Source organism: Varanus komodoensis, unplaced genomic scaffold (assembly GCF_004798865.1).
Source record: "Varanus komodoensis strain SLA01 unplaced genomic scaffold, ASM479886v1 scaffold32, whole genome shotgun sequence".
NCBI classification, from domain to species: domain Eukaryota; kingdom Metazoa; phylum Chordata; class Lepidosauria; order Squamata; family Varanidae; genus Varanus; species Varanus komodoensis.
The window spans coordinates 22,617,313-22,689,401 of NW_025335798.1; positions in this window are offsets into that span (position 1 = coordinate 22,617,313).

Sequence of the window (72,089 nt, forward strand, 5' to 3'; positions counted from 1 at the left end):
AATAGAAACAAAACTTTTGCTCAGCCCTTTGTTGCCTCTCCTACTACTCTGGGTTGCTCACGATCAGTACAAAGATGCAAGTTTCTCTAGAGATAGGAGCACTAGAAACTTCCAGCTAAGTCACTCAGTCACTAATGAGCTAATTTCTAGCTGCCAGGAGCTTGGATGTCTTCTGGGAGCCACATCTGTCCCTTGAAGCTCAAATGGCCTCTGTGGAAAGTGCCTTCCAACAGCAAGAGCTGGTGATCCAGCAACTCATCTACCTGGACAGGGGTGACTTGTTTTCAGTGGACCTGTAACCTCCAAGTTAAATCACTGCCATTTACTCTACTGTGTGGGGCTGCCCTGATGAGTGTCCGGAATCTTCTGTTTGCTCAAAGTGCAGCAGCTAGATTAATAACTGAGACTGGAATATCAGAACATAAAACACCAATTCTTGCCCATGTGCATTGGCTGCCAGGATGCTTCAAAGACCAATTCAAGGTGTTGATTTTAATCTGTGATGCCTGATGTGGCCTGGGACCACAAGACCTGATGGAATGAGTCTCCTTATCTGAATCTACCTGGACACCACAATCAGCATCTAAGGTCTCCTCTGAAGGTTTGGAGGGTGGTAGGGTATCCTGACTGCAGGCTTAAGGTTGTTTGGAATCCTGAGGAAAGCAACATGCCAGGTCCAGGTTGACTTTCAAGGAGATAAGCTCTTTACTGTGCACAAAATACAAGTCAGCTGGCTTATGAAGTGATTAGTGGCAAATTACTTGCAATGCACAGCATGACCTGGACTGCAAGGCAGGCTTCAGTCTGCTGGAACGGGCGGTCTGCAAGGTCTGCCTGAGAGATCAATGTCCAAGCATCAAACAAAGGACTCTGTCCAGTTAATGTACACAAGTTGTTTACCAGCCCTGCTACTAGTAATTAATTATGTCTTAATGAATGGTCGGCACTGCATGCTAACAACGTGCTTTCGGACAACATAAGTGTGTGAACTCAGCTGCCTCAACGTGCTGCAGAGGAGTGTTGGTGCAAGCAGGTGCTGTTACCATGCTCTGGCCCAGCTACCATTTGGGCTACTAATTAGCCGGCAGCTGAAAGCTGAGAAGGTGGGTCTGTGTCCATTCACTGACCCATCTACACTCACGGAGCCAAAGGGACAAGCAGAAGCTGCCAACTCAACATGGAAGATGCCTGCGTGGGTCTGCCAAGGCAGAACAAGCTGTGGGCAGAGGCTGGCAGGTGGCGACAAGAAGGAGGACCTTCTCGGTGCTGCCCCAGTGATGGAATGAGCCCCCTGGCTCCCACAGGGCCACCAGTCCCTTCAGTGCTGGCTGACTTCCGCTTCCAGGCATCAAATAGCATTCAGTGCCCTCTGATGGGCTATTTACACCAGCTGTCTTTTCCATATGCCTGGTAATCTTACTGAAGCTGTTTCAGCTGTTTAAATAGTTTTAATTTCTGTATATTGAAATGTATGTGCTATTTTATTTATTGCATGAGCTATTTGTAGTATTATGTATTTTGAACTGGCTGGACACCTTCAGCTTTTGATCAGTGTAGAAATGAAATGAATAAGTAACAGTGTGTCAGGGGGCTGGCGCTCCTTCCCAACAAAATCAACGAACCCAACAGTTGTTGCTAAAATCTTTATTCTGCATGAAGTTGCCAATTCCAACTACAGGAAATGATGCTCATAATGATGATGATGAAGATGGCAAAGTTGTCCTCTCTTTCTGAGTGAGATCAGTTCACGGAATGCTTTTGACGCGCTTGGGCCGCCCCTCGATGGGCAGGTCTGAGGAACTTCTTTCCCTCCGTCTTTCCAATTCTCTCCGCTCCAATGGCCCCCATCTGCGCGTGCGTCTGTGAGAGTGTACATTTTCCAAACCCCCTGCTGGGCCAATGCCAATTCCTGCTTTCCCAAGACTGTTATCATCGGGCTCCTCAACCGTTCCCTCGGCAACCGCCGACTGCCCTCTGACCGCAGTTCGCTATCAGTCCTTCCTTGAATCCTACTCCCATCTGTGCTCACTTCTCTTTGAAGAGCTTTGTCAGGGGGTGGGGGGGCGTTTGTACCACTGGCACCAGATATACATCTTCCTGCAGTGAAGCCTGGTTCCCACGGGAAGCCTCCTTCTCCTCTACGTGCGCCAAAGACTCCTCTGAGTCAGCATTCACAACACAGTGGCTGTGGCAAAGGCAGGACCCAGCATGGATCCCAGATGCCACTGCTGGGCCACTGTGGGCACTGCCACCTTCTCAGCAGCCACTAGCTTGCCCAGGGCTCCCTGTGTTACCTCAAGATGCTTTCCGGCATGAGCCCCAGGTCCGTCTTCAGGCAGCGGCGTTTGGCCGCGAGCATCGGCAGCCTCCGGCAAATGGTCTCATGCAACAGCCATGTTGCAGAGCAGTCGATGTTCCTGCAGAGCAGATGAAGCATGGTGGTGCCTAGTTAATGAACCAAGATCGAGGGCGAATTTTAGCATTTGCCAGAGATCATGGCACACCTGAGTCCAGCCAACAACTAGTGATGCTGCCAGATTTCAAAATTAGTCAGCTCACTGGATCAAAAGCATACCTTTGTGATGCTTACCTCTGTAGTAAGCCTGGGTCATGGTCTTTTGAATGCATTCTTAATTCTGGAATCGATTGCAAGCTTCAGAACTTTACATCTAAACTACGCCATTTCCAAACATGGGCTGAGTTACTTGATTTAACCCTCTTCCTTCTTGATGGCACTTTAAACCTTGTGTGAAAGGGCTTTTTCCCTGTTTGGTAAGTAAAAGTGTACATTAGGGATGTTGATTGGTGGCACTGGAGTCTTTCTATAAGAAGGAAGCCAGCTTCCTTCTTATAGAAAGACTCAGGACGGGGAGAGCCAGGGCAAAGAGGTTTGGGGACAGAGCCTGGGCCAGCATGGGCCCAACAGGCTGATGCATGTGGCTGCAGCATCTAGCCGCCTTACCTTTAAAAACATTGTACAGTGGGCTGGGCATGTCCACACTTACAGATGTTCATTTTATCATGTTGCGTGTGTACCTCTGTGGGGGCAGGGGATGCACGTGCTTAGGATTTAAACTCAGGGTTGGCTAACGATCTTTTTGATCTTGCTTGCCTCCTTGCTTGCTTGCCATATCTGGAACACAGGAGCAGTTGCAAATCATGAAATGGCGGGGAAAGGGAGGAAAGAAACCTTGGCTGTATACTCCACAAATGAAGTCATGCACATCACAGTGTAAAGGTGTAGGGGGCATAATTCCATTAGGTTCAGGGTCTACCAAGATGTAGCTGGCCCACTGGTGGAACCACTGCCTCGGAAGTCGCATACCTTCTGAAGTGTGGTGGGGAAACAAACATGCCCCCACCCAATATCAAAGTCCTCTTTCATTTGGAACCATAGACAGGAGTTGGCAGCTATGGAAAGACAGTGGGGCAACTCCAAGTTTCTGATGTTTCTGATCCTTCTAGAAGTCCTGGGTCTGGCACAGGTCCCACCAGAGCTGGTTCTCTACCCCATGTGTCACGGAGACCTTGGCATTTTGCCCTATGAAGAAAAACTGAAACATTTTCAGACTTTTGCAATAGCTTGGTATAAATAACTAAAGGATAGCATTATAATCATCCATGACACTTTGGGGAGAGAGATGGGACCAAGAGAGGAATCAGAGCACTTTCCCAAAATTACAGTGCTCACTTTATTAGCTTTCTTTTGAAAACAAATGATTAATGCCTCCAACAGTTCATATTTCTCCAATCTTGAGGCACACAGCTAAGGAAATATTTGCAAAGTTGAGGAGAGGAGGTAACCTGGCCGTGCCAAATGAGTTTGATCAGGAATTGCTGTAACAGCAGTGACAATGCAGGACAAAAAATCCATAGCGATGATACTGAAGCCTAAATATTCAGAAGAGGATGATAAAGAGCTGCAAACTGAACTTGCTTTCAGTGGCTGAGTTTAAAAGTTGGAGGGTGCCCTCTGAAAAAGGTAGTAGCAAAAGAAAGGACCTCCCTGACCCCAATGTTTCTTTTCCAAGGAAGCTCACTTGTCTATAGACTTGGAGCTTCTCTACATGAGGGGTTTTACCTGCTGCTTTACTGAGCAATGTGCCCCTTTTCGCCCTTATTGCAGGGGAAAGAGTGTCTCTCTTATACAAGGTTGCCCCTCCCCCTTGGGATTTGCATTCTGTCCCATTTTAACCCACCACAAGGTGGCATTGTGTATAGCCGCAGTAGAGCAGCTTTCCGGCAATACGCGAGGCTCTCATTGCTTTTCATCACAATGTAAAATTTAATACCAGATTTTCCTCACTGGTGGGGGGGGTAAGGGTGCAAAAAAGGCTGGAAAACACAGGAGAGATTCTGGGGGATGACGACCTGGTGAAAGTGCCACAACATCATTTGTGGAGAAGGGATCACAAGTGCACAATAAATACTTTGTGTAGAAAGGCCCTTAAACATACCATTGCAATGTAGCCACTGTTACGCATAAACCATAGGTTCTTCCTCTGTGCACACTTACCTAGGAATGAGTCCCATGGGACCGCTCGGGGACGTGTGTGACCAGCAGAGGCACAGAAGAGCGGTGCCACTAAGGCTCAGCACCAAATGCAATCTGGAATCTGGGTTAGTGTGGTCAACATTGGTGGGAAAGGCAGCCCGAGCTACAGAATTTCTTTGTGCAGATGCTTTGGCTGTAAGACTTGCAGTCTGCAAGTATTATGCCTCTAAATTCTGTATTATCTATTCAAAGGTAGGGGATAATATCATAGCCAACACCTTTTAACTTTGCTCCCCTGACATATATCTTGCCTTACTCATCTGCATATGATGGATACCCGACTTTACTCCTTCAAATAGTGAATGTTCTGTTTATCAGTTTGCCCAAGTTTTCAGAATTCCATCTCAAAGTTCATTCTATGTATGTTCTTATCTGATGACCATCTCCCCTCCGCCAGCTTTTTGCATGCAAATTCTTGCATATTTTGTGTGTATTTCTCCAAATATGGCTCTTTGTAATTTGCACAATCATATCCTGATGATTAAAGTGAGTTTGTGTGCATGTCTCAAAAGTATGTGCATTTCTGAGGCATTGTTTTCATTGATATGTGTGTGTTAGCAGGTCTGACGGAAGGGGAACATCAAACCCCCCTTGATCCATTCCTTCCATCAAATGGACCTCAGCCAAAAGGTGTTGAATTGATTTTATTGAGGGTTTTACTCGATACATTCAGCAAAAGTCCATTTAAGCTTCATCATAAAAGGGAACAGTGTTCCTTAAACAATAACATGCTTGGTTGTGTATGTCCTAGAATGGATTTTCACCTCTTAAACTGCCTGTAAGCTGATGTTAGAGCAACTTTTCACCCCAGGCAAAGGTTTCTCTAGAATCAACCGTGTGCACACCTGCTCTTGGTCTCCCCCAGGTCCTGTCCTCCTTGGCTCCCTTCTTGCCTGTCTTTGCATTCACCTTGTTTTTCCTCTGCCATTGTTGTGCCTCCCGTGTGCCCTTCCCTGACCCTCGCCCCTGTCTTCCTTTTACTCCCCACTGTTTTTCCTCACTCCCTTTTCCGCGGCCCCATTTCAGGTGCCACTGTCAGGACTGGGGCCTGAGCAACCCTGCAAGTGCCTGAAGAACCAGGAACATCTTTGCAGGCGCTTGCAGGGAACAACGGAGGGGCAACTATGTGGTGCAGCTGGAGAGCCCGGAGAGCTGCCTCAGAGGCCTGTCTGCACTGCTGTGCTTTGCCGCGGTGACGCCAGTTGTCTCCGTGACTCCGTTTGCTCCGGCTCTTGGCCCCTCTTTGCCTCGCTCCCTCCCCCCTTCTTCCCGCCTGCTCCCGCTCCCTCCTGTGCTTCCAGCTCGCCCTGCCTTCCCCGGTCCCTGCTTCCTTCCTCCTCAGCCCTGCCTGCTCCAGGACATGACTGTCTTCTCCGTCCTTGGCCACCAGACTGCTTTCTTGCATTGCGATCTTGCACTGTGTGTCGCTGAACCGCGCTGCCTCGCTGCTTTCGCCCCCGCACCTTGCTGCAGTGATGCACCTTCAGCTTGTCCCAGTGCTCCGACCCGGATCGATTGCTGCCCGGCCCCACACCTTGCAGCCACACATTTTGGCTCAAGGCGCAAACCTCAGGCAAAGGACGGCCGGTGCATTGCTGCCTTGAGGCATCCCTCTGCCCAGCTGATCCGTCTTTGCCAGTTGAGTGGGCCGGAGAGTCCGTCTTCATCCAGGGGATGGTGGTGATGCCAGGGCTTCTGTTGGCTGCCTGTTAAGAGGCACTGAATCCTGCTGACCCTCTGTAGGATGTCTGCTGACACTGTTTCCTCGCTCTGTCTGTCTCTCTGTCTCCGTCTCTGTCTATCTCTGTCTCTCTGGTCCATGAATCACAAGGGAAGCTCAGAGGCCTTTCAGACGTTGACTGCAGAATTCACTGCAGCCTGTGTTCAGCAGAAGAAGCATGATGAGGGCAAATTCTGCTTTAAAAATGGACTGGCATCCCATTACTGAACTACTTTCTCGGACATCCCTACCTGTGAACCAGCTCCCTGGAAGAAGCAAATTCCACAGTTTCAAGCAGAAAGCAACCAGTAAAGTAGCAGGGAAGATTTTGAGCCATCCCATCCAGACTGGGCGAAGCTGTTAGCCATCCAAAGGGGGAATAAAAGCCAGCCCTGTTCTCTTTCACAAGCCAGATGAGTTTAACAGGCAGCAGTTCACACCCACTTGACCCGTGTGGCCTGCAGCAACTTGAGGCTGCAGATAAATCTCACAGCCAGCCCGCAAGCCCTCGTGGGCATTGTAAAGCTTTGGCTTCACGAAAGACTGACAGGTTACCTGTATGAGTGCTAACATGCACCCATTAATCTGCCTGACACCTGCACAGCCGTCGGTGCACCTTCAAAGCGAACGAGAAAATGTCAGCCAGTTGTCGGTACCTGTATGGTTCCTTTAAATTATGAACCAATTAGGCGTACGTGGAGTCACCGATTTAGTTAAACATTCCTGAAGAGAACTGCAATCCTAAGCAGTATAATTCACATGAGGAATAGGTACGGGAGCTGTGAATTCATGAACAAGCTGACCTTCTGAGTGAATTAAATCCCCGAGTTCAGACAGGAGAGGAATTTGGGAACGAGGCAGTGTGTGGGAGAAGCCTCCTTGTGACGGCAGCAGGTTGCGGCCACCTGCAGAAAGCCTCGCTTTCTCTGCAACATCCTGCAAACCCTGCCCTGTGTGCAAGAATGACCCATGCGGTGCCAGAAGGGAAACGACTGGGCAGGAGCTGGAAGGGAGCTTGGGGCGTCCCACTGTGGCACCTGCCATTCTAGTAGCCCATAAGGACCACCCCCAGTGTGGATCTCAGGCATTTCAAAGCATCTTCCAGCCTGCATTTTTTGTGAAATGGGCTAGACTGGCCAGCTGGGGTGAGGGTGAGGGTGAGGGTGCAGGGAGGGAGGCTAGGCAGGCCACAGGTTAGCTATCCCCTCCCCTCCCCATCTTCTGACCCCCCTCCCCACTTTCCAAGGTTGATTTTCCAACTTCCAAGAGTAGCTGGCCTGGCTCTTTGCATGCCAGCCATAGAGGGTGGGATCAGCCTTTGGACTCCCCTTTCTGAGGTCAGAGGATGTCTCCTATTTGACCTTTCCAAAATCTGCATACATGCATTTGTATGAGATGCACAGAACTTTCTAGAAATGATGCATAGTGCATCAAATATTTAAAAAGTATCCATTTGAAGGTGATAAATGCCTCACATTCAACACAGAAAGTGTTGTAAGTCTTTACTCCATCATAGGAGCATAGTGCTGCAATGTCAGGATTACCAGTATTAAGTGTATTGTAAGCCTAGGAAGGCCTTGGAAGTTACGGGCGGCCTATAAATACACCTATACATGAATAAATAAAGGGTTATTTACTCTAACACCACAAGCACTGTCCTTTCCTCCTCAACCTCTGGGCACACAAATGGATGTTTTCTGAAGTGCCAGGGGGGCGGTGCCCTCAACGGCATGCTCGGCAAGTGGAAGCCCAGACGCTCAGACGCCTCCATTCGGCTGAGAGTTTGCCACTGCAGCCTCCTCTGCTCTCCACCCACTGAAGCATCTCCCTTTCACCCCTCTCCATGGCTGGTGGCTTGGCCTCAGGGAACAGCTGGCACATCTGCCCTAACTGTTCTTTCTGAGGTCAGAGGGCTGTGTCCCACCCTGGAGCAGGAGAATCCAGGATCCCATGGCCCCTACAGTTCCCCCCTGAGTGTATACAAGGCACATGGGTTCAGCCTGTACTACTAAAGACTCGACAAAAGGTCCTTGGTTGTGCATTCAGAATCCACTGTGTGCTTTGTACAGTGTCACCTGTGGGACTCCATGCACACTTGGTGGGAGGTTGGACCAGAAACTGCTCTTATGGCTCCACCTCTTCACTGGAGGCATATTTTTGTGTGGAGGAGGTTGAAGACAGAGGGAATATTAATAGGATTAGACTCATAGGGCAGTATCTAATGCTGTCACAGAAGTAGCACTAAGGCAATTTCACTGACAGAAACTAATGTTAGCACAATGTCACTAGCATCTACTAGGCCAAGGGGAAAAAGGGAGAATTGGTGGAAATTGCGGCACCAAAATTTGCTAACAAATCCCCCCTTTCTCCCTTTGCCAAACATGTGCTAGTGATCTGGCACTAGGATTGGTTTATGCAAGCACAACACCATTAGTGATAGCTCTGGGACAAAACCCCCGACTGAGTCCATAGCTTTATCAGACAGATTTCTGAAAGGAGTTCTCTCGACTCTTCGCAAGGATCTGATAGCCAGAAAAGCCTTATAAAAGACAGATTTCTTTATGTAGTTCTGCTTTGTAGTATGGTCTCTTAATGAATTAATGTATCAACGTACAGCATTCCGTGCACTTCGGTGTTTTGTCATGCCGGCCACATGACCACGGAAACTGTCGGTGGACAAACGCCGGCTCCCTCGGCTAGGAAACGGAGATGAGCACTGCCCCCTAGAGTCAGGCATGACTGGACTTTAATGTCAAGGGGAAACCTTTACCTTTACCTTTTTTATATATATTAATGTAACAATATGCATAAACATTCTGTAGTATGAAGAACATAGGTGATGGAGAAGTGCAATTGTGCTACTGTGTGGAGGGAAAGATGAAAAAAGCAGGGGTGGATAAAATTGCCAGTGTTACCTTTTAGTCACATTTGCTTCACTTACAAAGAAATTTGGAAATTCGCTTACAAAGAAAGTTGCAAATTTTGGCATGTTCCTATCTTCTTAAATGAACCAAATTAAATTTGCACTCTTATGCATCTGTCAGATTCAAGAGGTTTGCTTTTTCCAACAAAGCATCATGTTACGCCTGCTTGCAATGTGTCTGTTACAGATGCGGAGATGGTCAGACAAAGGTGGCCACCCTATTTCAGCACTAACACGGCTGAATAAACAGGATTCAGACCCAGGTTACGAGGAGCTCTGCTCTCAAAGTCCAGTGGATGACTCTATCAGTTCCAGTTTTTCCCATATTCTAACATTCTTTCTCTCCTGCTTTTGAAGAAAGGTGTAAATCCCCAGAAAATGTGCCAACAAACTTCTCCATCTCCCCAGCCAAATGTAATGCAGCAAAGAGGAAAGAATTGTGTTATCCCCCTGTCCTACCCCCAAAGGACAATATGCTTTGCAGTGAAACTTTTACCCCAGTTGGTAAAGCACTTTCCATCCCTTTGGTATTTTATACAATTTTTATTCACCTCACAAACAGACTTGACATAAGTTTCTATTCCAGCTATATGTACAAAAATGTACTGTACATACAACGCTTCAGCTGAAGCGTCTGCATTGTTTCATCATGCTCTCCACACAGCATGAGCCGGCTCATGCTTACTCGGAAGGAAGTCCTGCTATGCTCAGTGGCACATGCGCAGGAGTGCGGCCGTATTGTTTCACAAGAGTCACTCTGCTCTTAGTTCTTCTTTTCTTGCAGCATTTCTTTTAAAGCTATGGGCTTATTTTCCTTGGCTAAAATACTGTATATCTGTGAATGACTTGGGATGCTGGCAATATGTATTTCATTTGCTTTGCCATTAAGTGCAAAGGTAACCCTGACCGCTAACCTGACAGGTCCCCGTCATGCCGGTCCTCTGGAGGCTTCCATCTTCCTAATGGACGTCCTTTCAGAAGCTTCTGTGGCCTACCTGGGTAAAATCTTTTAAATTTTAATTCACTTTACATTTAGGCCAGTCATAAATAGCATTTAGGTATCCAATATTCTGTTCCATGCAATCCCTGGGGTGATGCTTTTATTTTAATGAAGCCATTTTGGAATATAGGGAAAAGAAACACACACATACAAAATCTATCTTAAGTTGAATATATTAATCCGTTTTATTCCCCAACTGATAGTTGCACGTAGAACAAACCAACACACAAACACACGGAGAGAGAGAGAGAGAGAGTGCGCAAGCGCGCATTTTACCAACTTGTGTAAACATTTTCTCTGGGATTGTGCTTTCAGCTTTATTGGCAGAGGTAACCTGTTTTCTATGGTACTTGCTTGCTCTTTATAGGGGCACAGCCCTGCTTGCAATATGTTGTCCACTTAATGACTATTTGGCTTAGGGGGTTCCATCAGCTACATTGGTTTTGACTTTGGAATGGAAATCATGCAGAACCAATATTTGGGGATCTGTTAACTGCCTGTAAATGCTTAGTTAACTTCTGATTGAGCCACACTCCTCTGCTTCTTGGGACTGCGACTTCCTTCCTTCTTTCTCTCTGCTAGTGGTATTCACTCTCCTCCACTGGTTCCTCTGGGCCTCAAAGAGTTACAGTTCAATATCAGGCTGGTGACTGCAAGCCTTCGGAGTAAGCAGGGCTGCCAGGAATGGGTTTCTGCTGCTGTTCAAAGCAGTGGTGCTGTGGAGTCAGGACTCACAGGGACGGAGCCCAACTTTTTGACAGCAGGATGCTGATTCCATCCACTCTGCCCCCTCATCTCAGGCTTCCCTATTCCCTCTGAGCATCACTGCACTGTTCATAGTATCCAGGAAGAGTACATCATGCAATTCATTATCATACTTTACTTGAATGCAAAGCATTTTGGGATGACCTGGTCTTGAATGGACAATTAAGACCCTTGCCTTTACAAAAAGACCCACTTCTGGTGGAGATGAAATGGCTGGAACTGACATGTGGTTAAGGGTCAACAGAACTGCCTGCAGTTTTGGGCTTGACTGCGGGGTGAGTCCATAGAGACCCTCATGCTGAGTGTCTGCCCTTCACTCCACCAACTGTGACAGCAGACTCTGCTCCTGATCTAGGCGTGGCCCTCTGAAGACATGAACAGAGCTCCCTCCATGCCTATCTAGGTCTTCTCCATGGGTACATGTGCAGGATCCCTTCAGAGCTCAGCAGGATCTGAAGTCCTCCAGAGCTGTCCATCCATCATTCTCCATTTATTCAGGTTAGTTTTAGAGCTGGTGAAGCCGGTGTGTGGACTTACTTATTGTGACAAGGGTGATGAAGCATGCTTGCACGAGGAAAGGAAGGAACGGTGGCAGTCAGCATGCTAGGAGGCACAGAAACAGAGCGACACATTCTGCACCAGTGAAATCTCTGCCGCTTCCTTTTTTAACCAGAACTCTCTTTCACGTAGCAAATATTCAAAGAGAAATGTGTGTGTGCACACATTTCCTCTCATTCTTTTCAGAGGAACGCTTGCTTTCTTTTTTGGGTTGTCTAATTATATTATGGTGTCTGAAACAAAGTCTCTAATCTTCCTAGTATGTCAACATCCGGAATAGAATACTATTATTGCTGTGGAGTTGTTCTCAAGAAAGAAGTAGTTCTTCCTCAGTTTTTCTATTACAATAATTGAAATTCCCTGCAGTCAGTGTTCCAGGCTTTACTTATCTCTGCAAACATTTCCTGATCCTGCCCTCAAGGCATATCACAGTCTTCTAAGATCAGGTTTTTGTTATCATTTCTATTTCCCATTCAGCCCAAACTGTCTTTGCCCATGGAACGTAAGTTGCATATATACACTTCCCCCCTCAATATACGTAATTCCTTCAATCAATTCACCCCTACTGCCATCCTCCCCATTTCCTGCTGAGTCTATCTTGAGATAAAACTATGTATGTCATCCCTGACCTGAGCCAGTTCAGCTAAAGAGGTTCTATGTGTGGGGGAATTGTTTTGTATTGTGTTGTGTTGTATTGCATTGTATTGTATTGTATTTTCAGAACTCATCCGTCGTAGACTACTGATCTTTTTTCTTCCTTCTCCACCTCCTTTGTAATTTCTTTGCATTTTCTGTTTCTATTAAAAGTATAGAAATTTGACCACTTTGACACGTTTTCTGAAGTAATTCAATCATCTTAGCCTTTCCCATTATTGAGGCTGCTCTAGATTAGGATCCATTCAAGCTATGCTCACAGCTGGTCGTATGCACATATACCCCTCTGTGCCACTGCAATCAGCTGACTGGGACTAGCTTTTGCAGGTCTGATCCCAAGGGGCGATCACACCATCTTGGCCCCACATTCCAAAAAGTATGGGTGTGAGTGGACAATGCCAGCTAGCTCACTCCTCACCTGTATTGCTGATGTGTGTTGTGGCCTCACAATCCCACATGTCTGGCCAGCATGGGAAGGAGCTCTCCACGCCTACTGACATACACACAGAGCCCCTGTCAATAGCAGAGTTGGGGTTGGTTCTGCAAAATTCCCTCTGCCTTGGCATAGGGAAAGGGACGAGGATTCAAATGGTTTGTGCCGTACCATTGGCAGCTTCCTGAGTAGGATTATCTGATCTGGCACTTGATTAGCATTTCCACTGCACTGTTGCAAACATTTCCATACTTAGAAGCAAGAAGCTGGAACTATGTGTATCGCACCCTTTTGTATATATCATTCTACTGTGTTGTATCACATTTATATTCCACCTTTTTTACTCTTGCAAGGAACCCGGGGCAGCATTATAGAGTCCTCCTCCATTCCATTGCACCCAGCAACAAACCTGGAGGTGGATTAGGCTGAAAATGGATGACCAGCCCAAAGTCACCCAGTGAGCCTCATGGATGAGTGGGGAGTGGACCCAGCTCTCCCAGGACCCTGGTCCAACACACTAACCACCTCACCACGCTGACTCTCAGATGTGTTCAGGTGTAGAATAACCTCAAAGTCTGCTAGCTACATCAGGCTGCTAATGATATATGTTATACTCTGGCACAATATGGATGCATGGAGAGTTGATATTGATAAATGTTGATACTAGAATCTTTCTTGATACAAAAAAATGATGTACTTTCAGATTCATTAACATCTCATGAAACTGCGACATGTAAGAAGCAGACACTTTCTTGGAAGGCTAGTTGAAAGAGCATTTCAGTAAGCTCAGTATAGTCAACAGAAATGTTTCCTTCATTCACAGAAAATATGCATTATTTTGACAGAGAACATCTATTACAGGGGTGGGCAATCTGGTTTTCTCCATACATTTTAGACAACAGCTCCCATAATTCTTGTCCACTGGTTATGCTGGCTGAGACTGATGGCAGCTAGAGTCCAAAACATCTGGAAGGTATGAAGTTACCTATCTTTGATTAGTAAGAAGTGAAGCAAAACTGTAAAAAATTGAGGACACAATTCCATACATGACTGGCAGGGAAATACTGGAGTTGTAGGACTGTCTTCTGTGTAAGCATGCATAGGAGTTTGTCTTAAGGCTTGCAAGCTTGCAACCTGAAGAACACAGCAGAACTTATTTCCATAGACAAATGTAGGTCTACACTGTTGATATCTTCACAGATGACTGATTTGGAAACTATGTTCTCATTGTTGTTAAAACAATAATTGAACTTACCTACAAGGAAGAATGCCTGGAATGTTTAGATTGCTATTGTATGAAAAGTGTGTTCATTCTCGAAAGATCTTCCCTGCTTTGAAAATGGGAGTTTATTTCTTATGCAGCACAAGGGTGAGACTTGTAGTGTTTCCCAGGATTTTCCGTTTTTTACTGCCTTCCTTAGAATGCCACTTATGCATTGCCTACAGAGAAAATGCATCCCCAGAAAATTTGTATAAAATGTGCATATTCTAATAAATGTGCATATTCTAATCCTAATATATGAATGCAAGTTTGTTTATTTATTTATACAACCTTTTATATATACCTTCCTCCATAGATAATTTGGCTGTCAGAATGGTTTACAAGATTAAAAATAAGGTTAGATTAAAAATACAAGAAAACAATACAATGGCAAAACAATCATAATACATTCAATAACAATACAATTATTATTTAACAGTCCAGCACATGAGCCAACCAACAAGAGCAAAAAAAGAATGTAAATAATAAACAAAACAAAATAAACATAAGCAACTAATAAATAATAGTTTAAATAAACATGCAGTGACATGGCAAGTACATAAAAACAAGCATAATCATTTTAAAAAATATATCACTTAGGAATTAAAATACTGGGAGAACAGAAAGGTTTTTGCCTGATGTCGGAAGATGTATAACATCACCACCGGGCATATTTCTCTGGGAGTGAGGTCCATAAATGGAGCACCACAACCAAAAAGACCTTTCCCCAAGTAGCCACCTTCCTAAAGTCCTTTAGCAGAGGTTCCCAAGAAGGACCTCATATAGAATACTCATTCTCATTTCAACTGAAATTTCACACATCTCACCATGGCGGCATCTGTACAATCAGGGTACTCTACGCCTGCCTGTTGAGTTGGTACAGTTGTGAACTGTTGATGAAAAACAACTTCAGACCCCACCCATGTGCTCTCTTCTTCTGTTCTTCCATCTTTAAACGATACTTGGGATGGACTCAGCCATTCATACCAAGGGCATGTTGAAATGGAGGGCAGCCTATGGAAAGAGAGGACTGTCCTCTGTAAAAGAGAACATGTGGCCATCCAAGTCCTTGTTCCTGTGTGAGCAACCAATGCAGTAGAAATTAAGGTGGTGGAACATTTTCTGGCCGGGAATTAATTTGGTAGAAAATGGTGCATGTTCGTAATTTCCGCATGCGACATCAGCAGCTCGATTCAGCCAGCCCGTCTTATACTCCAAAGCCATATGGCCAAAGGCCAGACTTCCCTCATTGGGCCCACATATGACTCCTTGCTATGATTCACTCCATTTTCAAATCTCCATGGCCTCACATGAGCTAAGAGACTCTGTAAAGGATCAATTTGCTGACTCTGCCACCCCAAAGAAACAGAGATAGGCCCACTTAAAAAATTTCACCAAGCCGCTTGCAGAAGCGACATAGGTAATACTGAGCCCTTTGCAGAACCAGGCAGCTTTGCAGCAGAGGTGAGAATGATTCCTGGAGCAAGAATTATGCAGTGATTTTCTTGACGCATTGAAATACTGAACCATGGAAAGGGCTGTGACCAATGCAGCATTCACTTCTCCAGATCACTGTAGTTAATAACTGCACTGGATTAGCATCAGAGGTAAGCCATTAGTAGCGATAAGTATTTGGTATGTGTCATGGGATATAATGAAAAATTAAGGTGCAGAATTAAGCTTCTTACCTCCCTGAAGAGAGAACACATAAGATGATGGGAAAATCAGGGTTTTGCTGTATGAGTTTGGATCAATGCAAGGAGTGCATTGGGATGGCAAGGGGATGTGTATGGTCAGTCAGAACCCCACAATGAGAAAAGCTGCCTTGCACCAGACTCGCAGGAAGCAGATAATACACTTTGCCCCATATGGATTAAAAGTGATAAATTAGATATCCATGATTTTTTAATTAGATATCAGGTTTGCTGAATCTCTTGGCAGGCACAGTGCAAGCTTACCTCATGTTTTCATTGTAATCTCTCTGTCTCCGATGAATGGTGAGGATGTTGACGCTTACTTTATTTCCACCTGGCAGATGTGCATGATAGTGTACAGATTATAAACTAGATATAAGACCTAATTCATTGAAAGATGACAGGGAAGAAATGAAAACAAACAACAGTATCTTAAGGCTTGGTCTTTGCCATCAGACCATCCATCTGCTGACATCCTCGGGGAGGACTGGATGCTTTTAAGAGGCAGGCCTACAGGTTGGCAGTGAAGGCAAAAGCCAGCATAAATGGGCTGCAGCAGGACCTACCTGTCTGATTGACAATATCCTTAGCTGTTCCAACACAACATTATTCTGATCTACATCCCTCACTACTCTTCTTTGGCATCAATCTTCCCACAAGCAGAGTAGCAAAGCTTGCTGTCAAAGTGAGAATTAGGTGTCCTTCAGAACCTGAAAGACCAATGCAGCAGGCTCTGGGTTGGGAAAATGGTGCCAACAAGAAAAGGATCATTTCCATTTATGATTTCCATAGTATGATTATGATCATATTTTATGCTTGGGTGTGAAATTAGCTCAATTAAGAGTTGCCAGTTTTTCCTTTTCTTTTGTTATTTAGCAGATCTTCTTTTTGTAAGTTTACAGATTTGTTTGATCTGCACCTCTCAGAACAGAACACAAAAACAGACCCAATTTGTTGTCAGAAGTCCTTATATTTACAGGCATGCAACGTCTTCTTGAAAAATGCATCAAACAACATGCATGCAGTTGAACGATGTGCAAAACTCATCTGTGCATGACTAAAATGAATGCAATCACAATTTGGTCACTGAGAGTAGGCATCAGTTAATGTGCCCAATATGCATCCACCTGAAACGTGTGCACCAAAATACTAATTGTTTTCCTTTAAAACTCTCACACACCGATGGAAATAATGGAACTGCCATGGGCTGGGCATGGTGGTAGGAAAAGGAGGGTGTCCGCAGAACTGTGCTTGACAAATCTGTCCATCACCTTCGTATTTCCTTGGAAGTGAAATTGAAGCAAGCACTGAAACCGGCGCTGTGGCTGCACACACGGAAAGGCAGCAAGGGCTCCTACTGCCAGGCTTCCTTTGTGGCTGCATTTGTAACAATGCAGAGGAAAACAGGAGGCCCCCAAGCATTTCAGGCTGCACATAGGAATACTCTTGTGTAGAGCTGCTATTATCACATTAAAGGTCACTGCCTGAGAGGTTTCCCACACCACTGTTACCATTGCTAAGAGCTCCTCCGTACCTGCTGTACGTGGTAGTCATTTTCTCTGTGATACCTTGTCTTGCTCTAGCCTCTAGCGCACTGTTTGTAAACCGACTAGAGCAGATATATATGGGGGGGGGGGGTATTTTAGAGCACCTGCAATGCAAACAGCATTTATAGAACGGCTACCAACTCCAAGGGTTCACATCTAATTACATAGTGGGGTCGGATACAGTGTACTGGCTTTGTGTGTCCACACATGCACACAGGGGGTGCACCAGGGTCAAAGAGTGGCTGCAAGAGCTTCTCTTGCATGTAGGGCTGCTGTGCCCAAAACCACCTGCCGCGCTGCTGATCCTGCCGAGGGCCAAATTCCATTCTGGAGAGGCTCCCAGAGGTAGCGTTCCAGTGGTGTGCAGGACCACAGGCAAAAGGTAGAGAGGCCAATCAAAGAAACCCGCTGTAGAATTTGGCTTAAAGCTTTCAGGAAATGCACTGCAATCTTTCACAACAGGGGAGCAGAACTGCAAAAGCTGGGGAGCCGCCGAACAATTGTCAAACTAAGAAAATGGGGTGAGGCCATGGGACGAGGGCATGACCCTCTGGGGAACCCCAGAGAAGTGGGTGGGTGGCCCAGAGATTCGACACCAAGCATTCTCCCAGTGCAGCAGCAGCTCATCCTCCCTCCCGACCTGTCTCATCATCCATCCCCCTTTCCCAGATCCATTACAGTCAGCTGAGGAATAGGTGGGTAGCAGGGCCAGGGAGAGAAGAGGCAGCTCTCTCATCTCCTGCAGTGCCTGGAGATTTAAAGCTTCGCGATGGTCCTTTGGCTTTGAGTCTGGCAACGCCACTCCCGTCAAAGGTCTAACCTGTGTGCCCTGCAGGGCGCAGGCCTACTTCCACAGTGTCCTCACTGCATTCACCAGAGCTTGCGCCCAGGCAAACAGACACAGATTGCAGCGCTAGGTACTTCGGGGGAAAGAACTCGAAAGCTAAAACCCAGACACAATTACTCTGCTTTAAAACATTGTGCCTGACAGCAAAATGGAGAGAATGATTTACCACGTACTATCCAACACATCCTCGGGAAATAGGGACAAATGCGCCAGATAAAGACTGTAAATTTTGATGAGAGTTTTACTCAGCTTATTAAGCCTGCCACCCTTGTACACACTTACCTAGGAGTAAGTCCTGCTGAATTTTAAGGGACTGAGTGATGAGTTGCCATGCATGGGATTGCCCTGTCAGGCTTCTGTCTGTGTGCAAGCTTAGGAGGGCATCTAGATTAATTCATTACATTCAGCAGATCTGCCAAACAGATTGTCCATCTTCCGCTACTTAAATATTTATTATTTTCCTCTAAAAATCATCCTAGAAAGGCTCCCTCTCTTGCTCACGACAGGGGTTAAATTGTTAATGCGTTACTTTCACTTGGATTTTTGTCCCTTTTCTGAAAATCAAACTTGGGTTGTTGTCTTTCTCCCTCCCTCCCTCTCGCTTTCTCTCCCTCCCTGGGGATAAACAAATGGACAGCTTTCCTCTCTAGAATTCCTCCTTCCATTACCATCACAGCAGAATGCATCCGAGACTATAATAACTCAGCGATGAAATACAAAATGTCGCAATGCCATCTCCCTTAAAGTGAACTGAGATTTTGTTATGCCATTTTAGATGCACTAATAGCTCCTAAAGTCCCATAGAGTATCCTAATGTGAATTTAATGAGCTGATAGCATATAAATGACAGTACTGAGAGGGTGAAGGTGACATAACCTTTTCTCTTCTATTTGATGTTTGTCTTTGAAAACATACAGATCTTTCCAAAATGTACTGCATTATTACTAAGTGCCGCATCTTTCAGCAAAGAAGCTTGCCATTGTCTTGGCATTTAAAAATCTATTCTTTTCCTTTATGGCATAAAGATATGGAACAGAGTTTTTTATTTGAAAAAAGAACGCACATTTATTTTTATCATTAACGTAATAAAAGGAATTGGAATACTTCTTCTCTTTGCGCACTCTTCCATTACTTGTCACTGTTGAGTACATGTCCATTTTGTGGAGTGCACATCCACTGACAACCACTCATTTTTAGCATTTGTGTTCCTTCCAATGTCACTGTTACTAATACAGCATCACTAAAATTGTGCATGAATCATACTGAAACCATCCATCTTTATTTTCTGGGTGTAATTTTTTCTGCTACCCAAGATGATGTTAAGGGGACTGCTCATCACCGCTGGCTCCTGTTCTCCCCGTGTCATTATAGAAGCTTTGTCATTTATAATCGGTTGCCTCCCCTTGCCTGCCTGATTCATTCAATGATGTCACAGTCCATTGTTTGTGCAAATCCCAATCACCTTCATCATGGTAATGAACTGTGATCGCATAAGCACTGGCTCGTGTCCTCATTGACACTCCTGGAGGGAAGCTGAAGAATAAAAGGGAAAGAGAGGACAAACCTATATGGATAAGAAGCCTGGGATGATGCAAACGGGAACGTGTTTCTGGGGATGCTTTAGGAGGCAAGTGCCGTTGTGTTGTTATGACTGGCCAGATGAGAGGGCGAGGCAGCATTTATTTATATATTTATATATTTATTTATTTATCACCTTAACGTGCCATCCTCTCTCCAAAGAACTCAGGGTGATGTTATTCATATTATCCCCTGTTAGTCTCACAGTGACACTGGAGGATGGTGAGGCTGAGAGAGAATTGTCTGCCCAAAGCCAGCCCAGGAGTGGCAGAGCAGGGTTGTGATTTGTGTGGGGACTGGAATAGTTCTTGTCAAGCTAGTCATCTCTGGTCACTTTTTGGTGTTCTCTTCTTTGCAGCAGTCTAAAATCAAAGAGTTGTTTGACACCTTTAGCATTTTTATAATGTGATCACCTTCATGTCTACTTAGATGTAAAAGCCCCAAGTCCAATGTGGCTTACTCTCAGGTAAGTGGGTATATAACTGCAACTTTATGCTGTTGTTCTTATCCGACCAATGATTGAACGGGGTTGTGGAGCTGCCGGGTAATTGCAGCGATTTGATCCTGAATTGCAGTCTGTCTCTTTATACTGCTAATTATATTGTCAGCCACCTTGTGAGGGGCTGTGCCCTGAAGGATGACCTAAAATGGGCATGTAAGCAAATTATAAAAACTAAACAAACCTTGTCCTATGTGCCTAGGCAAACAAAGACCATTCTTTGGGTGTGTGATTGTATTTTTGCTCTTCTTTTCCTTATGTTATTTGCACATTTGTATGATGATGGCAGACATTCTAAAGGCATGCCCAGACAAGAAACCCACAATGTTTCAGAAGGATAGGTGCAAAGCCTAGGGACTCCTAATAGCCATATTCTTCCAATACAATAGCCTCTAAGAAAACCCTCCTCTCATCCTTGCGCAACCTCAGTGAGTAGGACCTCTGCTAAAATATGCCCTATAATTAGAAAGTGGTACTGCCAGTCACGCAAACCCCTCCCTCCCCCCAGCAGCACTTAAAGATGCACAAGAAAAAGTCACTATTTAGAGATTAAAGGTCTAGAACGAACATGAGGACTTTGCAAAGCTTTGTTCTGCAGTGGCTTTCTTTCCATCAGCTTCAGAAGGCCAAAACAGCCCACTTCAGCTCAGACCTCAGACTTCATGCCAATCTAATGCATATCTCTGTTTTGCACATGTGGAGTCTGGTCCTCCAGAGAACTGAATGGGGAATGCATTGCAATGAATCTCCGGGCCAAAATACGCATGCTTGATATGACTTATCTGGTGTCTTGATGTGTATTTATAATCGCTGTGTAGGAAATGAAGTAATGATAGTTCATTTCAGAACAGTGTAGACTGGTATAATTTGGGCTGTTCTGTTGTTGTCGTTTGGTAATTTGGGTTTATAATTTGGGTAGTTTGGGTTTATAATGTTTATAATTGTCCAAAACTGCTGTCTCACCATAATTTTTCTAAGTTAACAGTGAATGCAAAAGGAAAACCTAGTATGGCAAGTAAAGCACTGCCATTGATTGGGAGTTGTACAAATAACAACAAATAAAAACAATAATATACTTGTTTTTATTTATCACTTGTTCCCAAACACTTCTGTTGCCCAGCGACAAGGCAAACATACCACATATGCTTAACAACCACAGTGTACATATTTTGTCTTTCCAAGGTTTCTAGGATTTGTCAACCATAACGATGCATTGCAGCATCAGAGGGAATTTCCAGCAGGAATACATGATTGTCTCTTTCCAAAAGCCTTTCCCTGGTCCTTAGCACACATGCATGGGTGCTTGAACACACACATACAGCAATCCGATCTCTCTCATTGTTTGGAGAAGGGGTATAAATTAATGCTTCTCTAAATACCTTGCATTAGAAGTTATATCACATTTACATGGGTGCATTCAGAAGATTCATGCCATATTTCATATCAGGACAGCTGTTTACCAGTTTGTGATCCAGGACAAGCAAGAGAAATGCTACATTTGTTTACTTTCAAATGTGTAGTCCAATTACTCTGTAAGTCTCAACTGGTGTTGGAAAGATGTCAGGGTTGTGGGATAAAAAACAACATAAAACAAAATTATATGCAAACAACAATGAATCTATAGTTACTATTGCAGTAGGCTTTACCTGCCAAACACTGACCAATACATGAAAATCCAGTCATGTCCACTAGGGATGTACAAGAATGTTCTCTCTCTTTGCAAAGCCTGTGAACATCTCCTGGTTGCAATCACAAACATGAACACAAGCAAGAGAACCTTTTGGGCAAACTCACAAATCTGTGACAATGTTTGAAAAATATGCATGTTAAAAAAAGTCTGCATTATTTTCTTGTCCAAGATTTGGCAAATTTGGTGGGTTTGAAAATCATTGGTCCTCTCTTCCACAGGGTCCTGCTTCTGGTAGAATGGCATCCCCCTGCCTCTCCCTCCAAAACTGCTTTGGAGGCTTTAGTATCCTGTGGTGCAGATTTTCAAGAGAGAAAAGAGAGATGGGAAAGTTCTTCAGTAGAAGTCTGCTTGGAGGTAGAATGGCCACTTGTGAATTGCCAAAACAGAGGAAATGCATCACCAAATTAGAAAATGGAAGAGAACTGCAATATGCTGATTTATATGTATTGATACAAATGCAGAAATGAGAGAGAGAGCCCGAAAGAGGCAAAGTGCATATCTCACCATAGTGTTCTGCGACCTGAACTGCAACCAGGCAATGTGTGTGCTTTCCTGTTCGGCCCACTGTCCACATTCTAACTCTGGATTGCAACACTTCTACTTGACCATCTTTACACTGGAATTGGACAAGACTGGAATAGATAAGGTTTCCAAATAGGCAGCTGTCCTCTGCAGAAGATAATCTGTCTTCTTCTCTTACCCTAATAGAATCTAGGCTGGAGCCATGCAAAATTTGCCACCATAACACTGACAAGCATTTGACATGAGTGGAGAACCCTTATTGACACATGGATCTTATGAACTGACCAGGACCAGAAAGGAGTCATTAAGGCATGCAAGGCAAACCTGCACCATAAGCTAATCACTAAGAACTCAAAGTGATGTAGGTCTGCCAAAATGGACAAATTATGTCTCATTCGCATCAACTGGCAGACCACCGCATTTTGTAATTGCTGGAGTTCCTTGGCTGTCTTCCGGGAGAGCCCCAGGTAGTGCTCATTACTTCAGCTCAGAGAGCCCGTAACCAATGCATGGTTGACAGCAGCAAGGTGCCAGTTGTGCCCTGCAGGAGTCCAGCGTGTGAGAGATAATTGATAAAATGCACTCCTGGCCATGTGTCCCTTCCGACCATCCAGGAGCGGACTGGGTCTAGGAGTACATCCACTCACACAGCCCATTAACCTCTTGCAGTTCTGTACATGTGCAAACCCTTGGGAATTTAATCCAGACAAGATTGGGCTGTTTTTTGGCTGGGGATGCTGCTGATCCGAGTAGAGAGCTGCAACCCATTTTGAACAAGCTTCTGCTCTTCCTGGAGCATCAGGAAGTCTGGTTGTGCTCCTGGATCCAGCAGTAACCTCAGGAATAAAAGTGCCCATTCCACCCCTCTTTCCAGCCCCACTTTTCTTCCTCTGGACTGTAAAGAAACCATTTCTCCTTTCATTCCCTCATATACAGTAGCTCATCTTCCTCTGTCCACTCACTGTCACCATGTGGGATGGTGCTTAAAGCAGACTGGTTGGCCATCCCTATGCAGGCAAAACCTGTACAAGTGCTTTGAGAGCTTCAGCTGCACCCACAGGATCTGTCCATTCCATGTCTCTTCAGTCACCAACATAATCACGAATCTTTTCCCGTTGTTTTTAATTACTTATCAAAGAGACTCATAATATTTGCAAGCAATTCAAGTGGAGTACACAGTACACTTCAGTAGACATAACTTCAGTGCTTTCCTGGGACCGATGGTCCTTTTCTGGAATGAAAATAACTTGTCTTGTTCTTGATGTTTCTCATTCGCAAAGATTGCTTTGGGTATATCAGTTTCTATTCTAGTCTCTGCCTGGCAGACATAGTTCAGCTTGTATGAGAGATGCCTCTTGGGCTGAAGGAAGCCCCACTGTGGCTGTTATTATGCATGTCTTCATCTCTGATTGATACAGATGATTCTTCATGAGATATTTCACAGAACAAATACAAACAAACCTTTCCTGCAGAAATTGTATATACTGAGGAAATGATTCATCTGATATTTTCTGACTAACTTCAAATTATGGTCATGAAGAATCAACTTCATGGGAAAATTAGACCAAGGACAAAAGGTTGTTTCACAAGGTGGTGCTGAGCGCACGAACAGACATTTTGCTGTGGGCTTAAAGGATTTGTAGAAGTTAGAAGCGGGACTGGAATTAAGCCAGGGAAGAGCAACTACTACTGCTCTTAGAGGCCTTCCATGCAGGTCTGTAATGTTTCAGAAATTGCTTAGCAAAAACCAGGCAATGGAAGAAATCATTCCACAAGGCCTGTGATGGCCAGCATAATGATGTGGTGCTGAATGCGGGACCTTGGGATCTTTCTGACCTTTGACAAATTGTACCACTGTTCTTACAGGCATCAGATGTATCATGGAGAGGAGCATACTCCATTAGCATGACTCAAATAAGACCCTTTCCTTCGCCATATATTGCAATTTACCTCCAACCTTATGTTCATAGGCCATTTCAGCTCATGATCCTGATTTTGCTTTTCAGTCAAGAGTACTATAGAGTATGAGTTCCTTCCAATTTTGATAACCAAGTGCAATTTCAATAAGAGAGCTGACAAAGGCTTCAGGAAACAAGTTTTTCAAGAACATCAAAAGGAAGAAAAACTGCACAGCTGACAAGCAATTTGTAGAGCACATGACATGTTTTGCACACATCTCAAGAAAGTCTCTTTTCTGAAAAGAAAAGTTATGAATATTATTCACTAGGTCATTCACACAATTAAGGTTCATGAGTCTGACACTGCATGGTCCAGGGGGGGAAACGGGGATTTGTTTGCATGGAGGATGGAGATTACACTATGTCTGCTTCCAAGAAGTCAACTCTGTCCCAAGCAGATTGTCATTATTTTACTCCCCATATAAGTATATATTTTTAAATTTTGCTCAAGGTATAATTATGTATATTTAAAAATAATATGGTTCTAATTAATACAATAATTGTGCATTCTTTTTTCAATTTCAACTTGCTTACAGGGGTTTTTTAATACTGATGGAAGGGTGTTGAACCAAATAAAGGTACAATGAATTAAAAGTTAATTCATTCTTGAAGTCTTAAAAGCAGTTTTTAGGTGAAATAGTAACAGTCACTTAGGCAGCTCTAAGCACATCTGAGGGCCTTAGATAGAAGGTAAAGTTATCTAGCTACAGGTAGAGACACCTAGCAACTTTTCAGCCTGCATTTTGCTGGGTCTTCAAAAAGAAAAAAAATGAAACTAGCATGTCGAGATGTTGTGAAGTAGTAGTGGTCACATTCCATCCTAATTTATTCTGCTTATCCCAAGAGACTATTTGTGTATGATTCAGCACAGTTTGCAAGGCCCTTCATGTTTTTGATTCAGTTTGTTTGCTTTTTTCAGTCACTTCTGCTAAAAACAAACAAAAATGCCACTACTTTCCCTTGCTCGCAGGCTGCTGATGGGCAGGACAATGCTACTGCTAAAGAGGCTAAAACGGGTCATCTACAGAAGGTTCTATGCAAAAAGGGGTCGGAATGGATTGATTCCATTCCTCAGCCTGACAGGAGTCCACACGGAAGAGACAGTGTAGATTAGTTAGCAAGCTGGGTATCTGAAGATGAAGACTCCCTTTGTAAAACAACACAAGTGAAAATCAGCTATTGATTCTCACCTCTTTAGTTCTGGGTTTGGGTGCAAATGAATACTTTACAGGACACTTCTCTTTCAATTAATTTCTTCATAAGATTGCTTATCTCCATCTGAAAACATTAATACATCAATTTAAGATATGATACAAATAGGAAATCAGTACTTTAGAATAATAACAGTTACAAAATGTAGAACAATTATTGTAACAGGAGGGAGATACTGCCAATGATAAAGTTGTTTTTTAAGAGCTCTGAGTACATCACACTCTGGGTAATCCAACAGAATTTCAAATTTAGTGGACAATGAATAGCTTGATTTTATATGTTTTGGACTGCAGTTCCCATCATCCTTGACCATTGGCAATGCTAGTTGGGGTCTGTGGAAGTCATAGTTTGAAACATTGGAAGGCCACCCAGTTGCCTAGCTCTGGATTAAGGAGAGATTATCCACACCCAGCTCAGAAGCTTAACAGCAGTGAGTTTGTAAGCTGATCATGTTATTCTCCCTAGGCCATGTCCTCAGTGGCATTCCAAAAATACAGGGAGCTGTGTTGATCCTTGTGTGTTGATGTGTGTGTGTCTGTGTGTGTGCGTGTGTGCACATGTTTGTGATATGGGTACAGGGAAGCCTGAGGGGGTAGCAGATTGTATCAGAGAATAGCATTCTCCTGGTGCTTCTACCCAGGGAAACTTGGGTCGCTTGTATCAAATGCAATCAAACATTCTGAGCCAGAGATTAAGATAAGCCTTTCCTCTGCTCTGGTCTCCCATTCCCCCTGCCACTCATTCATGCACACCTGTTCAGGCATCCTGCTCTCAGCTCAGTCATCTTTTTTTCCCCAGCAATTGAGAAAGGGGTAGGGGAGAGCTCCCCACTCCCATCTCACTCTAATGCTTAAGACTCCCCCATGGGTGCAGGCCAGGGACAAGAATGAAAGATGCAAAAAAACTAGAAAGGGTCCAGAGGAGGAAAGACTGGGAGAACTGGGGATGTTCAGCCTTGAGAAGAGAAGACTGAGGGGGATATGATATCCCTCTCTAAGTACCTCAGAAGCTGTCACAAAGAGGAAGGTCAAGATCTCTTCTTGCTGATGCCAGAGTGTAAGGCATGGAATAATCAACAAGCTCCTACAACCCAGATTCAGGCTGGACATCAGGAAAAGCTTCCTCACTGTCAGAGCAATTCAACAGTGGAACCAGCTGCCTGGAGAGGTGGTAGGCTCTCCCACACTAGAGACATTCAAAAAGGAACTGGACAGCCATCTGAGTGGGATGGTGTAACGTGGTATCCCGCAACAGCAGGGGGTTAGGCTCGATGGCCTTCATGGCCCCTTCCAACTCTACAATACTGATTCTATGATTCCAAGAAGCGCTGCTGACCCATTTAGCTGTTTGCACTTCTCTGGGTCCCTACTAGCCTGGTTGAATCCAACTGAAGCCAAACTGATGTGTATTAAGCTTCACTGGTTTCCACAGAACCAACTTAGTCAGGAGATACAACCCAAATCTTATTAGCTCCTCTTCAGGAGAAACTTTCAGAGTGGCTTATGGAGGCACAAAGCAGGGAAGCAATAAAACCATGCTATAAATGTGATAAAGCATATCACACAGCAGGGCAACATCGAATAGGCGAATGGGGCAGCATATAAGTTTGCTAAATAAATAAATAATAAAATTCCATGCAGTGATCTGCAGTGTGTGGGGGGGGGAGTGGGCGGGTGGAGATACACCATGCAGTGAGCTGTAGCTGGTAACTTCCTTCCTTCCCTGCAGAGAGCAGAGCAACCAAGTCAAGTACAAGTTCTGTACAGGCATGTTGGATAACCCATGTGGGCTGGGTAGAGGATCAAGCCACCAGTGACTTCATTGTGGGCTTTAACAGAATCCAAAGAGGTCCTTGGCAAAACTGGGTTTGAAAGAGCCAAGATGCTTCCAGAGTTTGGAGATGTCAGTTCAGCTTTTAGAGCCCATTTCTGAGCCTGATTAGGAGGGCGGGGTGGCGGGGAGCTTGCCCTCTGCTAGTTATAAGTGTCACAGATGCTCAGAGATACATGAGCCCACCAAAAAGAATATAATCCAGACCAGCTGTGCTGCTCCAGGAGTGGATGCCTTATAGATGCAAGGCAGCCAAGTCTCCATATATCACAATACTAGGCCATCACTGCCTTTATATAGTTACACAAAATGTTTCTGAAGAAGTGAAAAGTTTTCCCATTGTGCATTGTTTGTTTTCTTTTCCCCCAGCAGGGACTGCTGATGCTAATGGACTCACAGCAGTATACCCTACCTCGGTTATTACAGGTCTAATTCAGTCATTAACATTTCATTAACGGACTAGCCTCCTAGCTGCTTCCATGCCTGCCTAGATATTGATGAGCTCCCTGGTATAAGAAACTGGTCATTAAGGTGGTTTAAAGGGTTTATTAAAATATCAGTGTATGTGCTGTTGCACAAATGTACATGTCACTTGACAACAGACAATGCACAAACTAAAATGAATCTCTTTGCAATTTGCCAGTTTCTTGCACCTGAAATTATATTTATGGCTCTGCTGTTATTTTGGAAGAAGAACATTTTGATACTGCAAAGGATTTAAAAGTAAGCGCCCTACCCAGAAGACAGGTGGTTTCCAAGTGCCCAGTATGCCGAGCATTGCAACTGACATCACAAGCCACGCTCGGACAGTGCCAGCCCCCATATTTTCAACCTTGCGGCCTCCTTATGAGTCCTAAGCCATCTACTGACAGCCAAGTCATCAGATCCATTGGGGAATGGACTTTGCTCCCATTTCATCAGTGTCTTCAAATGCAGAAAGAGGGATCTTTTTTGTGGAAGAAAGTAAGAGTGGACAGGCAGGGATACTACCGGAGGGTGGAGGGTAAACCTGAGCTCTGGAAATACTCAGCACTCTGCTCCCTTTTCAGTGTACTTCCTACTTACTGTGTCCCAGAGAACCGGATATGACTCAACAGAAGCCACCGAGAGCTAGCCCAGTTCATGGCTGCACTGATCTATCTCACTTCACCATGTTCCAGTTTTGGATCTTGCAGAGCCAGCCAGTCTATATGCAGCTGCTGACATTTGTTTCACCTCAAGCAGAGGTGGGGGATGTGTCTCCAGATGTTGTTGGAGCACAACTCCAATCAACCCTAACCAGTGTAGCTAATAATGAAGAATGATGGGAGTTACAGGCCAACAACATCTGGAGAACCAAGCCTGGCCTGCGCTTGACCTAGAGCCCTCAAGAAGAATGCATTCCCTCTTATCTTTCTTTTGTGAGCCGCCCAGAGAATTTCTTCCATATGAATATAGTCAACGAAATAATAAAAATGTAACTTCGAGGACATTGCTAATGTGATGGTATAATTATGGTAGCAATACTATGCTATTAAGCTTAGCCATAGTGCACAGTAAATTGAACTTAGATTGAGGCAATAAAATTATTTAAATTTAATTATGCTATCTTTATTGTATTTTTATTTTTTTTTAATGCTGTCCACAGTAAAGAACCATCCTGGAAAGAGATGTTTGATGGCTTCAGTAAACCATACAGAAGACTAAGGCATGATAGAAAGGCAGGGTTCTCCTCTGAATTGCCCCATTATGAACACATCTGCAAAATGGTTTTTGCTGCTTAGACTAACAAAATTGTCTCCAGCAAAAGCAAGCTATGAGGTAGGTAATATGAAACTCTCTAGAGAAAGCTTCTCCAACTTGATGCCCTCTACATGCTTAGGACTTTAACTCCCATCAGCTTCCTCCAGGAATGCTGGGAGCTGTGGTCAAAACATCTGGGGGGCGCCAGGTTGGAGAAGAATGCACTAGTTCAAGCTTTCCTCATACGTTTAGCATTCTTCTTACAAGACTCCTCATGACTCCAGTTTTATAAATGGGGCTGTAATAAATAGTATTGATCCTGACTTCATATTTTCAGGGATCACACAGCTTTAGTCAGTCATTACTTTACCAGGCTGACATGTAAATAGGTTTCTGCTTATTATGAAACCCCAAAGCTTATTATCTTGATAAAACAGGGGCTACGTTTGAAAAATCCAGGGGGAAACAAGGCTTCCTGACTGCTAATACAAATGGGCTCAAAGCTTTCTTTTCTCCCTGTTCTGTAGAACAATCATACGTGCATAATGCGAACATGTACAGTCAACTAACTTAACAAAGGAAAGTAAAAGAGTTACAGAAAAGAGTCTGCCAAGGTCTCATCTGAACAGATTCACATACTATCCCTTTTTACTGTCAGCATAAATAAAAATGAACTAACAAACCACGACGAGGAGTGGAAAACAACCAGTCAGCTAAAATGTCATGAGTTGCTTCTCCGCAGGTGTCATCCAGACTTCACTGAAATGGCACATGGCTTTGATATGCTCATCAGGAGAAACGTTTCCTCCTTTTGGCCACAAACAGGATTCTAGACCTAAAGGCCTCACAGATAAGAGTGTGCAATGTAAGGATGGAATATTCTGAACAATGCAAGTTTCCTCTGATAGACTTTTATTATTGATTTAGTTATTTTGAAGGCAAAATTCCAAGCACACATTCAGTTCAGTGTTCAAACCAGGTTGCTACTATGCTATTATCCTATATTGGCATCTGAGAGCCCTCCTGTGTACCGATAACCTGAAGAAAATTAAGAAGTCCAGTTTTGTGTCGCAGCTCCCAATTCCTACCCATTATACTGTTATGGCATTTTATTAATAGCTTCTATAGATGAATGAGAATTTCATTCCAGTTCCGTACTGAAAAAGAATATATCAAAATTTGCAAAGCTCTTCATATTCAAGACAGAAAGTAATAGACTTTTATTGATACAGATTTTTTGTTAACAAAAAATGAATGTAGGAGAACCTAAAAATTGCAGATTTGTGTACGCACCTAAGCCCAGGAATTGTGATTCCTCCACGTAACAGCTGTCAGTCCTGCAGGGTTTGTGCTCTAGGTTACAACCACATATGCAGACTTATCTGAGAGTACATTCCCTTAAACTTAATAGAGCTTACTTGTGAGTCAACATACATATGACTGTGCTGTTATATTGCTAATTTGTGTTTTTAAATGATGTTCTCCCTCATGCTGGCCTGAGCATCAAGAGATACACCAGAGACAATGAGGGAATCTTCAGACAGCAATTCTTACATTCAGGGACAGATCCGAGAGTGCAAAACGCACATGCATGGTAGCATCTGTGAGGCAGCTAACAAAAGGCATGGAAACAACAGTCAGGAAAATGGCATGATTGTGCCCATGGTTTTAAGCCCAGAAATCTGTCCCTGACTGGATGGTGGCACCATAAAAATATACAAAAGACACTTTTTGGGGGGCATGATTAGATTTCTGAATAAATCAGAAATAAATACAGTATATTTCATGTTAACATGTCAAGTAAGCATGATTAGGATTGCTGCCTTAGGTTAATTTTCTGTTATACCATTTATGAGAAAAGTCTGTTTCTTTCAAGTAGCTCTGGCTGTCCAGCAATAAAAGAGGGCAATTCTTCTCCCCACTGCCCTATGTCCCAAGTGTTTCTAAATGAAGTTAAAAAATCAGCCTCTTATGTGGATTCCTTTGATTCTCTTACTCATTGCTCACCTTCCTGCTAATGGTGAATTTTCTCCACTTCAGGGAAGTGGGTCCATTAAGATGGTCCTCTCCCAGAGGCCAATGGATCCTGATGGTTTTCAGAGGGCGCTGGAGGATTTTCCAGCCAGTATGACTGGTGGTGCTGATGAATCCTCAGCTGATCTCTGGAATACAGAGATGACCTGGGTGATTGACATGATTGAGTGTCCCGAGTGTCCCTTCTTCAGTAGAGCTCATATGGCTCAGTATCCTTCAGAGCTGAGAGTGATGGAATAAATCAGGAGATGGCTTGAGTGTAGATGGAGGAAAACTCACAGTAAATACCATTGAACACTGCTTTATGCTTCCAGTTGAATGTATCTGGGGACAGTGAGAGCAGCAAAGAAGCAATATCTGACTGTCTCCATTCAATTTGCCATTTGCCACCCAGTTGAACTCTCTAGGATTGTCCAAGGCCTGTTACTTGCTGCCCCAAGGACATCATGGAACTGTCTTAAGCCAATTGTAATATATTTGTCAGGTACTTCCAGGACAAAATCTCTTGTATCCACCAGGACTTGGACACCAATGTTATCGCAGTGATATCAGGTGAGATACCCAGTGCACTCTCTAGTTTAGTTGTTTTGGAGGAGTTCCAGTTATATAACTTGAGGATGTCAACCAGGTGTTTGGACAGGTTTGTAACACCATGTCCATATAGGATCCTTGCCCCTCTTGGCTAATAAAAGCCAGTAAGGAGTGAACTTCTGGATGGGCCAGAGAGGTGATTAAGGGGTCTTTTTGAGAAGGAGTGGTCCCTGACCACCTGCAACAGTAAGACCACACCTGAAGAAACCTTCCCTGAATCCAGAAGAATTCAACAGTTTTGGGCCAGTGGCGAACAATCCGTTCCTGGGCAAAGTTCTTGAGTGGGTGGTGGACAACCAGCTCCAGGCACTCTTGGATGAGACCGATTAGCTGAATTATTTATTTATTTATTACAGACATTTATATCCTATCCTTCCGACAAGTGCTCAGGATGGCTTACATAAAACGAATCAATTTCAGTTGGGGTTCAAGGCTGGTTTTGGCATGGAAACAATTTCAGTCACCCTGTATAATGGTCTATGCTAGAAGAAAGACAGGAGGAGTGCAACACTGTTATTCCCCTGGACCTCTCGGCAGATTTCAATACCATGGACCACAGTATCCTTCTGCAGTAACCAGTTGGGTGCGAGAGGTACTGCATTGCAATGGTTTTGCTCCTACTTGGATGGTAGGCTCCACAAGGTGAATCTTAGGGGATATTGCTCTGCCCCTCAGATCTTCCAGTATGAGATCCCTCAGGAGTTAGTCTTCTCCCCCATGTTATTTAACATCTACATGAAACCACTGGGAGAGGTAATCTGGATTTTTGGAGTGCATTGTCATCAATAAGGTTTTTTGATGACACCCAGCTCTATCTCCCCTTTTCCTCTTCAGCAGGTAAGGCTGTGGATGTGCTAAACCAGTGCCTGACACAACAATGGACTGAATGAGGGCTAACAAATCCAGACAAAACTGAGATGCTGTTGGTGGGTGGTTCTTCTGATCAGATGAATAGAATCCAACCTGTTCTAGAAGGGGTTGCACTTCCCTTGAAGGAAGAGGTTCATAGCTTCAGGGTGCTCCTTGAGCCATCTTTGTCACTTGAAGCCCAGATGGCTTTGGTGGCTCAAAGTGCCTTCTACCAGCTTTGTCTGGTGCCTCAGGTATACCCCATCTGAACAAAGATAGCCTGCTATCAGTGACCTGCATTCAATAATCTCTAAAGTAGATTACAGCAATGCACTGTACGTGGGGCTGTCCTTGGAGACTGTTCAGAAGCTGCGATTAATAAAAGGGATTTGACGGTCTGATTACATAACACCCATTATGGACCACTTCACTGGCTGCCTATGGGAGCCCAACTCAAGGTGTGAGTCTTAACCTAGAAAGCCTTACACAGCTTGGGACAAAGGCACCTGATGGAATGACTCTCACAACCTTCATGCGCCCACCTACTGCAATCAAATTCTGGGCCTACCTCCAACTGCCACCTCTGAGGAAGACTTCGATGGTGGCAACCAAGAGAGGGGCCTTTTCAGTTGTGCCCCCACCCCCCACTTCTGGAACAAGCTGTCCATTGAAGCCTACATGGTGCCAACTTTACTATCTTTTCAGCACTGGGTAAACAGTGCCCTCTACTGTAGGGAATTCAAAAAAATCTACTGGGGCCTGCTAGCTGTTCTAAACAGGCCTTAAGGTTTTCTTCAAGTTATTTATAGATATAGATATAGTCTCTGTGTGTGTTTAAAATTTGTCTTAAAATCATGTATTGAAAACTTTTAATGATGGTTTAATATGGTGTATATTTATTGTATTTTTAATGTATTGTTGCAACAAATTCTGCCACAGTGCTTATTTAGAGTACTGAATTTATTCACTTTTTGAAAAAGTTAGTAATATATTTAGTATATGCATCTTGTGTGGTATATAATTTTCAGCAGAGTGGGTGAATGGAGCCTCGACTTTAGATGTGTGTACATCTGGGCAGCTGCAAAGGAATGGAAAAATCATCAGACAGGATAAATAAGTGGGCTAGTGGAATACTAGCATTTAAAGTGACAAGAAGCCCAACCCTATCCGTGTATTTTTAGAACTAAAACCCATGGACTTCAATGGTAATTATTCCTAAGTAAGGCTGCATAACAGAATTTTTTTTTAGTTCACCTTTGATCAGGATTACCCAGTTTGCACCTTCCAAACCAAAAGACACAAACTGTAGTCAAAGTGCACATTTCTGAATTCGCAATGTGACCCCCACAAACAACAACATGCCTCATTCATGCCTTGTAAAACATGTACATGAAATGCATATGTTTGAAAAATGTGCACAGATATGCTTTAATCATAGGGAGAATAATGCATACAACTGATGTGTACATTTAGAAAAAGGGGCACACAAAAATCACAGATTTTTATGCAAACAGAACAAATGTCACAATTTTACACCTACTTGAATCAGAATGAGCTTTGAGATGGAATTCAGAGAACTTTGATGGGCTTGCGTTTTGCTGATATGCACACTCTTAATTGCTATTTAGTTCTGCAGGCCCTTATGCTCCTCATAAAGACTAAACAGTGAACAGGACACACTATATAAAATAAGATTAGCCCTGAGGAGGGCTGAGATGGCACTGATAGGTCAGGAGATCTAGCCACAACTTTGGATATAGGAGTAAATGGCTCTTCCTGTTTGGCACGGGTTCAGAGAGATGATAGCTTAGCTTTAGAGGCAAATCTGTTGAGCAAAGCCATCTGGGGGGCACATACCTACTCTCCTATCATCACATGAGGTTTTGTCACTTCATATCCACAGTTACTTGCCCCTTGAAAAATGGTTCCTGTACAATGAGTCGTTACTGGATTTTGTGAAAATAAAATAGTTGATAAAATAGAATGGGAGAAGGAGAAGACAAAAGAGATGTCATTCGTCTAATAATTAGAATGAGCCATGAGACACCTGTACAAGCAATGCTGTGGAGACAGTATACATCAGATCCTCCGTGTGAAGTACCATCTTCCACATGTTTACATCAGAGACACACCCTATGGCATTGAACCAATTATATGCAAGTATAAGAGACCCCACCCCTTGGAACAGTCCACGCCCACTGAGCTGGCTTCCATGCACACAACCCTAGTCACTAAGTCTTAGAGAGAAATGAAGTTAGATGCCTGCTACATGCAAGTTCTTTCCATAGTGAATAGGAAGACATGCAAACTCTAGTAAATACTTATCAAGAACATATATGTTGCACCCCTCTGCAACAGCCAAATTCAACAGGGGCAGCTATTCCTAGCATGGAAGGATGTGATGGTTGTGGAATACTGTGTGTTGTAGGCAGGGCTTTTTTTGGAAAAAGAAAGGTGCCGGAACTCATGTCGCCGGCAGTAAGCGCGCGACCACACACACCAAACCCAAGCCGAGCAGTGGAGCAGAGTCCCAAGCCGAGAGCAGCAGAGCAGCGCCCTCACTATCTCACTATCAGATAACAGATAGCAGACAGAAAAGCAGCAAAAGCAGCCCACAGGCACTCTGTTAATGATGTTTGCTGCTGATCTGCCATGATTCAAAATCACTTTGTAAAATCCATTGGAAAAAATGGTGCCGGAATGCCGTTCCGGTGTGTTCTATGACAAAAAAAGCCCTGGTCGTAGGACTTTTCCAGTCTAAAGATGCATAAGATTGTGCTGTAAAATGATTAACTCTCATTATTAATTCCTTTTGCTATATTCATATCCCCTGCACTTTCTTTTGATTTGTTACTTGCAACATCTTTGAAGCAACATGCAAGTTGACACTAAAACGTATTGGAGACTGAGCACGAGAATACTGCAGCTCCCATTTAAATGTATAAAGATTAACTTCAAAGGTCTTGATCCATGTCTCATGAGTCTTTTTTTTACTGGAAGGACGGATATAAATGGAACAAACAAAAATAAAAGGGAATTCTATCTCTGCAATATTGTTATAAAATGCATCAAAAGAAGTTTCCCCGGACAATGAAACATACCTAATGGTTGCCTGTATTACAAGATACCACTGAATATTCAGATTTGTGGATGTTAAGTAAAATATTACTTTGATATTTTTGTTGTGTTATTTCTGTAGTGTATCTTACCATCGCCTCTGACATTGAAATTAATGATGCTGCCAAATTTCATAATTAGTTGGGCCACTGGTTGAAACTTATTCATTCATAATGTTCCTGTTTGAGGCAAGTCTGGATCAATGTATTGCAAATTTGCTATTAAGTTCAGAATTGATTGCAAACTTAGGCGTATGCATAGTAAAGGAGTACACAGATTCTGCAACTTTACATTTTCAGTCATCCTACACCCTAGACTCCCTCCAATATGTCTGAAGCAGTCTCTTTAAGTACTTCCCCATCATCATCCTTGCTGCCATTGCTCTGTGATGGGGAGAACTTAGAGGGGCCACTTTTCATATCGGTGGTCAGTGATGTCAAGGAAGCATCAAGTGACATCACCACACAAACAGGACATGTGAAAAACATCAGTCAGAAACGGGGCATAATATGGTAATGTTGCACTGCACTGTGCAGTTCCAAACGATCGCTCCCCAGGTGCAGCTTGCTATTTTACACATGCAAAAACTTAAATCCATGGAATGAAATTTCATTATTTTCATTATTATTTTCTTAGCAAATAACAATCTGTTGGTGAGAAATTCACCCTTCTCTGTGCATCTAAGAGGTAGCCAGCGTGTGAGGATGAAACTAGCTTAGATACTGTTCCTCTCTCGTACACAATGATGTCTGCAGATTAAAGGAGCAAGCCCTCTGTTTCTATCAAATACATTTTATTTATTTATTTATTTAAAATATTTATATGCTGTCCTGTCGCAAAAAGCCTCAGGACGGCTTACAGCATAAAATGAAACATAAATAAATTCCCAATCCACACTGGCTGCAGTTAAAAACATAGAAAAGATAATATTAAAACTTATTAAAATATTGCTGGAATAAAAAGGTCTTAACCTGGCGCCGAAAAATAAATAATGATGGTGCCAGGTGGACCTCTCTGGGGAGCGCATTCCATAGACAGGGCGCCACCGCAGAGAAGGCCCTCCTCCGGGTACTTTGCCTCCTAATATCTTTCCCGGAGGGTTCCCGGAGGAGAGCCTCTGCTGCCAATCTCAAGGGGCGGGAGGGCAAATATGGTTTAGTTTGTAGTTGTGCATTAAAGTACATGGCCTCATTGCTTTGGAGTATATCACAAGAAGGACATTGGCCACACATGTAGCAAAGCAAAAAAAGTAAGTGAGAAGATGTTACTAGGTTTACCCCTGCAAAGTGTGGCCTTGTTATTTGCCTGCTCCAAGGGACAAGGGGCCATTTTGCTCAGTTTGCATGTTGAGAAGGACTTATCAAGTTTGCACTGCAGAAATTAATATGTGAATTGTAACAGATATATCTTTGGTTATTAGAACTTTTAGAATTTTGCAATGAATTTCTCTGATAAAATGGGTACAAAACGGGTATATTGGGGAAAACCTTCATATGAAACTGCTTGCAAAATGTGTTTTTTAGATAAAATAGCATGGAAACAATTAAAAGAAAGAAGTGTCAAGATGCATACATACTTCTGTGTGGATTTTAAATTAGCAAATTGTTGCAGAAACAGGATGTAATGAACTTAAGTCTGGAAACATAAAAATTTAGAGAAACTAAAACTGATATGTCCTTCCCTTCCTGTTCCCAGCCTATGACAAACACCATGTGCCCTGATTTCTCTGAGAGTTGTGCCTCCTGATGCTTGTCACCTACCTATCTGGGAGGAACAACCATGCATACCTGGAGAGGTTTTCCTTCTGTGTCCTAAATGCTGGGCCTGGAGGGATACCTCTCTTCTTGCTCACTAATGAGAGCACTCCATTAGGATTGCCCTTGAACAGTGAATGATCAAGATGGCAGTAAGAAATCCCAGGCTGACTCTCAGGGCAACACATGTTTGTGCATAAATCAAAGATATACAAATGTTTTGCCCCTTTATTTATTTATTTATTTCTACTAAGGCTTCCCTTGCCTCTACTGTTGCTAAACAAATAATACAGTTTGGACAGTGGTGGTGGTGATGGTCATGGTGGTGGCTATTATTGCCCTTGCATGCCCAACTAACTTCCCAGGATTGTATCCAATTGGTGTCACTTTACAGACAGCAAGCTTTTTGATGCAGCAGAGAATGCGACTGTTGGGATGGGGGATCAGGGCCTTTTCAGTCATTTCTTTGCACTCCCGCTGCCACATCAAGACCATGCCTGAGGGCTGGGAGACCTTTAAAAACTCACACAGAGACAGGCAGAGAAGCAATTCTGTTGGCAAAAAGCTTTGCGAATGAAAGGAACTTTCTTCAGTGGATGGATGCCGAAAATAAATGTTTGTTTTAGAAACTTACACATCTCATGCCAAGGTGAAAGGCAAGGTGACAAGGGTAAAAAGAGTGCTATGAAAATACTTGGTATAAGAGAATTATGGTCACAGTATGTCCTGCATTTTTGAAACTCATGATTCTTGTAATAAAAAGATAATACGTTTCTATTCTAGAAAGGAACAGTTTGGAATTGAGAGTTTTACTTCACCCTCTGCTTCCCATAGGCTGTAACAGGACTTGCTAGTTGTTTAACTTTGTCATGTTTACAACACAGTAATGTCAACTGACTATATAATGAAATTACAACATTCCAGGACATTTAAAGAGACATACCTGCCTATTTTCAACTAAAACAACTGCTATCAATTGGGATAATTGCTTTCCCAGCTGACATATGTGAGACTATCCATTCAGATAATGACTTTCCCAGCTGACAAGTTGCAGAGAAGAGGAAGTGTATGTAGGGGTAAGTGGTTGTGAATTAAAGGACAGCCAAAGTTTGCAGCTACCTGAATTATTGTGAATGTGGCCTGTTCGTAATAACAAGAAAAGGCTGGATACGGTGTCATCCACAGAAACAGTCTTTTGTTGAAAAAAATGCATGGACTAGCTGCTGGATAGATGTTTCATTACTCTTTTATATCTAGACAATTGCTCAGGCTAGCTCTGGCACAAGAAACTGCTTTTTATTGGCTCACTGAACTCAGTATTATCTATTCCAATTAGCAGCATGTCTCAAAGATTTTAGGCCAGGATTTTTCATAGTACCTGATAATTAAGATTCTTTAACTGGATACAGTGAGGGACAAGTCATGAACTGTGCACATGGAAAGTGAAGGCTCTGCCACCAACTCCTTGCATGGTAAGGTGTGGTTTCCCCTGTTCGGCAACACAATAGATCAAGCCTTTAGGCTGAATTCAGCACTGCTGTGTTATTATACATAGCACAGCATGACCATGTTTCTCATTCTTGCATAGCCATCTAGAGGCACATTCTTTAGGAATAGGTGGGATATTATTAACAACAACCAGAAGAATACTAATTGTGGACCCACAATGCAGATCAGGACCAATGGAGCTGCAGGAGGAAGGTTGAAGCTTAGCCTCAGCTGTTTTTTGTCCCCACAGGGGACAGGTGAAAAAAGAAACAAATGCTCTCATTTATTCCAATGGAGACCCCCTTTTTAAACCCTGCTCCTTCCCACAGGGTGATGGTGGATATTCACCCCCCCCCCACAAAAGGGGGATGCAAGGAAATTCCCCCTCCTGTATTCCTTGTGACACCATGTTCCAAATCTGGGTTTGGCCATGTGTATTGCAGGAAAGCAAGAGAAGGGATCACATAGAGCCATGATATCTATAATTAGGAGAACGTTAAATTTGGCCCTTAGACTGTGTGGCAGACAAAACAGGTTTCTTAGAGTTCAGTCGTGTTCTCTGAACAGTGGATTAATGATGCAATTCCTCAGCCTTTTCACATCTAGAATCCCCATCAAATTGACCTCAATCTTCAAGATGAAAACCACATTTTCTACCAAATATACATGAATTTTCTTTGGCAATTTTAACCTTCCACCCAATGGCACCTTTTCCTACTCTAAAAGCAGATAAACGTTATCCTTCTCCAGTCTGCTGCCCATGCAGTAACTGTTGAAAGAAAACTTCAAGGTGTCTGCTCCCCTGTCTTAAACTTCTGTGTGTTCAAATCAGACTTGGACCAGACAGCCCTTCAAAGAGAAGACATCTTCAGCCACGGGGCTGTCTTCTGTAAAGTAGGACACTTGGTCAGTCTAGTCCAGGGGTCGGCAACCTGCGGCTCCAGAGCCACACGTGGCTCTTGAATCCCTCTGCTGCGGCTCTGTCACTCAAAATACACATCACAGCTGCCGATCTGCCACCGAGTTACAAAATACCAATAGGCATCCACTCAGGAAGGCTGCACTAGCTGGTTAAGTAAATCGCTACATTCCTCTGCTATTGCGCAGGGAAAGTGTGGGAAAAGCTTCCTGCAGGCTCTCATGTTACATGAAATGCTGCTGAAAAGATTCTCTTTGTCCAAATGTAATCTCCTTCATCTGAATGTTAAAAGCTGAGCTTGGGACCTGTCACAATTCACATCACTTGACTGTTTATATGCTAATCAGTCACTAAACACACCTATATCTCTGGCCCATGCCGATTTACTGAGCTTCCTCCCCCCCACCCAGGCCAACCATGGATAAACTGAAGAAAAGTTTCTGAAGAAAACCAAACGTTTAATGGTACGTGGGTAGATTCATTGCTTTTACTGCTGACTAACTTGTGGGGTTTGCTGTTTAATGCATGTAGCCCTTTAGCACTAACCTTGACTCTGCAGGAAGCTGTTCTCCTATTCAAAATATATGAAAGGCGTCCTACTATTTTATAATGTAAGATTAAAAATAAAAGTTTTTAGTGACTGAACAAGAGCTGCAGCTAAATCATAATGAAGATATAGATCTACTTCCTTGTTTTAAGAAGTTTCTTATAAAAATTCCAGCAACATTATTACACTGGGAGAAGGATGTTTGTTCAATATTTCACCAGACTATTATTTATATTTATTGCATTGCAGAAACTCTACTTACTGTATGAAAGTATCAATTAGTCCATTTTTATTCAGGTTGACAGCTGACTGCACCCTCCAGTACACGTGATAAAAGGATGAGGGCACACAGAAGCAGACGGCATGTTTGGTTTGCTGCAGGTGGATAATTTAAGTTCAGCTTTTTATTTCATAAATACAAGGAGGACTCAAATAGACATTGAGTATTTTATTTGAAAGTAACCTTCAATCCAGTGTCTTTTTTTTCAGAGTTCAAAATGTTTTTGTTGCATGCAGAAATAAAAAATTGCTTTCTCTGTAGCAGTTCATTGATTTCATAAATGCAACATACTATAGTTTTTTTATACATAGCATAAAGGTAAAAAATGATATATGCAGTGCTATCTTCATTTTAGATGTCAAAAGGGTTTTGCGGCTCCCGATGTTTTCTTTTCTATGGGAAATGGGTCCAAATGGCTCTTTAAAGGTTGCCGACCCCTGCTCTAGTCACACAGTCTATTATAGGATAGTACATTAACCAGTTCGCAACATAACACACCCTTTGAAGAACCAAGAGCAGGACCACAGTACACACACACTGGTGCTAAGCTACAATCTCTTTATTATACTACACAATCAGAACTAAAGTTCTTATATTAGAATGTACTCATTCTAACACATGGGTGATAGAACTACTACAAACGTTTTTTTTAATACTGGAAATGAATTCTGAAAAACTGCTATATTATACTAAGATTATAATCCTGTGTATGCCTATTTGGGTGTAACTCCAGTAGAATGCAATGGTAATTACTTCCAAGTAAACATATGACACCGCTAGGCACTCAGAAGTACACTTTCTTCTTACCATACCATCCCTTTTACTTCTGGTTGTGAGGTTGCAAGTGATGTTGCTTATGTAGCCCAAATGGCACTCCCCACACATTAAGATCCCCTTATTGGACAACTGATTCAGAGCTATCTTTCCTATATTAGGATATCCTCAATTGCACAAGCATGATGATCCACAGGGGGTGACAAGAAGGTATAATGAGTCGGGCTGGGAGAACCCTGAGATGTGCAGTTGTACAAAAAGTACTGATAGAAGGGGAGAGAAATAAGGCAGGCAAGAGGAAGGGAGATGGAACAGTTCAAACAGAAACACTCCATACGGCAATATTTTGTGGCAGGTTCCACTTGTTCATTATATAAACTCAAATTTAAAGGATTTATTAGAGCACAAAACTACAAAAAATCATGATATGTATTTTGCTAAACAGAACTACCAGAAGCCCAAAACAAATCTATAATGCACCTTGGAGATCGATAAGAATGCCACAGGATAAAATAATATAATCCTTTTACAAAATAGAAAGATAATCAAAAAAGCACCAAAAGAAATAAAATGTAAGAATATAATTCACAAAGCTAAGGAAAACACCAAAAAGCACTGATACTGATACCTGCTGGTGCTTTGAATTGCCCTATTTCTGAAGTTATTATCTGCCGTCTATGAACATGAATAGCTAGCTTGAGTGAGAAAGGAATATAATTTAATAAAATATAATATAATCTTATGGCCTCTTTATTTAGTATTCTAGAAAAAATATTCTATCCAAAGTCTGAAAGGAAACCTCAAGCATTAAATGTGGAGAAAATGACTTAACGCTCACCTGTTTAGAGCAGAGAAAATCCACTTAAGGTAGATTACGTTAAGAACATTTTCCACTTTGCTAGTGAATTCATTTCCTTAGAGAAATGGGAGCACCTTTTTGTTATTGTCATTTAAATGTGTTTACCTGGCAACAAAGAAGGGTGGGCTAAAAACACCATGGGAAACAACAGAACCACTCATTCTGTTACTAAGTACAATAAAAACCTATGTGAACTAATGCCAAAATTTGGCTGTGCAGCCATCCTGTAGTTTTCAAATTAAGTTGCTATATGGAGTCATGTTGAAATACTTATTCAAGTCCACAGGATGGTTGTTGCACTGCAAGGCAACACAAACACACGCACAGTGGTTAAGAGTGTTTCATTTAGACTATAGGCACTTTACGGGTACAACCCTATAGTGTGGTCCGAAGCACCCAAATACGGGGGCCTACAGGACTTACACTCACCTGGCCCAGGGCAGGAGAAGCAGCAAGGGGATCACCCCACCCTGCCTTTTCCATTAGGTGGGCTTATTTGCCTGTCAAGCTGGAGAGTCTTGGAGGGGAAGGGAGGGAGGCTGAAGAGGTATCAGGGTAGCTTGTAGAGATATATAAAATCTCCAGCAACAAAGCAATGAAATGCAACCCTCTATAAAGAAGATAATTCTTTCACATGCAGATTCCTTGATGGTACAGGGGAGAGATTTACTGTCTGAAGCTGGCTATGGATGGGAAGTGGAGGGGGGGGGGAGTTTCCATTCCTTCTTTAAAACGAATTTACAAAAACTTGCAAATTTCTTTAATGCAGGATGGAAAGCACTTTGAGATGTAAAGTGACATTGGTGGATCCACCTACCTAAGTATTTGACTTCCATTGTGTGGCTCATAAAAGCCAGAGTTTGAATCCTCTGTAATTCCACTGTGTTAGTGCTGCATTTGGTTTTCTACCTCCTTTCTCTGACAGGCTTCTCCTCGTTAACAGCCATATGGCAGTTGATTACAACATGGCCCTCTCTATGCTGGGAATAGCTAGGCCCACCCATTCAATTTTGTTGGTGCAGATGGGTAAGGATTTCATTTCAGTTCAGTTCTGATAAGGCTCCACAGCTTTTGTCATGCTCACCACAGAAAGTTCTTGAGGCTTTTTAAAAAGAACAACTGAATGCAGGAAAAAGCAAAACTAACAGATTGGTTCATCCCGAAAGCTGACTTAGGCTGCTCTCAGAATGTGAAGGTGTAAAGAATTTGTCATATTTCATTTTGCAGAATTATCCTATAATGAAATGCTTTGAATGTTTCTTTCATTTGTATGAACGCTGGTACTTAAGAGTGTTTAAAACACTGGTTTTATTATTTTAGATGGCTTTATATTTAGACCTTATATTGATTGAAAGAATCTGGTATATGGCATCTGTTCAGCATCTACATACCTACAAAATTCTTCAGAGGCCCAAATCTGAGGAGGGAAGCTGGGGAGTCATGTTTGGTTACCCCCGGATAACATTGACCCTGCAGGGTGGGGCACAGGGGGCGATGCAGGGTAGGAAGGAAAGAGACTGGGGATGCCTTTATGATTCTGCCTGGTCCCCACTCCTGCCTAAGTACTGCAGTGGGAGAGCTGAGATCAGCCATCTTGCTGGATTGCAGGGAAGAAGCACAGTGGGGGCAAGATCACCACAGCCGCTCCTCTTGCTCTGCATAAGATTCCCATCATCCTGCATGTGCAGCAGCTTCTGAGCATCCCCACTGGATGACATCCTTAGTTAATTCTAATTTAATATTCTGCATAGATTGGCCTTGGAAAAGTTTCTTATGCATTGGGCTGCAAAAAGATCTTCATCACCGGTAGGGCTGAATATTAGCTTTTCTTTCTGGACTCATTCTGGTGCTGGTTCAAGCTATTTGCTGATCCTCGTCTATGTGAAGGCTACAAAAATGAAGTTGAAAACAGCAGTGTATGAGAGTGCAGTATACTCATGCGATGATAATGTAATTCTGATTTCTCATCAGAAATCTTCATTTTCAGAAAAGTATATATCTGTCAATAAATAAGGAATCTGCCAATTGCCTAAAAATAAGTAAAACAATCAATCATGTAGCAATATCAGAGATATTGTAAAAAAATCTTGAAATGGTAATTAATCAGTGAGATAATATATAAATAATACAATTTCTCCAATTAAGTTAGGATACCATCTGTAGCGACTTGTGAGATTCTGCTTATAGAATGAATAAATTGGAATGTCAGGTCTGAATTGGGGGTTCAGGAGTGTGAAATCCATGGGATCTTGTGCATATGGCCTCACCATGTGCTGAACAATGCAGAAGGGGAAATCATTTCAGCATATTTAAATAATCTCAAACACTGAAAAGTAAATTTCAAATTTGTTTGAACCTTTGAAGTTGTCTTATCTTTCAGAGAAAGCTATGTTCTTGTATTGTTGAATGTGCAGCATTTCTCAGTTATGGAAGACAGTACCAAAAGTGAGGATAATGTGTTTACTAAATGTTGCAAATTCAAAACTTTTTTAAAAGCTTTCCTGATCCAAACTCACATCATTACTCACCTCCATGTGCTTCCAATGAAATATCAGCCACTGCTACATTCCTTTGAACCCCACCTCTGTAAATTTTTAAACTATAACTTCTCCAAATGTATGCATGCAAACACGGATGCCTGAGGGGTTAATAAACTTTTACAATATTCTAGAGAAACAAACTTTATACTTGTGCAACTGTAGATCCTAGAAGAGGGGCAACCGCATTGTAGTAATGCTGAAAGTTTAATTTAGAGTTCTGTGTCATCAAGCAAAGAGTGCTTTATTTCTCAGGTGTGAGACTTGGCAGTTTCATCTTCAGTACTATATTCTCACAGCACTGTCAGAAAAGGAGCACTGGAGTGCCAACTCTTACTAAATTGAGCATGTTATAAATCTGGTGTTAGTGCAGGATTTCTTATGCCAACAATGTGTTCAGCCCTTACCTATTACCACACTTCTTGGCTGCCAGAAGATAGAAATCTTTGAAGCTTTTTACTGCCAGCATGTGCAAAATCTCCAATGGCTTAGCCAAAAGCAGTGAAAGTTCAGGGCTGTTTTATGACATTGCTTTATCGAAAATGTTGATCTTCAAAACCTTGAAAAGCACCGATTCATTGCTTTAAAAATGAGGTCAATTAAACCCCACCTATTCCCTTGACAGGCCTTCTTTTTCATTTAGTAGACAATTTTATATGGATTACAAAAGTATGCCCTGTCAGACAAGAACTTGCCCTAAGATGAACATGGCTCCGAGTGAAGGGGGAGCATTCAACACCGCTCACATCACCATGAGCAATGGCCCAAGAAACATTATCTGTAACTATTGGAGGTAAAGTCATCCCCCTAATGAAATTCAGCTGAGCAGCAATTAACCAAAAAACACCACCAAGAACACTGAGGCCTAATGACAAGCCAGGTTTGGCACAGCGCACCACATGAAACAAAATAACCACTCGGAGGATTTCCATGGAAAAATGTTAATCATCCAAAAACGGGGAAAATGTGTGACATAAGGAACAGGAAGTAATGGCAAACATATGTCAGGCAGCATTCTTTATTTACCTTTCATTAGAGTGCCTCCCTATGAGAAGGTTACAGAAAGAGATGGGATGCTTCACTCTTGTCAACTAAGCCAGGCGCAGATGAACAGAGACGAGCTTCCTCAGCCCTTATTGAGAGGGGCTTTGACAATGCAGGGATCAGCCATCCTCATTGATAGGTTAACTGTTCCCATGCAGTTTGCACTTAGCTCAACTTCTCCCATGGAAATTCTTAAGGATCTTTAACCAAAAACTAAGCAAAACAACACTGATGTTCCCCCACCATCCCCCATATCCTAGTTTTACTCTTTGGTAAAGGATAGAAGGAATTCCACAAAAAGAAATAAAATATTTTACAAGAGAGACACCAGATCAGTTCTTAAACACAGCCTCCTATTATTACAGCCTCTCTGCATTTAGTTTTAATTCTTCCCCTTTGCCTCAGCTTACAGGTGTGTCTAGTTACAGCTATCCATAAAAACAAAATACATATGCAGGCTATAAATCTGCATTTGTGCACTAATTCATAGGAGTAAAATATCTCCAGTTCCTCCCTCCAATTTCCTTTCCCCATACAATTCAGCATCTCACCACAGTACCTTGAGCTTAGTATTCCAGGACTACAACGGTGGCCCCTTAAGACTAGTTAAACAGGATTATCTTGGTGTGTTGGTTCTAACTGCCATAAATCTAGCAGGAGAGATCCCCCATTATGTAGAAGGGCTGCAGCAAGCCAATGGTACTGTAAGCCTTTAAATGGTGTTCCAAGATAAGTTACAGTGCATGGTGTGATATAGCTATAAAGAGAAGGCACACTTTCTGCAAAGCCATCCAGTTATAGTGGAGAATATCCTGGAAAAGTATGAGGGAACAGGATGCTGGACTGGGGGCCTTTGGCCTGATCCTCCAGAGATCTTTGTGCAGTCTTTCTTAGGGGAAGATCTTCTCCACCTTTTTACAAATCAGCTTTAACTGGGAGCAAGGCAACAGCCAGCTGTTGCAGATACCTAAAACAGCACTCCCGTATCTCCCTGATCCTATGGTAATGCACAGTAATTGCAAAATGCATCATGTAACATCAGTCTGCTAACCTTGTAGGCATTGTTCAGTTTCAACTTGTGGCATAGTGACATGGGGCTGCACACATTCCCGTACAAAAAAGAAGAAAGTGGGGTCTGCGCTTTAGTCATGGAGCATCTGCTCTGCACACAGTTCCCAAGTGTTTACAGTCCAGGCTGGGGATCCTGCCTGAAGCCCAGGAGAGCTGTTTCCAGCCAATGTAGAAAAGACAACACTGAGCACAGGAACAAATGGCCTCACTCAGAGGGCCAGTTTGGATGCAACATGATGCCGTCATTGGTGGATTTCCCTGCAAGGCTTCTTGTGTTGGTGCTGCTGCCATTTTGAAAATTCAGGCCATGGTGGGGCATGTTGTAGTTTGTTACATGTAGACCTGTCAAAGGTAAGTTGCCCAAGTGATTAGCAAGCCAGCCATAACCCTAAAACTGCCATGGGTGCTGGGTTTCTTCTTAATCACCCCAATAGCCCACACAAGCCGGGTTCACATGTAGTGCTGAGCTGCAATATGGCTCCACCGTGGCTTGAAAATGCAAAATTTTATTTATTTATTTATTTATTTATTTATTTATTTTTCGATTTATATCCTGCCTTTTCCCACAAGGGCTCAAGGCAGCTTACATCATTCTCCTCCTCCAACTTATCCCCACAACAACAACCCTGTGAGGTAGGTTGGGCTGAGAGTCTGTGACTGGCCCAAAGTCACCCAGTTGGCTCCATAGCCGAGCAGGGACTCGAACCCGGATTGCCTGAATCCCAGTCCCGCGCTCTTAACCACTACACCACACAAATGGCATGCTTCCCAGGGAGAATCACCCATGGCAATTTGCCATCACATGCAAACAAGTCCAGTATATGGCTTGTTCTTAGAAGACCCAGAGCCGTCCAATATATGTTCATTTATTGCCTAATTTTTGCATTATTATCTCTCTAAGATAGTCAGTGTGGTGTGGCAGTTACAGCACTGGAGTGGGAACCTGCGAGAGCCGAGTCCTAGTCTCCACTCAGTCATGAAGCTCACTCAGTGATTTGGGGCAGTCTCTCACTCTCAGACCCATCTAACTCACAGGATAATTGTGTGCAAATAAAATGGAGCTGTGTAAGCCACCTTGACTTCCTCATGGAAGGAAAAAAGGCAGGATATAAATGCAACGTCATCACCATCAACATCATTATCACCTGCATCCTGCAACATACATGTAAAGATGTTAAGCTAAATAGTTTACATATAGACATGCCCCAAATATGCAGCAAAGAGTTAAAGGATGTTAGTTCAAGATCTTGTGTTGGTGATAAAGAGGGGCAGGCCTGAAAATCTCTGATTTGTTGAGATGGTTGTGTCTGGGTGCTGGGGGGATCTTTGCTGAAGGTAACCTCATTCTATTCCCTTTCCCCGTAAGCTTGTAAATAAACTGCATGCTCATTCATAGGGAAATTCATGCATATTCACCATATATGTATGCATTTTGTGTGGAATTTTAAATGTACATATCTTTGGACACATCAGTTCACTAGCTAAAGCATTTTTGTGCACGTCTTAGAAATACATGCACTTTTCCATGCCCATTTTTTCAAGTTTGCACATGTTGCCAATTGCATTTTTAATTTTTTAAAATTAAAATTCCACAAAACATTTCTGTACATAAGTTCAGAAATGTACAGATTTCTGACTGCAATTTGTGTTTCTGCCCACATTTGGGACCAGGAAGTACAAAATGGGTAAATTCATTAAAAAAAAAAAAGCACTGCAACCAAGGGATTTTGCACAGAAAATTTCCCTAACTGGTGATTGTCTAGTATCCACTATTAAAAATCATATAAAGCTGAAATTTGCTTTGTAAATTGCAAGCCTGGAAGCATTTCTGTAGTATTTACCCTTGATAAAAATGATCATAGAAAGCACCCTAAAATGTAATAATTAGAGAACTGTCTCAGATTCAGGCTTGTCAAGCTCCACATAAAGAATCAATAATTTTGTGCAGCTGTTGGGATCCTTGCTCAGCCTGTGGTTTAGTTCTTAGAAGTCTTAACAAAAGTGCAGTCTTCTGCGATGCCAAGTCACTTAATAATGTGAACAATCACTTTATTAAAGAAGCTCCAATTTAGATTAAAATAATCAATGGCAATCAAAATCTTCTTGACAAGTGGAGTGTCAGCAACAGTTCTTCTTAAATAAGGGCTTGTTTGAAAGGAACCAACAATTAGATCCAGGTGTAAAACTCGAAGCCAGGATTTTGCAATAGAAATTTAACAATATAATTTTCGTTATGTATAAGGCATTTGCATAAGACAAAGCCAACTGGGATAAAGGTGGGGCTTCACAAATATTTTGATGTATTTTGACATTGAGCAGAACAATAAATATGCCTGCATTGCTCCCATCTTATTCATTTATTTGTTTGATTGATTCATATCCTGCCTTTTTATCATGATAAAATACAAACAGCACAGACAGGGTTACCAGGTGTTTTCGCTTCTAAGTACATGCTAAACTCAGACCTGCTTGGTTTCAGTGAATGTGCTGCATAACAAAACCAACTTAAGTTGCATGAATTTGGGGGTGGGCCACCTAGCCATAAGCATCTTCTCATGAACTGTAGGTACTTACTCAGTTTGGGATGCCCAGGCTGAAAAATTACTTGGGAAGGTTGTGAGGAAATTTTGAATAAGGAAACCTTCTACAGGCCAATGCTACAGAGCTGGAGCATTCCTTTACACTGGGTTCAAGTTTTTCAATGCAAGTGAATATTCCATAACAAGATGAAGATAGGGTGAGATGGGACCAAATACATGTGGGGTGACTTGCAGGTTTGGATCCAGCATTTCTGTTCTACTGGTGAGAACACCTCTGAGCAGAATTCCACATACAGTGCTCCAACCAGTAGAAATGGAGAAAGGTGGAAAGACATTCACTCTGTTTCTCTCTGCAGCATCTTCCCAGATGTTCCAGAGAATCCTACAACCCTACAGAGCAGATTTTCAGGAATACAGGGGAAAGCAGCAGGAGATTTTTGCTGTCTCTCCTGTTTCCTGCTGGAGCGATGCCTGACACTAATGGAAGGACCTACAGAAGGCTTTTATTTGATTCTGTCCTATTCCCTCCAGTTCTTCATATGACAGAGAATTATGCATGGTTTGGACCAGTAGCCTTTGAACTTCGTTCTTAAGGTGTATATTATCCAAGAAACAGTGGTTCTTTGGATCCTGGCGTAAATATTTAAAGTTGAGGATAAATTTCCCTACTGCACATAATTCATGTTCAATTGCTGTGACGTTTGCTAAATCACAGTTGAGATTTTAAGAGATATCTTGCCATTTTATTGTATTTATGTCTTTTTATGTATCTATTTCTCATATAATTTATGAACTGCTCCACATCAAGAAATATCAGGATGGTATACAACAAATTAAAATACAGAAACAAATTACAATAAAAGCAGAAACATCAATAAAACAGTGGCTGGAATTTAGTAACTTTGTAAATCTTATTCAGGGTTAGTAAAGTCACAATTAGTTGTGTCTGAATGTGAAATGTGTTATTCATGAATTCATTCATGACCCTTGACAACATTAAATCTCCAGCGGTTATTTGGGGGACATGGTAGCTTCTTCCTAACTGACATGAAATAGGAATTAAAATTATGAACTTTTCCCACCTGAGCAGTACCACTTCATACTTCACAGTTCAGATCTTTCTTTCATTACAAAATGCATGTACTGCTTCCTATTCCAGTATGAAGAAAGTGGAACAGTATACAAACCATGGTTTGTGCCAATTATCTTTCAAAATCAAACAATGATTTTAGCTTTTAAATGCACAGACAAGGCATAATTTAGAACTACAAGCTTGTTTTCACTGATCAACACACCAGACCGGAACTTCAGCAGGTGAAGCAACAGCTTTAACAATGTTTAATCGCTTTAGTCTTGCTAACACCAAAATGTAGCCAGCACCAGCCATGGTTTGCGATTAGGGCCAGCTCCACATTTGATATGATGCCAAGTGCGGTGCTTTCTGGGTGGCCCTTTTGTTTGCCAGATGGCCCTTGCCAGTCACATACCCAGCATGCTTGCCTGGCAGTGGCAGCACTACTTTGCTTGGTGCCACTTCAGTTCCCTATGAGGTTCAGAAGGTAGCATTGCTCTGGGCTTTTGCAGGACACTTAAATAGTGGCTGGAAGGAAGGAGGCCCTAGAGCAAGCATCAATAGTGCTCCCTGGTGTGGGTCAGCAGCTACCCCAATTTGCTTGTGGAGGCTTTTGTGAGACCCTCACTGTCCTTTCTAGTCAGAAAGGATTGCAATGGACATCTTTCAAGCAAGCAACTCAATAAACTTTTTAAAAAATCATAACATCAGTGAAATTCCAAGTTATTTTCTTAAATGTCTATTTTGTCATAGTGCATCTTACACCTCCACCTTGAAAGCATGGTTATAATTCAGTGCTTTTATCTTTGGATGAAAATTAAAGGTGAACATACGCAACATTTGGGGCATGACTGAAAGCTTTACAAGCTGTGCTGCAGAACATATCTAGAGCTTTCTAACAGGCACAAAGCCATTTTCTTCAGTGTTAGATCATACTCTGTCCACATTTCCTTGCTGAATACATGGAGGCATTTTAGCAGCCCTTGGTCAAACAAAGGTCCCTTAGTTTACCAGATCCTGCCACCCACCCCACCTGTCTACCGGAGATAATGTTAAATGCCTCTCTGTTCCATAGCCCAACTGAGCCTGAACATTTGCATTTTCCATCCACATTAATGGAAAGAAAGGTAACAAACACTCATACATAATAACAAAGTTCTGAAGCACAGAGGATTACAGCTTTGTCTGTTCAGTTAAGTGACTATACTTAGATATATTGTTTTCTTGCTATGGCAAGGGTGCACAGCTTGTTGCACTCCAGATCTTTTGACTATAACTCCCATAATTCCTGTCCATTGGCCATGCTGCCTGGGACTAATGGGAATTGTAATAAAAACATCTGGATGGCAACAAGTTGTCCACTCTTGGTCTGTGGCCAAATTTGGCAAACACTAAGGGGAAAAAGTAGAAGTCATGTAGAAAGAGGGGACTTTAATGGGAAAGAAATCATAGATATCTGTGTATGCATGGAAACAAGTGCAAAACAGAACATAGCACAGCAAACAGAAGTTTTAACTAAATAAGATGATCCTGCTTTGGAACCTCATTATCAAAATATTTGTATTCTAGTACCAGTTTAAATTTATGCAAATTGGACTTCCATTATCAGAATATCCAATTATGAGCACTTTGTAAATTCTCCAGCCATCAGCATTTGTGAGAATTTTAAACAAGCACATACATTGTCTTTCTTTTTTAATTCAGAAGTACCATGGAAAAATTTGAATTATTTCAGGGGAACTGTTGCAACATTTTGAATGGAGCTTAAACATGAGTTGAACACTCCCTTTTTTGGTATTAAAACATAGAGCAAATGGCAGAGTGCCTTTCATGCTCTCAAGTTAAAAAGAAAAAAGCAACAATTTTTATCACCTCAAAGCCTCATCTTTGCTACAGAAGTTCCTACTAAAAAGCTTTAAAATAGCATTGCTAGACTCCCATTCTTTGTTCAACTATGTGGCCTATTACTACATTGTGTTTCTAAGTTTGTGGGAAAGTGAATTGTTAGCACGTGTGTCATTCTGGTGCATGGCTAAGCCTTTAGCTATGCAACAGTTTAAAAATATACATTCAGTGTAAACGGGAAGGATTCCTCAGATTCCTTCCAAATAAGGCTGTCACGCGGGGTTACTAATGTGGAGAGTAGTTTGAAAGGCATTCCCCGATGTGGGCTCAGTGAGTTCAGACTACCAATGAACACCACCATTGCCTGGGTAGAGATAGTTGTTGCTGTCGCTTATTTTCAGACTTTAGCATGGGGTATAAGTTTGCATATTCTGACACAAATAAAGGCATGCTCAAGAAATTATCATCTCTCCTGTGGGTTGTTTCTAAATCAAACACTAAACAAAATCATTCTGATAGTTTCCATATTGGCAGCTTGATGGTTGACATCAGATACTTCCACTGCTTCAGCTAATTATGTCAAAAAGATATTTAGCCACTTTCATTTGTGAGGGCTAACACCCTTCCCTCCAGAAGTCTAACCAACTAACTAGTTTGACAGTGGGCAGCAAAAAATTAGTCTAGTATATTGGTATAATTGGAAAAGTGCCCCATTCATAAGTCCTGTATTACAATCTGCCACCCACATTAAAAAATAATAACAATCAAGCTACCAGAATATTCTGTACAATCTCACTGTGTGCAAATCTCAAAAGGAAAAAGAAAGACAGGAAAAAAATGTGAGTGCCTTTTCATTAGGATTTACTTTCCATAATGTGTGATAGACTTGCAATCTATTTTTTTAAACAAAAGGATCTCATTAAACCAAGAAGATTGCCTTGTGTACATGAAGTTGTTTTAAGAGGTGTTTCCTGATGATGCTCTTTATAAACTATAGAGAATAAATCTCAACAAGCTAAAAGACATTTAATGAAAAATAGTGTGGTCTTTTATGCTGGTGTGGATTGCATATTTTACATGCAATTTATACTGCAGTTTCTCTTCATTAACCACATCTCGCAGATTTTTCAAAGTGACGGCATGAATATTATTAACATGTGTTAAAAATGTGTTTAAAATAATGTATAAAGCGAGCTTTGTGATTAAAGCAAAAGTTTAAGCATAATGAACAAGTCTGGGTATGTATTTTATACTGCAGCATGCATGCATATTTAACATCTATATGGATGTGCTGTATCTGGATACGTCTGCATGTAGGCTTGGTTATATATTGCTTTCGAATGAATGTTGTAATTAAACTGAACTAGACCTTAACAAGCATAAGCCATTCATAATTTCTGCTCATTCCAGTTATATATGTTGCAGTTAGTAAATGCAAAGTTATTTAATTTCAGTTGAAATGAAACCTGTAGAACTCAGTACCACTTCATCTGGTTTTATTTCTATCTCTGCCTCTAAATTGATGTGACATTTCATATCTATGGGAATAGGCAATTTAAATTATGATAGTCCAAACTGGAAAATTAGATTTTGGCTCCAAAATGTTCTAATGCTTAGGAAGTTCACAACTGGCAAAAACTCAAGAAGAGAGTTGCTGGATCAAACAGGAAGGTGAAATCTGGTTAAAACCTTGTACAAGGATATGGCACCAATACTGTGAGTCGCACCATCATACCAACAGAGAAATTCCCTAAAGTGCGGACGTACACACACAGAGTACAACTGCTGTAGAAGTACAGCAGGATGCTCCATGGTTTATTTCAAAACTTTTCCACTTTAATATATATAGAAGATGAAATCTAAATTATTATATTCTTTCTTCTGTTAGACTAGTGTAATGTTCTGCTCACAAAGTATAGCTGGCAATATAATGTAGCTGAAAAGATCCAGCGTTCCCCTTCGGAAAATGTAAGGCCTCCTTTTGTCCTTTGATGGACAAACTACCTCTCACACTGGTTGGTGGAGTCCATCCTCCACCCAGTACAAGTCGTCAGGGGGCACAAGAGACCTCAGGGGGAAATACTGAAAATTGCTTCTCCCATTCCTCAGTGGGATCTTCCCAGGATAAAATGCCACACACTCATAAGCAACACCTGGCCACAGAAAGACAATGGATACCAAAGGATCCAAACAAATGACCAACACAAGCTAGTCATCACCAAGAACATAGTGTGAGCTTTTGTTCATGCAAGTAAAAGACCAGCTAAGCTTTCTAAACTATATGGCTGCTGGGGAAGAGAGAAGAAACCTTTTTTCCTCCAAATGCTCCTGTAAAATCCTACAGCATTTAGATGTTCAACATGCACTGGATAGTCTCTGAATATTTGCCAGAAATTCAGTGTCAACATCTGCAGACCACTGTCTTCATACTGTATATCCACCACAACTCAGTTACCTTTCATGGTAAACTATTGTTTGTAATGTAAAATAAAATTTTATGGCTCGTATAAGGTTGACCACAAAGCACACAGTTTGCAATTGATGAGGTCAGGGGAAGGGAAGAATATAAGTGGCTGGCATGCCTTGCATTATACAGAAACTTGCAATGCCTGTGGAAAAACAAATTCCAATTTTTGGTGTTGTGATGCCTACTGTATATACCTTGTTTGTGGGTGTTTTGAAGGAATAGAAAAAGAAAAATTAAAGGTCAACTCTTTTGAGTATCTCTTTCATGGTTCATTTAATCATTAAATAGGAACTGAACTATTACATATGAAAGTGTGTTTATTATAAAACAAAAAGGCATAATTAGGGGCAGATTGGACTTTCAAAAAGGGCCAAGCTTTTCCTGTTGGGATTCCAATGTTATTCTGTCACTTTAGTCCCACTGTATGAAGTCATTCAATACAGTTTGGCATATTTCCTGTTGATCTTCTGTTGGAATGAATGATTGCCATTTAATTTTTAAAGCCGCAAAGATATCTTTTGTTTCTCAGCCTGCATATATAACTAACATAAATGTCACAGAAAACTGAAAGTAAATAGCTCGCCTTTCATTTGCCTCTACCTTACAGAATTAGGCTCCAGTGCCTACAGTCTAATATCCTTGTGTTTGGCCTGCACTGCATAGCAGCACATCTGCCCCTTTAGTTCTGAATATGTTAATCAACAAGAAGACAGCTACTAAAAATAGCTATTGCTTCTTTCATTTTGTTCGCTAGACTTTAAGTCTTTTGAGGTCTGTACATAACCCCACATTCTAGCACTCTTAAAGTTAAGGCAGCATTTCCCCCCCCTTAGGGAAAAGCTAACTTCATTTATAAAATATATTTGATTTCCTCTTTTCTAATCTCTCTGCAGTCTTTTTGCACCGCTGCGTGCTTTAATTTTGCTTTCAGTCAGAAGTTTAAAAACTTTAGCTTCTAATAACTGGAAAAAATGGTTATTTAAAGATAACTGCAACTTGCTTAACATGCCAGACTATCATATGCTCACTGCTTTGAAGCTGCAAATTAATGACGAGCAGGAACAGTGCCTATCTTTCAGAGGAAACTGACCTCTTTCTAATGCCTCATCGCTAATGTCATCTGTCTGCTGCATCTCATTATGTGAATTTCACGGAGTTAAAAAAAAAAAAAAGTATCTTAAGGCTGTGCACAAATAAAAAGGACCTTCTAGTATTGAGTACTTTGAAAATTTTTGATCTCTCCAAATACCTTCCTTAGATACTGGTTTCCCCTTTTGTGCCTGGCATGCTGCTTATGTCATCTATTCTCTGTGACTAATTATGTTAATTTTTGTGGCACAAAAGTAACTGAAGGCTGTTAAGGAATAAAAGCTTTTGAGTGGCCTTATTTCATAAACACCCCTTTTGAACAAGGCACGTTTAGTCATATTTGCGGTAACAGAAAGAGTCTTGTGCTAAAAATACAACAAAGGCTCTTGAATATGGCCATTTATTCAGACTTTATTAGGTAATTTATGAAAAAAGTATGAAGGGAAGCCTTTCTGTTAACTATAATTTGCATAAAGCTGGTGCCCTATTAATGAGATAACTTCCTGTCTTTTGTATATCACCAGCTGGAAATAGAAATATAGTAACTTTTCTGTCTTCCAATTACTTAACCTGCTGAGTTCAGAGTTGAAGAGTAAACAGGATTCAAATAAGTTGAATAAGATGATTTCCTTTGCACTCTAGGAAATAGTTTTATTCAATTAAGAGATGTCAATGAAAAATAGTTATTTCTCCGGCCATGTATAGTGTATCCAAATGTTCTGGTCTGAAAGCTTACATCCAACAATTCACATGCTTAACATAGATTAAAGTATTTTTAATTACATATCCTAACCTTCTAAACAAGTTACAGCTTATCCTAGGCAATTTACAGATATATTTAGGGTGCAACCTTAAACTACTTACCTGAGCACAAATCTCACTGAAATGAATGGGACATACTTCCAGTTATAGGATTGTGCTGTTAATCCACCAAAGCTGTAATGAGTTCGGTGAGACTTACTGCCAGCTGATTGGGTGTAGGGATGTTGCCTTGGTATATTGAATTGGTCGGCACATATTGGTCCGATATCCTAAGATCCAGAGAACCATGAACATATTTCCAACTGGGCAATGAAAATTTGTCATCTCCTTCTTCCTGCTTTACCTGAAAGACTGTTGCTGATAGTTGGGCACCATGTGAAATGGTGTGGGACCTGATCCTGGAAGCTCAAGCTGACCTACACCATGAGGGAAGAGTCTGTGTTTGACATCTGGATTCAGATGTATGAACCTGCTTTATTACACTACCAGCCCCAGAAGTCTTCAGAAGTGAACTGCTGATCTTTTTGGTATCTATGAAGCTGTTTGTCATTTATCTGGCTGGAATCAACTGCCAAGGGAGAGATTTCTGCAATCTTGACTTTCTTCTTCTGCTCCCAAGAAATAACCAAGAAAGAAATTGTTTTGGAAAAAAGGTTGTCCTATGATGGCACAGGGCATGGTACCATGGTGAGAGAAGGTTCTCTTTCTGCTGCCTAAGGATGGGCTACTTAAAGTTTTTTAAAGCCTTATGGGTTTTTCCTTTATTTACCTTGTTTTTCTGTGAGTTTGGACAAGTTAGCTTCTTAGGTCTCTTAACTAGAATGGTTTAATGTGAGTATAGTCTTGGTATCAACTGGTACTAGATATTGTTACCAGACCAATTGGTATGCCTTGTGCTTGTTTAATTGTTTGCAATTATTTAATACTGTATTATAATTTTGCCTATTCAATTTGTTTGTTTTTGCAAACTATTTTGCACTTAATGCATTGGATAAATACAGTATACAATAAAATAGAGTGACTTCAGTTGTAGAACTCCCTTTCTTGAGTGTTTGGACCTTTCACTTATGAAAGGATGACACTGACTCTTGCCTATTCTGTTTATCAGCAATAGCAAAATCCACTTGAAGTGCAGTAATTCAAATTCCTGTTCAGACTCCTGATTTATCTACTACAGGCCACAGCTCCTTTCCAATACTTCTGAAGCTTACCTAGATTTATTGACTGGAATATCGGATGCAAAGTATTTGGATTCCTTTCCTCATATTTGTTTATATATCTAATACTACTGTAAGAGTAGCAAAAGACTGTGAAACCAAGTTTAATACAATTAATGTGTCAGAATATATGAAACCTTATGATGACAAAAGTAAGCAAATGAACACGTATGTGCAACCATATAACATAATGTTGATACACTGGTAGGCCATTCAATAAAGAAAGCTCCCCTCTACCACAAAATCAATTACATCTCTTATTCACCTCACATTTCTTATAGTGTCTGCCTGCTGATAATCAGATTCAATTAAATAAGGCCAAGTCTTTTAGAAAGTACAAGTGATGCCCTTCTATTGGAGAAGCCCCAAAATATTTTATTCCCTTTATGCTGGAGGCTTGCCTATAGCCATAATGTAGACACAGTTTCCTCATGTTCATATCCAATTCTAAGCACTTTCTGTTTTACATTAACATATATATTACATAAATGTCAACCCTCACTTTACTAATATACAGTGGGAAGACTGAGTTTCTATCTTGGACACAGGCCCCCAATATTAAAAGATGAGCTCTGAATGGATTGCTTGTATTTCCTTGCATTAAAACTGTAATGATGGCAAATAACCAAAAACTGACAGACCATGCTTGCCAGTAAGCATGTGAGGGCCAGAGCCGATTGCACAGAGCTGTGCTTCCAGACAGAAAGGAGACACAAGAAGGCAAGGAATTCAACATGTGCAAAACTCATGTTGTCCACCTATGGAGAAAACTGGAGCAATGGAATGGAGAGATCTCTAGGAAAGAGGGCAATATGTACGACAGGTGATTACTATAACCACTGTCACATCAACGGGGAGTGAAAGCAGAAAAGGAGCAAACCAAGCTTCCCTTAATAGGATGCTCTGAAGCCTGGGGGTGGCCTCTGAGGCAGCATTGTCAAGAACAGGGCCTCTCCCAAAATCTTAATAGGTAGTTAAGCTCATATGGGAGAAGACAATGTTGCAGGACTATCAACATGTATCAAAGTTATTAGGATTTTGAGGGGAAGATGAACTGAAAATTGTTTCTTCTCCTGACTGCAGCAAGCACAGAAGGCTTAGAAATATATTTATAATACATTCCACAATGAGGGTGGGAGACTGAGATCATTTTAAGAAAATAATGCAAGTGTTCATGCAGTGCTAAGTCCCTGCATCAAGCTTACTTTTTAAGAATCTATATATCCAGAACGAGAAACATTGGGAAAGTTTCTTCCAGTATTAAAGTGAAAAACTCAGTCTTGTAAATATGAACACTTGGAAGGTTTCCTTAGTAAAACTCAAATGGTATTAACATGAGAAAAACAACACCAAATATATGAAGCAGTAAAAAAAGAGAAGCAGTAAAAACAAATGGACACGAATATACTTCGGATCAGGCAGGAGTTGCTGTCACAGAAATATTTGGGCAGCCTGGTAGCTCAAAACCAATATCTCTTAGATGTACTGGGCTGTCTCAGAGTACCCAGGAGCACCTAAAAGTCTTTTTAGGGCTGCAGAAGTATTCTCACTTTCCCTCTCTTTGTTTGTAAATTTGGATGCCTGTGGGTAACTTTCTTCAGGTTCTTTGGAAACGAAGATTCCTGGGCAGGAAAGCACGACGGATAGGTGTATGTAGCCCTATGACTGACAGTTCAAGCTTCCAGTCAGGAAATGACTTTTGTGGGATTTCCATTACCACTCAAGTCACAGTTGGGAAGAATGCAGTGGGAGGAATGCCCAAGTGCCTTCTAGCCCTGCCAAGCAGCCCTGCCCCCAGGCTTTCCTGAGGAGGGAGAGGGTCATGCTTGGCCACTGCTGCTCAGAGGCACCCCAAGTGGCTTTGAAGCAGTTGCATCCAACCCTCTGTGGCCTTGTCATGCTTGTCTCCTTTTCACTCTAAGAACTCAGTACTGCACTTCAAGCGAGTGCTCTGTTTCAGAATAGCACCTCTGCTAGTACCTGATTCAGGGAGTGTGCATAGCAAAGGTGTGCACCAGCCTCACCTATGCCTCTTGCTAACCATCCCCCAACTTTGCCTACCTCTTGGATCAAGTAATTGTAGCTGCTGGTGAAAGGGCATGTGTTGCCCTTTCTCTGTCTGCCCTGCTTCATGAAAAATTGGGAACTTAGCAACACACACACATATGTTCATGCAAATTGCCCACAAAACCACAGGAAAAGGCCCCATATTTTGATTTTAAACCTTCAACATCACATGTGCCATTTCATCTAAAATTTGGCAGGGCCCATGACCTGAAAAAGTGCTGCTATGCATATGTATTTCATAAAATTCTGTCCAATATTAGCGATATTTATTGGCTTTCCCATTCTAGTCAATGAAGAAGGCATATGAGATTTCAGAAAATAAGGTGAGGCAATCCTCTGTCACAAATCCAGAGTGAAGTCTGATATTAAACCAAGCATCCAACTCAAGACCTATCTAAGGCAGGTTCTGATTTTTCTCCCTGTGCACAGGGCTAAATTAAAGATTGACCAAAATTCAAACCATCTGCAGTAAGGGCAGAGAGGATGTAGTTCAGTGTGGTAGAGCATATGCACTAAATGCAAATTTAGTCCTCTCTAAAATCCTAGACAACCTTTGACAGAACAGTGTGGATTAGTCTTCAAAAAACTAGTGGCATCCTACTGTTTTGGACTATAACTTCATCAGTCCCAGTCAGCACAGACAATACTCATTGATGACTGGAGCTTTGGATGTTAGTCCAAAACATCTAGAAGGCACCAGCTTTGCAAAGGCTACTATAATTAATATAGAATTGGATGAGGCAAGGCTGAATCAATAAAACACAACTTCCTATGTTTTGGACAAACTCATTTAATACAAAAACAGGCATAAAAAGTATGGTTGCTGTTTTAAGATTGACTGAAGAGAATGATTCCACATGAATAAGAAAACAGGTTTGAAAGTATCATTAGGCAGGAAAGAACCCATAATCTGAAATTTTGAGGCAATAAAACTAACCATGAATGCACATATATCCATATATCACAGGAGCACAGGCAAATGTAATAAAAGATACAGAGTAGTACAGAAACAGTATTGGAATCCTTAAACAATCAAATGCACCCCTAAAATAATTAAATGAAGCAATAATCCAACTATGCTAGATCTTACCTAAGGAGAGGAATTAGTTTGATAAGTCTTCGTGAAAACATCCAAAAGCAAGCCATTAGTCTTGGGCCTAAATACCTGTAAAGAACCTGGTATTGAAAAGAGAATGGTCATTATAGGCAGCCAGAGGAAGAAACAAGAGCCAGGTGTCAGTGCTATGATAGAAACTGATAAAGGTGTATTCATATGGCAGGTATTTCTTTCAGTAACACACAAAATATGGTTAAAGGAGGATGAAGTACTTGGCACAATTATCACAGCACAGATCACAAATGCCTTAAGAAAAACGCCTGAGGTAAAGTGACAAAATAGCAGCAGAAGAAAAGATGTTTAGTTGTACATTGAACACAAGAAACCAAACACTCCAAATTGCCCCCATGAAATCAAATGCTGCCAGATGCCAAACTTGTCAGTAAATTACATCACAGCAGATTCTGGACATGGACAGCTCCAAGATATGCAGAGGCATTAACATGCCTTTCAACAGACAGACGCTTCTGCTGTTTGGTATATACTCAGTGCTTAGTATTCTACCACAGCCTAAGCCAAATGACAGAAAGATAAAAGTATGATGGATTTCTAAATAAATAAATACCTAACTATTTGAATGCATACAGTGAATCAAAACATTTTAGAGTTACAGTGTACCTTGTAGATCATCTAGTCCTACCTCTCACTGAGTGCCAGATTCTTGCAACTCCAAAGTCCCTGTCACATGGTATTTCAGGCTCAACATCTCCCCAGCTCAAGCGTCCTAAACTTTTTTGCACCCATGGGCATATTTGCAAATTTGAGAAATTCCTGTAGTCACCACCACAAAATTCCTTTTCAGTCAATCACTACTTTGTAGGTCCTCAATACATTGCAGCATAGGACATTTTTGTTTGTTATATTTATTTCCATCTTCTTTCTTGTAAGGAACTGAAGTTTAGGGCTGTGATGAACCTCCCCAGAATCTGGCCCTCTTTTCTTTATCAGATTCTTCTCATGCTTAGCACTCACTTAAGGAATGAGCCAAAGCAAGAGGAAGCCTACAAATGCTTATGGAACTCCAGTTGTACAACCGGCAATCTTCTTCTGCACCAGGTGCAGAAGTAGGCCCCTTCTCTACTTTGTCAACAGATTTCTTACAAGGAATGAACATAGTACCCAGATATAAACTGACCACCACAAAGGAAAGTGGATAGGGCTCCATGCTGCAATCCTATATACATCCAGGGAGTAAATTCTAATGAAATGGCACTTCTGAGTAGGTATGGATATGATTGTATTGTTAGTAGTTTACAACAGATCTTTTTAACAACCCCAATTTGGCACGTGGGTATTCCCTAGAACTCCTCACCCCCTTTTTCTCAGCCAACAATCACTGGGTTGTTTCCCAGCCTTTATGCATTTTATAAGACTGAAATGCCTCTTCTAAGGCTTATTTACTGGCAGAATGTGCTTTAATCTAAAATATGCTGGCACGTTTTGGCATTTTTTCCTCTACTTGTTTGGCCTCCAGCCTTGCCAGTCACTGGAATGCAGCCACCAAAAGCTCCTCCAAAGAGAAATTCAGCCTGAAGGAAGCGCAGTGCCCCGATCTGGACTTCATGGTTGCATCACACACTTTTTGCAGTCCATCTGAAACCATCAGGAGAAGCAACACTGCTTGCTGTAAATATGGAAGCATCACCTTTGAACTGGAGCCAGAATGTCATCTAATAATCGCAAACAGTTCCCAGGGTCCTTGGACCATTTATCAAACACAGGTAAAACCAACTGTAAATATACATGATAAAGAAGTCACAGACTGGGTCTTCAAATTTTCAAAGGAATGTAGAACATGAACTGATGAAGATGAAATGTTGCATGTTACAAAAACGTGATAACTATGAATGTAAATTACAGATTGACAAACTCTCATAACATCTGATCTCATAACATCAATTCTGGCACACTTGCACTGGCTGCCTACATGCTCCCGAGCCCAATTCAAGTTGCATTTTAACCTATAAAGTCCTACATGGCTTAGGACCATGATACCTGATGGAATGCCTCTTCTGAGTTTCATTTACTAGGATAATCCTGTAATAGGAAGCTAGCTACTTCTCTTATTTCATATATCCGCATTTCATAGTCAGCATTTCTGACCTAACTCACCATACAGGTGAGTACAAAAAGAAACTCAAAAAAGCTCAACTGTATCCAATTTATCAGTTACTAGTTTTTGTTTTAGGTAATGAAATGCTTGTTCTTAATTGCCTGATTTCTTAAAGGCAGAAGCTGCACTTCCATGTTGACTCCACCTTCTTCCACTGATGCACAGGTATTGGAAAATAGTATTTTGGCTAGAGCAAGGGGGTGGGGCAAAGAGTTGCTTTTCCAAACCTGGCACTCAGAAAAATAAGATGACAAATACTTCTTTCCACTTGCCAAACAGGGAACTATGTTCATGTGTAAAGGAGAGGGTCCTCTTTTTTGTCCTCAAAAATGTATAGTGAAAAAATGTACAATACACTGAACATGTAGTGCTCCTCTTCCACAAAATCATTCTGCATTGCTATGACTCACAGTTCTCAGTGAGGCCTGCATATGCTAGAAAAATGAGAGCAAGGAAATTTGTAACTGGGCATTTTCTTCATACTAATTAGTTGCTAGAACAATTTAAAACCATATGTATTTTCAACTTAATTAAAACATTCCTACTACCTAGAGTCATAGTCTAAACACTAGTAACTATATAGCCTATATGTATTTTATGTTATACAATTATTTTCTTTCTATACTACCCCATAACCAAAAGTCTCTGGGCTGTTCACAGAAATTCACAACAGGTAGAATAATGCAATAGATAATAAAATACAAAAACAATAACAAAGTATTACTATAATAAAAGGAAGCATGGGATATCAATATAAAATTTGAAACTGTTAAAAAGAGTAAAACAATTTCAATAAAAACTAGACTTACTAAACAAACTGACATGTCCCATCATAAGCCACTGAATATCTGGGAAAAGAGTAGGCCAAAAAGATCTGGTGCCAAAAAGATCACCTATTTGTACCAGCAGAAAGACCATCATATAAATTGAGGCTGGTACTGATAAGGCCCTCTTCCTTGTTACCTCCAGTCACGACTGTCCAGGAGCTGGAACTTGGAAGATGTCCTCATATGCAGCTCATAGTGTTGGGATAGATTTGTATTCGGAAGGCACGCCCTCGTGCAATGTGTTGCCATGTCATATAACTGATACAACACAAAGAATACAATTAGGAAATGAATGGCTTCTTGTTCAGCTCTCTGTATACATACCAGAACAATAAGCAAGCTGACTTCTGGTTAGAAACAGTACAATACAGAGTTAGGTGTGCTGGATTGTGAACTAACTGCCAATGCCTTTATCAAAGTAAGGGGTGGTAATGATGTGGAAAATTAATATTTCTCTATGAGATATAGTCATATAATATAACACATGAACTAAGCTATCATTTTAATAAAGACTGATTTCAGAAGTCAAATACTTTATTTTTACCCCTTTCTCTTTTACAAAAACACCACCATATTTGACAGATTAATTCAATTTCAACAGTATGCGTGCAATTCAACATGTTAAATGACATAAAGTTATAGAATCATAGAATAGCAGAGTTGGAAGGAGCTAAGAAGGCCATCAGGTTCAATTCCCTGCTCATGCAGTACATGACTCCAAGTTAAAGCATCCCTGATAGATGGCTGTCCAGCTGCAGCTTGAATGCCTTCAGTGGAAGAAAGCCCACGACCTCTTGCTAATTGGTTCCCTTGCTGTATTGCTCTAGCAGTCAAGAAGTTCTTCCTGATAATCAGCTGGAGCCTGATTTTCTGTAACTTGAGCCTGTTACTCCTTGTTATTCCTTGAGCTTGTTATTCCATTCTTAATCATTCCACTCTGGGGTGATTAAGAAGAATCCTGGCTCTCCTTTGCCACTCTTTCAAGCATTTGAAGAGTGCCATCATGTTTCCCTCAATCTTCTCAAGGCTAAACATGCCCAGTTGTTTCCATTTCTCTTCATAGGACTATGTTTTCAGTCCCCAAACCATCCTTGTTGCCCTCCTCTGAACCCTTTCCATCTTGTCTGCATATTCCTTAAACTGTTGTGCCCAGATATGGACACAGTATCCAAATGAGGCCTAACCAGTGCTGAGGAAAGAGCAACTAGTACTTCATGTGATTTGGAAGTGATACTTCTATTATTATTGCAGCCCAAAAGAGAATTTGCCCATTTTGCAGCCACATCCCATTGTTGACTCAGATTCAGCTAGTGATCTACAACAGTATCAAGATCCTTTTCACTTGCAGCATTCTTGATCCAAGTATTCCCCATCTTGTAACTAAGCAATCGGTTTCTTATTCCTAGGTGCATAATTCATTTTAATTTGATGCATTTAAGTGTCACTCTAACTGATTTAAAAATATGATTTCAGAAGTTGGGATTCAAGGAGTCAAATTCAGGTAAGTGGATTAGAAGCTTTAAATCAGTATATTGAAACATTCAGAATTCCTCATCCAAATTGCTTGATTAGATGTATGCTCTCAGTCTCTTATTTTCCAACAGAGGGTGTATTTTGCTCAAAAATGCAGAGTGGAAAAGATTTTGCTGCTAACTAAACCCAAGGGAATGATGGTTAAGGACTTCTCTTAACATTATTGTACGTTTGGTAGTTTTCTGATAAACTCTTAAAATACTACTTGAGTTCATCTGTGTTGGAATCAGAAGGAGCATGTTCACTTGTTATTCAAATAACAGCAGCAGCAACATCTTTCCATAACAGTTTTTTTAATTGATGTAAATGATTTGGAAAAATAAGAGCTGTTCAAGAATGGCCAGAAAGGCTGGCATCAAGGGAAATAGTAGATGGAGAAGTTTAGTAAACTGTAACTGCTCTTTCCTGTGAAGCTTCACTAAAGCAAAGTATGTCAATTTGCCATATGGAGGCAAAATAAGCACTAGAAGTGAACATAGCCTCAGATTGTGTTGTTCTCGGATGATGCAACAATCTCAAAGGGTAGCTCCTACCTCATGCTGCATTTTCTTTACTCTGAAGTAAGTCCCACTGGGTTCCAAGGTTCATACCCCCTAGTAAGTCTGCTTGTTTCTAGGCAAACAAAAATAAATGCAAATTATGCATGCTGAAATTTGGCCAATATATAGTGAGCTTACTGAAGTGTCTCCGGAATTTACATCTTGCATTCGCAATTTGCAGCTTAAAACTCCGACCATGATTGGGCAATACTTCAAACAAACAAGAAGCTTTGTTCTAAAATTTAACATGAGAATCTATTAAGCTAAATGGAATAATCTGTTTTGTTTTGTTTTTCTCCTTAATTTGCAAAACAGCTCCAAGAGCTGTCTCTAACAACTAATCACACATCACTGCAAGGTTAGCGATACATTGCTATGTCCATATATAATGTTCTGGGAGACTAACGAGGTAAAGTTAGAATCAACAAATTTATCCCACACTCTTACTGGTAACTCCAAGGCCTGTTTTTGTTGCTATTTCTCACCCCACCCCCAGCTCCTGCCACCCCGTCTGTTACAAGTTATGATGTGTGGATGAAGGCTTTTTCCCAGGCCGTAATGACTGTATACTGAGATTTCAAGGGGCTGTTCATGACAATCCCATTTTCTGTGTAATTTCATGGTTGTCTTCTTGAATGAAGATATTGGCTGCTCTGAAGCAGGAGGTCAGATGCTCCTGCACCCTTTCAGTATTGTTCCGGAGTATGTTTCCTTTCAGCTGATGAAAAGTAATTCATCATTTACACCCCTGAATTCTGCCAGCATTTTTTGAACAACTTTTCTTTCCCCGTGGTACCTTGGGCCCATGAAAGAGATAAATAGGTTCAATACAACACCAGGCCCCAGATCCTGGGAGCAGGTTAGGCCTCGGAGGCCCTAAGCTGCCCCTTTCTCATGATAGAGTTTGTCACCTTTCTACCTCTGGAAGTCAAATCCTGTCGACTCAGCCATCTTTCAGACTCTCTGAAGTGGCTTTGGCACCCACTGGGGCATGTGAGCTTAAAATTGATTTTTTTTTTTTTTAAGATCTGTCAAGTTCCCTTAAGGGACCAAGTTGACAGCCAGCAGGCCTTAACCTATCACAAAGCACTCAATGTGTAAAAGACACCTAAGGAACTTCCTTTGAGAGGGCAAAGGGCCCCAGACTTGTGACACATTGAGAGGGTGTTGTTGCTAAGAAACTGGCCTTTGACAATAGGATTTTTACTGCCGGCCTCCTCCTTTCTGAGGCATTTTAGGCTGTGTTTAAGAAAAGAAAAGGAATATTTAAAACATTGCTGCATGCTGCTGCTGCTTTCGCCAGCCTGTTTATCACATGCAATTCCACCAAGGACGAGTTAAAAGGTGGCAGGCAAGCCAAGAGGGTTCAGGATCACATAGAGCATGTGAAACAGAGAGCTCTTCTAATTACAGTACAATGATGCTGCTTTATAGCCATCTTCGCCTCCGGCTCTCAAAACTTTATGAATACCCATTAATTGTGGCAAATTCCAGAAGGGTGGCCATACTAAATTTGTAGCAACTTAAAGACACTGGCCTCGTCCAAAGAAATGTGGGTACAGCACGCAGCAGGAGCACTCAGACTTTCCCTTATTCTGCCCTTGGATATGGAGGACAGCTTCTGAATAAAACTCTTCATAGTTTTAGGCAGGGAGGGTGGAAAGGAGGCATAGCATCTAAGCTGGCCGCAGTCTCCCTGGCTTCCAGCCCTTCCAACCACTGGTGCTGTCAGAAGGATCAATTAGAAGCTATTCTCTGCACCAGCTTCTATTGGGAAAAAACGTGCAGAGTCTGTCCCATTTCAGGACAGCAGATGGATGATGATATGCCTGAATTCCACCACCACCCCATGGAGGAAAAGGCTTGGCACATGACAGAGAAGACTTTCCTAACACTGTTCTTGATCATGTGCTGGTCTGGGCAGGGAAATTTTGATGTGAATGAATATGCAGTCACACACCTTCCTCACCTGCAAGCTTAAAAAAGTATCAATTGCTTAAGGGAAAAACATGCCAGAGGAACTTCACACAAAACCCGGGATAGGGGTGGGGATAACTGATAAATCTGAACATACTTCAGGATGGTTCACCAAAAAAATCTAGAGCATTTAAAATAAACAATCAAGGATAATTCTTTTGTTGCAACAATTGGAAAACTGATGGGGTGAAGGGGTCATCCCCCCTTTGGACCAGCTTTGCATGTTTGGAAATTTCAGAAAAAATTGCTTGCATTAGCCTTCCAAATTCAGCATTGAGCTTGAGATAGGTCCAGCAAGATTTCCTATGGTAAATTAAGAAACACTATCCTTGGTGATCTGTTCACATAGACAAGCATGATTATCCCTTTTCATATGTTACAGCGTATTGCATGTTAAACACATCACTCTGCATTGCTGTTTTCAGCACGATCTACATGCGGAGGGCAACCTTGCGAATGGAGATCCTCTTGCATCCAGCTTTGGCTGGTATGCCAACTGCAGAGATTCCTGGGTAGGGATAGCCTAGCCATTGTGATCCCAATCTCCAAGTGGCCTATGACCAGTATTCTTAGCTGACTTCCCCTATATATACCTAGTCAGCCCCTGATCTTCTGAGGAGACTTGATAGCCATTCCAATACTGTAAGCAGGACCTCTTGGTTGTGGTGGTTCAAGAGGCAGAAATGTTTTTAAAGTCTTCCAAATGCCTGTGGAAAAGACACTTGTTTATACAGGCTTTCCTCTATTGCTGCCTGTTTTGTTTTTATACTCTGTGTGCTCTGTGTTGTTTTTATATTGCTACATTGTATTTTAAAATGTATTTTAAACTTAGGAATTTCAACACAGGAAGTCTTCTGATAAAGGAAGTCTTCTGATAAAGAAACAAACTAATTCATATGCCAGAAAAGAAGCAGCTCTTAGAGGGTCTTGGGGATCCCACCCCCACTTCTAAAAGCTCCTTTTGCATCAGACATTTTCACTATTGGTTCAATCCCAAATTAACATGGACAAGAAAACACTTATTGATAGATCTGCCCAAATTAGCCATAAGAGGACGTAACAGGTATCTTCTATTACATAAGCCAGTCTCAGGGACTCCTTTCTCTAAGATGTTTGCCTGGCTTTGTCTCTGTTCTCTCTTCGGTGCCACCAAATGAAAATCTTTGTATTTCCCCAGATTTCCAGACTTGTTCTTTCTGTGCTGCTTCTAACTGCTTGGTGTGATCTATTATTTAGACACTTTTATTGTGTTTTATCTTTTTAACTAAGCTCCAGCAGAAGTGGCTAAGTAATAACCAGACCACTTTGCAAGAACATGTCTTACAATTAAGGCAGACAGAAAAAACACTTTGCAAAAACTTAACTACAGTTTTCCCAAGAATAAAACTTTAACAGAGAAGAAGAAAATGTATTTCTGTTCATCCTTAAAATAATAAAATAAGTGGTCATCTGGCTAATCCTACAAATGTTAGTGGTACTCCCATAAAATTCAGTAGGGCTTGTATAGAAGATGGTCTTATTGGATTGTGCCTAAAATATACTTACACTGCAATTCTGTACATGACTAGTCAGAAGTCAGTTACACTAAGCTCAGTATGGCTTATGCCATGGAGCTAACTGGGTGACTTTGGACCAGTCGCAGACTCTCAGCCCAACCTCTCTTACAAGGTTGTTGTTGAAGATAAGATTGAAAGGAAGAGAGTTATGTAAGCATCCTGAGTTCCTGAAAGGAGAAAAGGTGGGATATAAATACAATTATATGCATTGTACTGGGAAAACTGCTTGCAAAATACCTATTAGGCAACTATGCATACAGTATTACAAGACAGTTACACAAAAAAATGTTTTTGCACTTTCATGCAAACCTGAAATTTGGGATAATTCATACTTAAGACTGGAGAGATTCTCAAAGCTTGAGATGATACCAAGTTAAGATTGGAAATTTAAGAGACTAAGGGAAACCGTAATTGACAAATGTATATATTTGTCCCTATCTCCTACTAGAAACATAATCTGAGTGTCTAACCATAGGTTTGCTGCTGCTGCTGCTGCTGCTGCTGCTGCTGCTGCTGCTGCTGCTGCTTCTTCTTCTTCTTCTTCTTCTTCTTCTTCTTCTTCTTCTTCTTCTAGCTCTACTCGTACAGAGCCAATGGAAATAGATTTAACCAAATATTCCTTGTCAGAGTTTACATAAATAATGTTTTAAGCATACAACAGTTGCTTTGCTCTCATGTCTGACATTTACAGCTCAGGATTCGGAACAAGCACAGTAGGTAAATAGACTTGCATCTTAAGTATTCATTCCCTAGACTGCAGAGCTCCTTCTGTTTGCAGAAAAGTTTTGGATTTCATAGAGGGTGTCACTGTCAGAAAAGAGCAAAGGTACTTTTAATCTCTTGTTCTTTTCCCACACAGCTCCCAACACCTTACCCTCTGATGTTATGGATGGTCCCCACATCCCCTAAGCAGATTTTCAGACCTTCCATGGGAATGAAGAACAGGTAAAATTGCATTTTACCCTATCTGGCCATGAAAATATCCTGTGAGTGGAGTCCTGTGCAGATTTAAGTTGTTGTAATGTTTTGACTTCACTAGAGATACAGCCCTAAAAGCTTACTAGGGAGCAAGACCAGTGAACAGAGGGGGACTTCCTTCTGAATAATTGCCCATAAGATTAGACTGTATGCTATGTCACTCAAACAAAGGATATACAGTGGTACCTCAGCTCACGAATGCCTTGGTTCATGACCAAATCCGGTTGCGAACAAAAAGTTTATGAAAATTTTGACATGGGTCATGAACTCCGCATTGGGTGGCAACCAAGATTGCAGTCATCTCTCCACCCTCTCCCCCAAGTGGGGAGATGGCCACGATCGCAGTTGCTTTCATGCAGGGAAGATGTGCATGATCACGGGCGCGCTCCTGCAGGAAAGACAGGCGCAATCTCGGCAATCTCCCCTCCCCCCAACCAGCACGATCATGGCCATCTCCACACCTCCCGAGTGGGGAGATGGCCGTGATCGTGCTGGGGGCAGGGGAGGAGATGGCCAAGATCATGCCTGTCTCTCCCTCCCCCAGCGCGCCCCGTTTGCGCCCATCTCTCTCCCCACCCAGCGAACCGGGATGATGGGTGCATGCAGTGCTGACGGGTGTGATCTGCGGGGGTGGGGATAAGGCTGCGCTTGTGCTCAGGGGGGTGGGGGGAGATGGCCGTGATCTTTGTTGCCCTTTGTCACTTTGCTTCACATTTTTCTGATTAAAAAAAAAGATTACAGAACGGATTAACCTTATTTACATTGGATCTTATGGGGAAATTTAACCTGACTCATGACCAATTTGGGTCACGACCAGAGTCCTGGATTGGATTAAGTTTGTGAGCCAAGGTACCACTGTACTACTTCCTTATACATCAGTACAGGGAGGGGGTGGGGGAAGAAATACAAATAATACAAGAAATAAGAAAAGAAAAATGATATAAATACTGCATGCTGAATATTTTATTTATTTATGTATTTATTTCATTTTTATACGCCCAAGAGCCAGAAAGTATCTCTGGGTGGTTTGCAAAGTTAAAACATATAAACAAAAAACAAAAGTGACAATATTACAATAAAATCAATAGTAGTAGCCAATAAACAATGGTAATAAAAACAACCCCAAGACAACTAATTAAACTGGGACATAGGCAGAGCAGCAGTATCTAATAAAACCATATTAAAACTACAAATTCAACTATTAAAATGCCTGGAAAATAAAAAGGTTTTCACCTAATGCCAAAAGGAAAAGGTTTAGGCACCAGGTGTACCTTACTGGGCAGCTTATTCCAAAGATGGGGTGCCACAACTGAGAAGGCCCTTCTCCTGGCCATCACCCACTAGGTCCAGGTAGGTACATATGGGATAAGGTGTTCCCTCAGATAGCCTGGCCCCAAGCTGTTTAGGGCTTTATACATTAGTACAAGCACTTTGAATTGGCCCTGGTCTTCAAATGGCAACCAGTGAGAGTGAAAGAGGACTGGTATAATGTACTCTCATAGGCCAGTCCTCATTAGCAGTCATGCTGCCCTATTTTGGGTCAGTTGAGGTTTCTGAA